Below are 72,089 nucleotides of genomic sequence, written 5' to 3' on the forward strand. Positions count from 1 at the left end.
GTAAGTCAAAATACTTAATTTTTTTTACTACTCTAGTGTCCTTATAAAAAAAACCTGATGCTGATAAAATTTTTACCTTTTAGACTGATTATAAGAATTGAGTTATAACCCATGTGAAGCTCTTAGAACAATATCTGGCAGATAGTGAGCACTAAATAATTGTTACCTGTTATTATTATTTTTTTTTAAGATTTCATGCTAATTCTTATACATGTGACTAGAACTCCCAGACATAAACACTTCTTTTCAGCAATGTTAAGAGTGAGGTATTCCTTCTACAAATAGTCTCTCTGTTCTTGTTAAGTTCTCATTTAGCCAATACTTTAGCCAGTCACTCGGGTGATCATAAAGTTTACAACTGACAATGTGGCAAAGCAGTCACAGTCCGGATTACATGACTGTCAGTTTTCAGTGTCCTAGTGGCTTCTCTTCATCCAGCTCCTGACAGGCCCCACTCCACGGGGAACACTCTGAAGCTGATGGCCTCTGACACATTGCCCAGAAGCATCTTGCTGTGACGTAGCTATGCCACTTCTCAGTGTCCCTAAGATTCAACCTTGTCCTATGATACCCCAGAAAGTGTACATCCTCAAGGCAGCAGTGTTTTTTTAAGTTCCAAAGAATTTTTTAATTCAGTTTATTATTAGTAGTAGTAGTAGTAATAGTAGTAGTAGAGAAGGAGAAAATTATTGACATGAGATCAAAGAGTGCTAGGTTGGAACAATCCCAGAAGGCCACAGCATAGGATGAAATGTACTCTCATTTAAAATTTATTAGTAAGTATTTGATTAACCATTAAATTCATGAATGTGATGCATCAACTTTCAACAAAAAAGATTGCCAGTGAAGTGGAACTATATGAATCACAATCTGATAACTTAATCTATAATCCAGGTGTGAATTTCTTAAAGTGTCCCTAGTCCAAATTCTCCAGTAAGATTAGAGCATGTGCAGGTATGAGGAATAACTTGATATGGGTTAAACTTTAGTCTCCATCCATAAAATCACGATGGTGTTTAAGTCTGTGACATAAATTTCAGGAAAACTGAATTCTGGGAGTCTTCTCTTCATTGTATTTGTTATGCTTTTAAGAAAGAAGATGAGCTTTGGCTGTATTTTGAAACTGGTACAAGCTGACTCAAGGTTAAAGATACAGCATGTTCCTTGGGCTTTGGGACAGTTTTTTTAGAGAAGTTTGTGTTTGAGAACGGGCTATGTGAGAGTGTCTCCCCTCGCCCTACGGCAGCAGTTAAAAATCCACCCGGAGGTTTTAAGCAAAGTTCACTTGATGATAGGTCAGTACCCAGTGGATAAATCTCAAAATTGCTTCAAATAATGTACGTGATTTGCTTTCTCCCTGCTGAGGAGAAGCTCTAGACTGAGAAAGCATGAAGTAAGAATGGCTTCCTCACCCCTAAGGTTAATGTCCCTGTCACAGCTCAAGTCACTGTCAAGGAAATACGGAGCAGTAGCTTAAAATGCAACTGTTCCCATCAATCTGCCACAGGCAGCAGAAAACAAATGGTCGTGCTTCCTGTTTAGCCAGTGGCAGGGCATTTGTTAAAGCACAAGGATAAGAGAAGAGAAAGGGAAAAGAAATCCTTTGGCAAAGGGTGGGAATGAAACATGCCACAAAAGTGTAGGGCCTTAAGAGTCTCTTGCAATTAGGGAGGCCTGTAGGGTAGCCAAGTGTAATGTTTTGGTGAGTATGGTAGGTTTAGAAATGCTCCCCTTTATAGTATTAGGCTATTGACCCCCTGCTGCCAGCATAATCTTTTACAAGCACCATTTTCATCATGATCTTCCTACTCAAGGACCCTTAGGCAAGAGCACCCTGGTGTCTACCTTGTGAAATCCAAACCCTTCAGCCCGGCATCCCCAGTGGTCCTCTCCAGCTGATCCTTGCCTCTATTGTACCAGCACACGGGCTCTCTTAAGTCCATTTAAATAGACTGGCTTGCTTTTCTCTGTATAATTGTTTTTTTTTTCCTAGAAACCGGATTTAAGATTCTGTTCCTCATTCCCCCCTCAGTCTTGAATGTTTTTCTCATCCCCAGAGCTAGACCTCACATCTACTTCTATCCCATGCCTGTTGGATTCTCTAAGAAGAGCTTTGAAATTGGTTTCTCTCAGGAAGTCTTCCCTGACTAACCATAATCCTATTGTATTAATTTTGATCCAGTATCCCTATGTTCAATTTATATTTCATACTACTTTTAAATATATATTCTTTTTAAAAATATTTCATTTATTTACTTTTAGAGAGGGAAGGGAAGGAGAAAGAGAGAGAAACATCAATGTGCGGTTGCTGGGGGTCATGGCCTGCAACTCAGGCATGTACCCTGACTGGGAATTGAACCTGCGACACTTTGGTTCACAGCCCACACTCAATCCACTGAGCTACGCCAGCCAGGGCTTTCAAATATATATTCTTCACTGTGATTTCACTTCTATTATTTTGGTACCCCAAACTAGGGTCAAAATATAACAATAATAGCATGGTTTATTTTGTTTGTTTTCCCACTGACTTGATTATGATTCATTCTTTTATTTTTTTCAATAAATGTCTATTACTTAATTACTATATGTTGGGAACATTGCTGAATTCTGAGTCCATAAATGGACAATAAAGTATTCCAGGTTGGGGAGTACCTAAATTCTAGTTGATTAAAGAACAAAGTGCTGTGTGAGTACAAAGTTCAGGTAAAGTTTTCCAAAAGAAGCAGCCTCATCTCAAGCGATTGTATGTGTGATTATAGTAGGGGTCAACTTGGAATTTCTGGGAAGGAGAAAACATGATTGAGAATCTCATTAAGATAAAGTAATAAAAGATTGTGGGAGTTAGAATATAAACATGGTTCTTAAAAACCTCAACTTTAACCTCATGCTAGCATGGTCATTTTTTCTCCATCATGGGCAGTTATACTGAAAGTAAGTTTATTTCATAAATTTGATTCCTTTAAATAAATGCCATGCTAAGTATTGCATATTACAGAATTATTTATAATTTACCTGGTGGTCTCCAAAACTAAATAATTATTGTGACCCTCCATAGGTCATAAAATTTAGACATATAATCACCCACAATGACCTTTATTTATTATCCTCAACCTTTCAATGACATTTGTCACTATTAATCACTTCATCATTAAACTCTCTCTTGCTCCAATGCACAGTGTTTCTTGTTCATCCCTTACCTCCCTGGGAAGATTCTGTCTTTCCCGCCCTCCTCATCATTCCTTGTGAATATGGTAAATTTTCATGTTGAGTACTTGCTCGTTGCTTTCCTCTGTATATTCTCACCCATGCATGTACCATAGAAGAGGGTACTCTTTCTTTTCCTGTCTCATCCTCAAGAGAGGAGAAACTGTTTCACGTAACTGATGAGAATTTGGGGTATTGACTGGGGTACCCTATGTGCTGCTTTCTCTTTTGCACTGCCAACTGCCAGCCTGAGTGGGATGAGGAGCATGGTGAGGCCTGGACTTTGAGGGCAGATATCCATCCTTGCACATTACTACCTCTACCTCTTCTGCAAATGGAAAAGGATGGATAAATTAATCCAACATTCACTGTTCAGATCCAGCCATCTTGCTTCCCCGTGCTTCTGTGACCTTTATCTTCTTCATTACCTAGATTCCTGCCAATGCTATCCTCAACTGAAGGAGGTCTTTGCCTCTCTTTTCTCTTGTTCTGCATGGCATACTGACAAGGCCAGATTAGGACCAGGTTCCTAGGCCAGGTAATACATCGTTTAATACTGATGTGCAGCTGCTATTAGTACCATATTATTGAAAAAATATTTCAGACAAGAAAAGTGTTTTGTTGAAAAGTCAGAGTTTCAGTAGATAGTCTTTATGGATGAATAGACTTATTTTAATGAAATAGTTTGATTCTTATAATATTTCCTCCTTAATTTGTTTTGTCATTGTCAGTCTAACTTTTAAAATAGTTAAGTCTCATATGAGCTACAGAGTATAAATGTATGAAAACTTTGGCTTACAAGTTACTTATAGATATTGAAGTTGATGGCCCCATCTTGGAAGCTATATCAATGTTGGTCAGAGTTCTCCAGAGAACCAGAATCAGGAGATCCAGTAGACATGTGTGTATGTGTGTGTCCAAAATCTACGGGGTGGTCTAGTAGGCTGAAGGCCCAGGGAATAACCAATATAAAGCTTAAATCCTAAGGTAGCCTGCTGGAAGAGTACCTTACTGGGGGGAGATCAGTCTTCATTCTATTACAGTTTTCAATTGATTGGGTGGGTCCTATTTGTACAATAAAGGGCAATCTGCTTTATTCAGAGTCACCACTTTACATGTTAATCTCATTTAAAAAAAAAAGTCTCACAGAAACATCTAGAATAATTTTTGACCAAATATCTGGGCACTGTGGTCCAGTCAAGGGGACACATAAATTAGTCATCACAGAAGCCAAAAGTTTCTATCTTTGTCTTACTTTAGACCTCATCAAAAGTTAAAGAGGGTCTTTGCTGGTATGGCTCAGTGGATTGAATGTTGGCTTGAAAACCAAAGTGCCTCTGGTTTGATTCCCAGTCAGGGAACATGCTTGGTTCCTGGCGAGGTCCCCAGTAGGAGGCTTGCAAGAGGCAACCACACAATGATGTTTCTCTCTCTCTCTCCCACCCTTCCCTTCTGTCTAAAAATAAATAAAGTCTTTAAAAAAAAGTTAAGGAGGGAACTGTCTAAGGCTCACCTTTTGAAATCACATGAGTTAACTATGAAATCATAAAAAACAATCTCCCTATCACTGCCACCCCATCACAACTACCATATACTCTACCATGGGCTATGTATTCGTCACTGATGTTTTATTAATCAATAAACAGAACAATTGACGGATGAGTGTATAAAGAAAATGTTGGGTGAAAAAGAATGAAATCTTGCCATTTGTAATAATGTAATGGACCTTGAAGGTATTAAGCTAAGTAAAACAAGTCAGACAAAGAAAGTCAAATACCTTATGATCTCTCTCATATATGGAATCTTAAAAAAAGAAAAAAGATGAACTCATAGATACAGAGAAGAGATTGGTGGTTGCTAGAGGAGAGGGGAGGTGAAATGGGTGAAGGTGGTCCAAGGTGCAAATTTACAGTTATAAAATAAATGGAACCTGAGAATATAATGTACAACATGGTAACTATAGTAATAATAATTCATTGTACATTTGAAAGTGACTGAAAGATTAGATCATAAAATTTTTAATTATAAGAAGAAAATTCTACCTGTGTGTTGTGATGGATGTTAACTAGACTTATAGTGATAATTTTATAATATACACATGCATTAACTCATGTTGTATACTTAAAACTAATGTGTTAGACATCAGTTATATCTCGAGAAATGACAACAATAACTAATATATATTGAGTGCTTATTAGATTTCATGCACTATTCCACATACTGGCCATAGCCTATTTTTGTGGATCATACATCCTATTGAAGACCATAGACAACGGTAAATAAATAAGGGGACATAATATAAAATAAACTAGTAACAGCTACTAAGAAGAAAATTACAGCAGGGTAGCCCTGGCTAGTGTGGCTCAGTTGGTTGGAGCATTGGTACATAACTGAAATGTCCCAGGTTTGATTCCCAGTTGGGGCACATACTTGGGTTGAGGGTTTGATTCCCAGTCCAGATGCTTATGATCCCCTGTCTGGGTGTGTATGGGAGCCAAACAATAGATGTTTCTCTCTCACATTGATAGTTCTCTCTCTTTCCTTTCCTCCCTCTCTAAAAGTAATGAAAAAAAAATGTTCTTGGGTGAGGATTTTTTAAAAAGCAGGGTATTAGAATAGAGAATACTAAAGAGATTTATTTATTTATTTATTTATTTATTTATTTGAAAATTATTACTTTCCTTGCATCAGATTTGCCTCAAGAAAAGTAATTCTATGTTGTACTCTACTACTTATAAGTAGATTTAACTGAGAAGTATTACTTTATGGTCTTTTGCCTATAAATATGAAAATAAAGACAACAATGTAATGGTCATATTTCTCTTCAAGGCAACTCCTCTGACTGAGTTTTTGGCAGTTGGGGAGTGGGCAAGTGTCTCGTGCCTCTGTGGTGTTTCTCAAGCTCTAGCAGAGATGTTTTCTGTAACTGGTTTTTCACATTTACCAAAATTCTGTTTCTTCTTAACATTCAACACGTTTAACAGAAGTCTTGTAATAGTTCCAAAAATAATAAAATTGGTCCCAAGCATAAAAATGATACATATTCAGAACATTGATTTTTCGTTGTGGCTTTGGCTTAATTATGTTCTTTTAAATAATTACTATTGTCAAATCCTGTGGTAGAAATAAAAAGTTTTTCTTTACGGTAAGAAAACCCACTGAAGAAATGCAGTTGATGACTGTGCAGTGGGTGGGAATTATCTTCATAGAGGCCAGCCCAGGAGAGTATGGCCATCTCCATGTCTTGTCTGTGCTAAATGGGAGGTTGGATTAAGGTCAGTGCTGTATCTGCAGAAGGTCCAAGGCTTATTCAAGTATATGCTCCCAATATAGTATCTGTAAGGTTGTTCTTAATCTGATGAAATGCACTTCTTTTATTTTTTCAAACAAAAATAATCTTTATTCCTTGGAAACACATTTGTAAAATATATCAATGAGATTAAAAGCTTCAAAACACATGTGTCTGTAGACAACACATACAGTGAGTATCAGGACATCTGCTAAAATGTGTTGTAACTGTAAACAAATCTCTTCTGGGAATTTATACGTGATGCAGATTCCACCGTGCAGGGTGGGCAGGTGACTCTTTCCTTCTGGATAGAGTTTTGGGGTACCAAAAAAAGATCAGATTTTAGCAATAAAATATCTCAAGAGATGTCAGTACACATTGCTAAATATTAACATGGAAAAGCAATGCTAGTTTATATTTTATCCAACCGTCACATTACTCCTGAGACAGGTTAAAATGTCCTAACCTCCCAACCATCAATTATTCAGTTTTAATAATTAGATGTTTTACAAGTGAAAACACTTAGACTTCCTCTTTAGTTATTTAATGTAAATATTATTAATATTATTTTGCTATTATAATTATTATGATGATTAAAGCATATTTTATCCTTTTATTTAAATACTTTTATATTTTTCAATTACAGTTAACATATAATATCAGTTTTAGCTGTACAGCCCAGTGATTAGAGATTGTATGATTTACTAAATGATCACCCTGATAAATCTAGTACCCATCTGACACTATATGTAATTATTTCAATATCATTGATCAAATTTCCTATGCTGTACTCTACATCCCGATAACTTCCAATCTGTATTCCCTAATCCCTTCACCTTTTTCACCCATTCCACCAACCCCACCCCATTTTCAAGAAGACCCTTTAACATTTTTTGTAATTCTGGTTTGGTGGTGATGAACCCTAGGTTTTTCTTGTCTCAGAAACTCTTTATCTGCCCTTCAATCCTAAGTGATAGCTTTGCTGAGTGGAGTAACCTTGGTTGTAGGTCCTTGCTTTTCACCACTTTGAGTATTTCTTGCCAGTCCCTTCTAGCCTGCAAAGTTCCTGATGGAAAATCAACTGGATGTCTTATCAGAACTCCTTTGTAGATAAATAACTGCTTTTCTCTTGCTGCTTTCAATATTCTCTTTGTCTTTAACCTTTGGCATTTTAATTATGATGTGTTTTTGTGTGGGCCTTTTTGGGTTAATCTTGTTTGGGACTCTCTGTGCCTCCTGGTCTTGTATGTCCATTTTCTTCCCCAGGTTAACTAAATTTTACATCATTACTTTTTTCACATAATTTTTCAACTCCTTGCTCTCTCTCCACATTCTGGCATCCCCATGATGTAAATGGTGGTATGCTTGAAGTTGTCCCAGAGGTTCCTTACACTGTCCTCTTTTTTTTTTGTTTGGTTCCTTTTTTCTTTTTGCTGTTCTGATTGGGTGTTTTCTGCTTCCTTATCTTCCAAATCTCTACTTTGATCCTCTGCTTCATCTACTCCACTGTTGATTCCCTGTAATTCATTTCAGTTGGTGTATTCTTTATTTCTTACTGGTTCTTTTTTATGTTTTCTGTCTCAGTGTTTATGTTTCCATTCTCTCTGTTGAAGTTTTCCCTAAGTTCTTTGACATACTTATAACCAGTGTTTTGAATTCTGCATCTAGTAGATTGCTTTCCATTTTGTTTAGTTCTTTTTATGGAGTTTTATTCTGTTCCTTCATTTGGGAAATGTTCTCTGTCTCATTTGAGTTGCCTCCCTATATTTGTTTCTATGTAATTTGTACAGCTATTACATCTCCCAGTCTTGGTAAAGTGGCTTTATGTAGTAGATGTCCTGTAGAGGCCAGTGGCACAGCCTCCTGAGTCACCTAAACTGGGAACTCCAGGTATGCCACCCCCTTACCACCCCCTGTGAGCCATGTTCACCATTCTGTTGTTGAGCTATGATTGTTGTTGACATGTCAGTGGGGAGAAGTTACCTCAGGCAAATCAGCTGTGAGGACTGGTTGCAACCACCTACCCTGGAGGATCAGCTACGCAGGGGCTGACTCCATGGAGTCAAGGTGGAGCTGCTTCTGTCTCACTGAGAAGTCATAAAAGGGGGCCTTGGAGACAGGTTCAGGGGGCTATTCTGGTAAGAGCTGCCACTGCCCATTGTTCCTCTGGCTGCAAGTTTCATGCAGGCCCTTAGAGTAGGAGATGTATGCCTGTGGGTGAAGAAGAGAAGGAGGGGAACGGCATGGGCATGCTTCTGAGAGGGAGAGCATGTCAGAATCACTTGATATTCTTTAGAAATCTCATCTCTCCACTGAACCAAAACCAAGAAAATATAATAGCTACTGAAAACAAATATGATTTTAATATAACATTGCCTTTTTGAACTAGTTTGAGTTCTTTATGGGGGTAACACATGAATTTTGACTAAATAAATCCAGAGGTAAATATAGTTCTAAAAATATTAAATGAAGGACCTGAGAAGAAGGCTAGTTTCATATTTGTTTCTATATATTTGGTAGAGCTTCTATATTTCCTGGCCTTGGTAGAGTGGCCTTATATAGTAGGTGTCCTGTAGGGTCCAGTGACACATCGGAGCTGTGCATTCCAGGTGCCACTGCATGTGGGCTGTGTCTACCATACTGATGTAGTTGAGCCTTGATGAGAAATGAGAGTGATTTACCCTCAGACTGATTAAATACAAGGAATGACTACGACCACTGTGGAGGATCAGTGGTGCAGGGGCTGACTCCATGGAACAGGACTTACTTCACTGGGGCTCTGTTGCCTGCTGATTCCACCCCTTGAGTATATACTTTGTAGAGGAGGTTGGGTGGTGCTTCAACATAGTCTGAAGCTGACCAATGGGTGTACTTGCTCCTGTACCCAGGAGGTACAGACCAAGGTCAGCCACTATCAGCACCCTACCCAGGACCACCTGGCATGAGCTACAAAGTGATCTGCAGATGGCTGCTTACTTGTGCTGGGCTTGGAGGTGCCCAGGAGAGGACAACCTTGAACCAAGGCCACCTGCCACTAGTGTCAGCCCTGGGAACTCTTAGTGAGTTTTGCAGGGCTTGCTGAGGCCAGATGCTGCTTTTGAGGGATTTTAGGAATGTCCAAAACATGAACTAAGGTAGGCTATTTGTATGGAAGAGCCTCTGAAAACAGCTTGGCTGGGCCCATAATTTGAGTACAGAATCACCAGGATGGGGCAAAAAGTGTGAGCCAGGTTGATGGAGTCTCAGATATGGTGTGTACCTGCCAGCTCTGTGGAGGGGATGACCCAGAAAAGGAACAATCCCCTCTGCCAGCACTTCTGTCTGGGAATAACCTGTCCCTCCAGCTCTTGCCCTGATGCCAGACAACTCAGTTTTTCCCCATATATCCCTGGTGTCTTTTGAGCTGCTCCCCACCCTGTGGAACTCAGAGTGAGTGAGTCCAAGTAAGTCCATGTAAAGGCCCTTTAAGAAGAATTCTTCCTTCTTAAAGACACCCTATTTCTCACTCAACCACATTCCAAGCTGGTTTTTAAACCCAGAAGTTATGGGGACTTCTCTTCCCAGCACTGGAACCCTGGGCTTGGTGGCCTGGAGTGGGGATGGGACCCCTCCCTCCTCAGGGGAAATGTCCTCAGCTGAGATGTCTCTCCTGATTTTTGTCTGCCATATGTGGATATGGGACCAGACTGGTTAAAGTCTCTGTCCCTCCTACCAGTCTTGACATGGATTTTTGTTTTTATGTCCTTAGCTACAGGACTTCTGTTTAACTAGACTTCAGGCAGTTCTTAATGATGGTGGTTCTGTAGTTTAGTTGTAATTTTGACGTGGTTGTAGGAGGAGATTGAGTACAGCCTTTACATATACTGCCATCTTGACTGGGTCCACTGAGAGAACTATTTTAAACAGGGTGATTAGAAGCTTCTCTGTGAAAGTGATGCTTCTGTTTCAGCATGAACCTAAAGAGGTGTGGGGAAAAAAAGAAGTGTTGGAGCAAACTAGGTATATGTTTGAGAGAAATGTGTTCTATTCAAAGGGACTAGCATTTCAGAAGTCCTGAGATGGTTCTCACATTCTGTGTTCAAGGAACAGCAGAGGCCAGTGTGGAAAGAGCTGTGTGAAAAACAGAAGAGAGTTAAGAAATAAGCCCAGGTGTAGCCAGGAGCAGATTCTTGGCAGCGGTTTCAGGAATCGACGCTATATATTTATGTACATTGTGATGGTGACCTTATTAGTGAATAGAGAGAAAAGTACTTTTGGATCTTACTTTATAGGACCAAGTTTTCAAAATAAGTGCATAGCTGGGCTAGCCTCACAAGGAAAATGTGTGAGATGTGTTGGTGGAAACTCTGGTGACCTGGAAGGTAAAGGTCTTGTCAAAGGGGGTTACAGGTACCAAGCTCTGGCCAGTCTTCATCATTAATGGAATTCAGCTTACGAATTATAAATTTGAGACTTCAGACAAAATGGTTTGGTATATCGATCATTATGTGCCTTAGGGAAAGGATCATGCATGTATTACCTCTCTTCTCTATGCTAGGGTTTTCAGAAATAGTTTTCACACATATTATGTCATAGGTACTTTTCTAAGAAGAATATAGCCACATTAGAAGGCAGTTTGTTTTTTAAAAAATATTTTATTTATTTATTTTTAGAGAGAGGAGAAGGGAAGGAGAAAAAGGGAGAGAAACATCAATGTGTGGTTGCCTCTGATACACCCCTTTCTGGGGACTTGGCCTGCAACCCAGGCATGTGTCCTGACTGGGAATCAAACCAACGACTGTTTGGTTCATAGGCCAGGACTCAATCCACTGAGCTACACCAACCAGGGCCAGAAGGCAGTTTCTGACTTACAAGATCACCAGCAGCCATGGCACTAAGTTTGAGGTCCAAACTGATGCATGTCTTGCCACACAGGTAGGCGGTGAAACACTGTGTATAAATGAGACTCACCCAGTTTTTCTCAGCCACCATAGTCTGATAGCTGTCATTTTCCAGAAACAGATCATTATATATAAGTTTAAAAATTGTTTCCCCAGAACTCGTTAAATATGCCTCACTTCTCACATGTACCAAGGTTATAAAATAATTGAGAGTAAGAGTTCTTTTTTTGGCAGTGGGGGTGGTGGTAGGGGAATAAGTATTTACTCCTTGTAAGCTATGCTATGAGTCCAACTCCTGGAAGGGTAAGGGGTAAGCCTATATTGGCCTGTCAACCGAAAGCCTAGGAAGAAAGAACAGCTTCTATAAGATTAAATCAGGAAACATTTGTCTCCTGAATCCCATTTTGAAAAATTCAAAAGCCAGAGGTGGCTGAGGTAATAGCAGAAGCTATGTAGAAGTTGCTGCTGCATTATTATCAGGTTGCTGAAAGTAAGACACAGACCAATTGTAGTTATATAAATGAGCACAGCATCATAGACTATATATGCATCTGGACAAAGAGGAAGAAACATAACTACACTAGATATCTACTAACTATAGAAGCACTAAAAAATGAGCTGACAGAATGTCACTTATATCAAGAGAAATTCAGATAAGATGGCCCCAGCAAAGGGACATTTCTGAATTACATATACAAATGTTTCATATGAAAAGTCATTTTACCCTGGCTGGTGTGGCTCAGTGGATTGAGTGCTGGCCTATGAACCAAAGGGTTGCTGGCTCAATTTCTAGTCAGGACACATGCCTGGGTTATGGGCCAGGTCCCCAGTAAGAGGTGCATGAGAGGCAACTACACATTGATGTTTCTCTCTCTCCTTCCCTTCCCCTCTTGAAAAAAAATTAATAAAATCTTTTTTTAAAATCGCTTAAAAAAAGAAAAGTCATTTTAAACACTAGCCCAGATCATAAAACTCCACACCAGCTATAATATTAGCAGTCAACTAAGAATTTCACTGACAGCTCTCCTTTCTATTTCCCAATGTGGAAAAGGGCAAACTTCCCTCATGACCATAATGTTGATGGATAGAACACACAAAATTGATTTTTTGTTTTGTTTTTGTTTGTTTGTTTATTTATTTTTGTTGAGAGAAACTACAACATCAGTTTTTTGTTCCACTTATTTATTCATTTACTGGTGATTCTTGTATGTGTCCTGATTAGGAATTGAACTTGTGACCTTGGTGTATCAGGATGATGCTCTAACCAACTGAGCTACCTGGCCAGAACAAACTGTGTGTGTGTGTGTGTGTGTGTGTGTGTGTGTGTGTGTGTGTGTTTAAAATCAGTAATAACTTCAAAAAATTTTAATGGTTAACTAGTCACTCTGAAGGCAACCAGTACAATTTGAGTCCTTCATACATAACTTATTTTTGCCTGAAGGTAAAAATTCTCCCACGCTCTTCCATAGCCATTTTTTTTTTTAAAGCTAGAAGTTGGCAAATGTTTTTCTGTAGAGGGCTAAATAATAACTATTTTACACTTCGCAAGCCAGATGGTCTCTGTCACATCTTTTCAACTTCACCATTTTTAGTATGAATGCCTCAAGAGACAATACCTGAATGAGTGGGAGTGGCTATTTTCCAACAAACCTTTACTTTCAAAAACAGGCAGCAGTTTGAATTTGTCTCATGAGCCATAGTTTGTCAGTGCAATCTATGGAAACAACTTTATTCCTCAAGTTTATGAGTATTCTCATTATATTACCCTTGAAACAGTGAGTAGTGCAATTGCTGAGACAACCAAAAGTCATTACTACTTACTTTAGTGGTAACTAAAGGCTTAGTTCTACTTGTCTCAACTGCTTTTTTTGACTCATTATTTCAAGATTTCAAACTTTTTGTAATTATTTTGCCTTTTAAATATTTTAAATATTTTGGTGGCTCATGCTGATTTCTATAGTTTTATTTACTTGACTTTTTTTTACTAAATGATTTTGTTTCCTCCAATAAAATAAATTTCCATTTGAATCAATAATACACCTCTAGATCAATGGACCTTTAAATTTCCAACCTAAACAATCCTAGTGGATCAGTTGATAAGTCAAATATCTCTATGCATGTTTAGGATATGGTAAATAGATGGAAAGCTGGGATATATCACTATAAATTTTACTGGAAAAAATACTGTAAGTTTTACTATCCAGTAAAATCTTTTCATGCCTGATGATTGGAAGTTTCACTTCAAGCATTTTGTCGCATTGAATGAAGTGCCTGAAATCAAAGACAAAAACAGTAGTTGTACCAGTGGTCTTTAAAAATATTAGCATAAGAAATAAATTTAATTTACATATCTGTAACATAGTTTGTCTTAGTTTATTAGATATTAGGTATAAAAATCTAATGAGGCATTTGGTTAATTGATTTTCAAGGTGTGACTCAAATCTATGTATCACATGTCTTGGTGGATGCAAAATTATCTCAGAAATATGGCAAGCAGCTTAAAGCAATTGAAGAACCAAGTGTTGATATGATGTGTAAGCAAACTATCAGAGAAGGTTATTTCCTTAGAAAGTAAATTTATAATGTGATAATAGTAACTTACCTTGATTCTAGAGAGATAAAAATAGGTAATAAAGCAAATGTAAGGAATTGAAAAGTTATTTATGTCTTTGTTTAAAGAGCGCAGAACCTGTCAGGCTGGAAGTTTTGTGGGTTTTGTTGTTACTGTTTTGTTATTACTAAGGTTTAAGTTAGAGTGAAAAAAATGCCTTTATTCTTATAAATTGATGTTAGGTCTAAAGCTCACATTCTGAGAACTTTAAAAGAGATTTTTTTCTATAGTGCTGTGGCAGTCTAAAACCAAATTCTTCCCTTCATAAAATATTATTTAGAAAGATACTCTAAAAGGTAACAAACAATTCTTTCGGATGCACAGCTGACTTAACATGAAAGTAAAGGAAAATGTTCAGGATTCAAAATGAGAGAAAAGTCAGAAAACCAGACTCAGCAGTGGGATGGAATCTGTGTCTGCCCCACGCGGGCCTTTATGTCATAAATCTCAGAATCCAAGAACCTCGTGCTGTGAAAGCAATTTAGAATTTTAAAAAAAAAGCCTCAGGATTATGCAAGGAATTCAAAGAACTAAGGTCCCCAAACAAACCCGGGAGCCTTGTTAGACTACAGCCATAGTGAAAGGAAGATTGAAGAAGAATATATATGAAAAAACTACTTATTACCCTAAGGAGGTGGGAAGGAAACAAGTGTGTATTGATTTGTAATATGGAAAAAAAAATTCCTGAATATTAATGTCAATAGTACTGGTCTTCTGGAAGTTTGAGTTATGCATTTGTGTTGCCTGAAAAGTACAGAAAATGAGAAAAATGAATATATTTCAGTGTTCACGGTTGCTAGCCTCCAGAGATATGCTGCAGTAGTTAAAGTGAATTCTTTCTCATGAGGCACCATTTATGAAAATCATCAGAAGCAACAGACAGGATAATTAAACTTAAAATAATCATATAATTAGAAAAATCAGAAAAATAATATAAAACATGGATTAAATATACACTGAGAGAAGAAACTGCAAATGTAAGCAAAGTGGACAAAAGAGAATTTATACCAATGAAAACTGAAATTCTTAAAATGAAAACTCAAGGGATGAATTAAAATACATGAGACCCAACTGAATAAAATTAGTGAAATGTAAAAATTAATCTGAAAAAATTGCACAGAATATAACAAAATAAAATGAAACACATTTTACAATTAATAAATTCTTTCCAGTACTCATGAAATGGTACAAAACTATTACTTATTCTCTGAACAGAATGTAGCAATTTAGATGCCAATAGCAAAAAATAAAAAGAGCAACTTGAGCATTATGCTAAGTGAAATGAGACAGGTGGTGAAAGACAAATACCATATGATCTCACCTATAAGTGGAACCTAATCAACAAAACAAACAAGGGAGCAAAATAGAACCAGACACATGGAAATAAAGAACCAACTGACAATGACCAGAAGGGAGGGGGCAGGGGGATAATGGCAGGGGGGCAGGGGGAAGAAGGGGAAGGAGCATCAAGGAATACTATCGAGGACCCATGGGCAAAGAGGACTGGGAGCAGGGCGGGGACTGAATGTGGGAGTTGGAGTTAGGTAGGTCAGGGAGAGAATAATGAGGAAAAATGGGAACAATTGTGATTGAACAACAATAAAAAATAAAATAAAGAAAGCAGAAATAAATAAAGTAAAATACCACTATATTAAAAAAAAGCAACTTGTAATTTAAAAACACACTACCAAAAAAAGCATATTATAAAAATTACAGAATAATTTGAATTCTACAGCATTATGTATCAAATCTATAAAAAATAGCTGAATTAGTGCATGGAAGAAAACAGACACCTAATCACTTGTGTCATATAAAACATCAAGCTAAGCATCCAAAGAAATAACTTAGAAATAAAACAACAAAATAAATCCAAATAAAATGGAAGAACTGGAAAAATAAAGATAAAAGAAAATATTAGAGAAAATCAATAAAGCCATAAGTTGATTTAAAAATAAAAAGTCTGGCCCTGGCCAGGTTGCTCAGTTGGTTGGAGCTTTGTCCCTTACATCAAAAGGTTGCAGGTTTGATCCCCTGTCTGGGTGCTTATGGGAGGCAACCAATTGATAGTTCTCTTTCACGTGGATGTTTCTCTCCTTCTCCCTGTCTCTCTCTCTCTGCCCCCCCCTTCCCCTCTGCCTTCCTCCCTCCCTTTTTCCCTCCCTCCCCCTCTAAAATCAATAAACATATCATTAGGTGAGGATTAAAATAATAATAATAATAATAATAATAATAATAATAATAGATATAACAGATAAATGTGGACAAGAATGATTAAGGAAAAAAGAGAAAAGATGTGAGTAAATGTTACTAAAAATAAAAAGGAAAATAGTCTAGAGATAGCATACAGAGTAAAAAATACTAAAGCAAACATTAGGAAAGACTCTAAGCCATTAAATTTAAAAACATATGAAATGATGAATTTCCTAAAAAAAAATAGGAACTGCCCTGGCTGGTGTGGCTCAGTGGATTTGGGCACCAAACTACAAACCGCAAGGTCACTGGTTTTATTCTGGTCAGGGTACATGCCTGGGTTGTGGGCCAGGTCCCCAACTGGGGACATGTGAGAGGTAACCAATTGATGTTTCTCTCACTCATCAATGTTTCTCTCTTTCTCCCACCCTTCCCTTCTCTCTGAAAATAAATAAAATAAAAAGTAAAAGTTTTTTTAACAAAAGGAACTTTTATAATGACTCCAAAATCCTTAATAAAAATTTTGGATTTTTTTATTAAGAAAATTTAATCAGATTAATCAGTAACTATAATCTTCACATCGAATACTATAATTATTAAACTACTAAGCCTGTATGGTTTTACAAGTGAATTCTAAAAAATGTCCAAAATGCAGAGAGACCTACTAGTACAGATTAAATAAAGAGAAGTAATATTCCTAAATTCTTCTTAGGAAACCAGTGTGATTTTGATGACTTAACCAGCCAAGAACATAAGAATAAAATGATAAGTACATCTAATTTGTAAAAATATAAAAATCTGAAATCAGTTATATTAAATTTATTCTAACAATATAAAAAGTAGATTAATGTATCAAACAAAGCAAAAAGTGCTTTAACATTCGAAAATCTGTTAATATAATTTTCCACATTGATATTGACCAAATAACCATATGGCATGTTCAATGAACTGATGAAAGGCATTTGATAAGATTCACTAGTTAATACTTATCATTAATGATAAAAATAATAAAATTCTTTAAAACTGGGAAGAGATGATAAATCTCTTACTGTGATAAAGGAAAACAACTTAAAGTTCACTGGCAAACTTGATAAGCATTACCTCTAAAGTCCACAGTAGGGCAATGAGGTTTGTTGTTACTTTAATTCTACCTGGGACTGAAAGCTCTAGTGAGCACAAAAATAAAGGTGCATTCAAAAGGGGGAATAATAATTATAAGTGAAAAAAAATGTAATCATCTACAAATTATTTGTTATTCACATGAAAGGTTCAAAGCAATCTAGAAAGAGTTTTAGAAAAATAGGAATACAGCATGGTAGCGGGATATAAGGCTGTTGATGAAGAATCAATGGCTTTTCTACACAATTTTTTAGAAAATATATTTTTTAAGGATCACTTCAAAAATTAACAAAAATATAAAATAATTATTTACAAATGCAAATGATGCTTGAGATCTGTATGTAAAAAGTAATACTTTATTTAAAGTCATTAATAATAACTTCAAAAAGTAGAGATATATCACATTAGTGATTAGCAGAACTCATTATCTTAGAGATGACAATTATTTCCTCACTGCATTACATATAATCCTGAGTTCGTTTTTCATGACCTTGGTAAGCTAAATTTTTAAAATATATTTTATTGACTATGCTATTACAGTTGTCCCAATTTTTCCCCTTTTGCCCCCCTCCACTCGGTAACCCCCATTCCCTCCGGCAATTCCCCCATTAGTTCATGTTCGTGGGTCATGCATATAAGTTCTTTGGCTACTCCATTACCTATACCATTCTTAACATGCCCCTGTTCATTCTGTAACTACCAATTTGTACTTCTTAATTCCTGCACTTTTTCCCCCATGCTTCACCTTCCTCCTTCCAATTGATAACCCTCCAAATAGTCTCAATATCTATGATTCTATTTCTATTCTGCTTGTTTGCTTAGCTTGTATTTTAGATAGAGTTGTTGATAGTTGTGAATTTATTGCCATTTTAATTTTCATAGTCTTATTCTTTTTCTTAAATAAGACCTTTTAACATTTCATATAATAATGGGTTGGTGATAATGAACTCCTTTAGCTTTACTTTGGGAAGCATTTTATCTGCCGTTACATTCTAAATGATAGCTTTGCTGGATAGAGTAATCTAAGTTGTGGGTCCTTGCTTTTCATCACTTTGTATACTTCTTGCCAGTCCCTTGTAGCCTGCAAAGTTTCTTTTTAGAAAACAATGGTCAGTCTTATGGGAACTCCTTTGTAGGTAACTCTCTGATTTTTTTCTTGCTGCTTTTAAGATTCTCTCTTCATATATTACCTTCACATTTTAATTGTGATGTGTCTTGGTGTCCTCTTTGTGTTCATTTTGTTTGGGATTCTCTATACTTCCTGGATTTGTATGTCTATTTCCTTCACCAAATTAGGGAAGTTATCTTTCATTATTTTTTCAAACAAGTTTTCAATTTCTTGGTCTTTTTCTCCTCCTTTTGGCACCCCTATGACTTGAATGTTGATACATTTGAAGTTGTCCCAGTGGCTCCTTAGCCTTGTCCTTTTTTTCCCCTTTTTTTGATTCTTTTTTCTCCTTGCTGTTCTGGTTGAATGTTTTTTTCTTCCTTATGTTCCAAATCATTGATTGGATTCTGAGCTTCATCTACTCCACTGTTAATTCCATGTAAATTTTTCTTTATTTCACTTAGTATAAACTTCATTTCTGCCTGGGTCCTTTTTATGCTGTTGAAATACCCAGTGTGTTCCCTGAGTATCTTAATAACCAATGTTTTGAATTCTGTATCTGATAGATTGCTTAACTGCATTTTGTTTACTTCTTTTTCTGGAGTTTTGTTCTGTTTTTTCACTTGTGCCATATTTCTTTGCCTACTCATTTTGGCAGCCTCCCTATGTTTGCTTCTATGTTTAAGGTAGAGCTTCTTTGACTCTCTGTCTTAGTAGCATGGCTTACTGTAGAAAAGTGCACTGGTAAGGTGGATTGAGTGCAACCTTAGGTAATCAGCAGAGTGGAGCAACCCGTATAAACCAGGTTGATGATGTCTCCAATGTGGTGGTGTTGTTCTGTGGCTCTGTGTAGGGGAGGGTTTGAAAGGGGTCAGTGCTGCTGCATGGCCACTGGTTTTTTGTCTGGGAAGAAACTATCCCCTGGCACTTGTCTTGATGCCAGAACTTCAGTTTCTCCCTATATGCCATTGGTGCCCTTCCAGCTGCTGCCCTTGTGCTGAAGCCCAGAGAGAATGAATCTGCATAAGTCCTAATTCCACTGTGGTCCCTTTAAGTGGAGATTCCTGGGAATCCTGAAGTTTCTTCCACCGCCCCAACCCCACCTTGGTTTTTACAGCCAGAAGTTATGGGGACTTACCTTCCTGGCACTGCAACCCTGGACTGTGTGGTCTGGTGTGGGATGGGATCCCTTGCTCCCAAGGCATCCCTCCTGAGTTTTATCTACCACATGTGGGTATGGGATCACCTGTTCCACATCTTGGCATCTCCTCTTGTCTCCGTGTATCTCCATATCTCTTCACACTTCCTACTCATCTGTATGAATATAACTTCTTTAATTCTTTGGTTGTTGTACTTCCAAACAGCTCAATTTTCTGACAGTTCTGGGGGATCATGTGTTGTAGTTTAGTTGTAATTTTTGCTGTGGTTGTGCAAGGAGGTGAGCCGTGTTTACCTGTGCCTTCATTTTGACTGGAAGTCTGCTAAATTAAAAAAATTTTCTTTGGGATGAGTAGAAGGCCAAGAATAGACAATTCAATCTTGGAAAGAATAAAACAAAATGAGTTTCCAGTTACCAAGTTTACTACTATATATTTATTATAAGATATGAAAATTTATTGTAAGTATAAATTATAGTTGCATCAACCTTGACTAAACTAAAAGAATCCCAATGACAAAAATCTATAACATCTATTTACCTCCAGAGAAAATGAGAAAATAATTTTTGAGACGTCATTACTCAAATTTTTTAAATTATAAAATGATGTGATATTTTAAATGGTCATTGTAATTATCTTTTAAAATCTATTAAATGCTCACAAAAAAAAAGGGTTTATTATAAGTAAATCATAGCCATGCATCTATAAAAGTTTGATTAATGACCGCAGAAGCACTACAGGTTAAGGAGAAAGGATGAACTCTCCAGGAAAAGGGGTGGTTAGCCCACTGCTTCATCAGATAGGAAATAAGAGCGAGTTGCTTCCTACCTGAAAAATACTCGCACGCATGCATGCACACATGTGCGTGTGCGATGCAGATTGAGTAAATATATAAATATGAAAACCAAAATTTGTAGAAGTATATTGCAATGACTTTTGTTAGGAAAAAGTTTTTTAGGAAACAAAAAGCGGTAACCAGAAAAGACAATTAAATTTTCTTGCATTAAAAGTAAAAACTTATGTTCATGAAATGTAACAAATGCAAGGTAAACAGGGAGAGAATGTCACAATGCCTGTAACTGATAAAAGATTAGTGCATAAACTATGTGAAAACCATTTTGAAATTAATATCAAAAAGACAAACTCTAGTGGAAATGTGGACAAAAGACCTACTTTGATGTAAGAGATGACCCCAAACCTCCCAAATAGTAGGGAAAGATTATTAATTGTACCAAGAATAAAGGAATCCAACATGAAACCACAATTACATATAATTTCACACCAAACTGAACCCCCTAATATTAGTCTAATGATTCAAAAAGGGAGAAAAATGAACACTACGCGATGACAGGAATATATTTAGCGTAGCTTTCTTTGAGAGACTATATATGTCCTGGTAAATAAAAAAATGAATATAGAATATGAAATTTCACTTCCAGGTATATAGTTTAGAGTAGCAATTTTCAACTTGGTGTGCCACATGAATTTTTAAAATAGGTAATACCTGACTAGGTATTGCATGATTACATTTTCTTCACTTATGATCTTTATTCTCCTTCTTGAATCCACCTTTATTTTTGTTTTTATTAGAGCTTTCTGTCCCAGGTAGGACTGTAGTAACAACAGACCTCACTGCCCTCTTTTCCCTTAGATTGTCAAATAAAAAAAAATGACAACAGCCACCCCAACAATAGATGTCCAGTGTGAGTGAGTAAAAATTATAACTATTTTTTTTGTCAGATAAGCAAAAAAAAATATTTTTTGGTGTGCCACAGAATGTTAGTAATTAGTATAAGCGAACCATGAGATGAAAACTGTTGAAAATTGCTGGTTCAGAGAAACCCTTTGCACAAGGAGGCATGCATAGTATCAATGTTATGATGACCAAAAATAAGTGTAGCATATAATATTATGTAGTTGTATATATCTGTGCCAATAAATGACCTACAGCCACATATATTAACATGGATGAGTTTCACAAACAATTGAATAAAACCATTGTTACTTAAGAATCATGGGAGAATAAAGAGTGCCTGAGAATGACAAAAAATTTAGGTCTGTTTTCCTTCTGAAGGAGAAAGGAGTATGCAGTATACTTAAACTAGCTGGAATGTTCAGTCTGTTGCTTACATCTTTTGTCTAAAAATGTTCAGAATAAAATGTATTTAAAAAAACAGGAAAAACTGCTTAAAGATTTTAGTCTCCTGTTCTTTATTATGACATGGCCTCCAGGCTAAGACACTGTTTGTTTTTAATCCCCTCAAAGCCCTGGTCACCGTTTCCAGGCAGTTGCTCCACTACATGGATATTCATCTGTCTCTCTCTTTAGTTTCTAATTCTTATGTCATTGGAGAGTCACAATACGTCTTAAACAAATAGTGTGGAGGAGAAAGTATAGCATTTGCTGTACAATAAAATAAACAGCACTATTAAAATATCTTAGTTATGTACATCAGTTTCAAAAAGTGTTTGATATCAAGAAAGGTCTGAGCCCGCAGCTGTGGAAGCAATTTGGCTGTTCTGAGAAACATTCCAAAGCCCAGTACTCCATGAACACAGAATGGGTGAAGGCCTGCCTAATCTTTCTCTGATTTTTAAGCAAACTAAAGCATGTGTGTACCACTGCCCTATTTAACTGAGGGCAATAAGTATTTCCAGTGCTGTAAGCAAGGAATGAAACTTGGTCAGTGCAGAGGTTTAGGAAATGTGATATTATTTCTTTATAAAATATGTATGTAAAAAATTCAAGCAACCACAAACCATAAAAGTGGGAATAAGACATATATAGGCTAAACTCAGAAATTTGGCATTGGTATTTTTACTAGTAAAAAGGGCAGTAAATGTTGCCACATAAGAAAATTGATTTATTGTTACAAAAAAAAAAAAAACCCACTAGAAAGAAGAAATCTTAAACCAGTGTCTTTGACGAATAGGGCATCAAACTGAAGATGTAATGAGGATGAAATTATCTGTAGTGTGTGACTCTTAGGAGGTGTTGATGAAATTTTCCTTTGAAACCCAACATTCAAAGGAATTGTGAGTCTTGTGTGCAATAAAATAGTAAAATAGGACTCAACCTGGGGTTAGAGAATCAGTGTGTAATCACTGCATTGGTACTTGGTACAACTCAACTATTCAGTGTGTGTATAGGGGCTATATTGTCATAAAATTGTCAAACAGCTGTGACATATGAGATCTGTCTGGGGAAAGTCCAGCCATTGTTAATATAATGAGAAAGGTTTGCACGACATCAATGTAGCCTGGTAGCCAACAAGAGATGGGAATGCGCATGCATGAGCAATGATAACTTCACTGTACTAGTCAGTGGGGTTGTAGATGCCATGGAATGAGCATGTGTACTGTGTGGCCATTGCATTCAAAATGACTGAGTGAGTAGGGCTATGAATCTGCATCAAATTTTAAGCTTGATGCAGAACATCAAGCTTGAACATTCCTCCACAGAAACTATTTTCATGATTCAGAAGACGGCCAGCTATGGGCAATTGGTGGTTGGCAACTTCATCAAAACCATGTGCCCATTCCTGTGTCACGTCTCATGAAGTTTTTCGGTGAAACATCAAATCACTCAGGTGATTCAGCTTCCCTACAGCCCAGATTTGATGCCCTGTGACTTCTGGCTTTTCCCCCAGAACTAAAATCACCTTTGAAAGGCAAGAGATTTCAGACCATTGGTGTGATTCAGGAAACTATGAAGGGGCAGCTGAGGGCAATTGAGAAAACTGTGTGAGGACCCAAGGTGCTTACTTGGAAAGGGACTGAGGCGTCATTGTCCTATGTACAATGATTCTTGTAACTTCTTCAATAAATGTCTCCATTTTTTTATATTACATGGCTGGATACCTTTCTGGACAGACCTCATATGAAGAAGTGATACATATTCTCACTTGGGAAGCAGAAGCAAAGAAAGGGTAAAGCAGGTTGTGGCACGTGGTAGCATGATGCAGCAGAGTCGCAGGGTAACTAAAAAGGGCAAACCTACCAGTTTGCTTCTAGTAATACAAAATGAAGTCTCCCCATTAGGGGACAAAGAGGCAAAGATACAAGTACTGATAGGTTCCGTAAACCAGAGGCAGCTGTGACCCATGTCCACTCTTAATAAATTGTTGCAAAGGAATATTTCTTAAGCATTTTAACTTAGGGACAAGAAATTGTGGGAGAGCTTTGCCCACAGAGCCCCCTGTCCACCATGGATGAGAATAAGTCTACCAAGACATGATCTGCTCGGGGAGGAAAGGTGGCTGATCTCTCACAGGGAAAGGACCAAGAGCCTTTTCCTCAATGGCTTTTATTGGGTTCATTTTCACAGGAATTCAGGTAAAGCTCATTAATCATTACCAGGAAGTAAGGATCAAACAATAAATAACAAGGAACTCTGAGGGCCTATTTTGAGTCAGGGTCAGATAGCTAAAGAGCCGTAAAACTTTGAGGAACAAACTTACTTATTGTTTGGACTCTTATCATTTAATTGAGAGCATTCTAAACAAAGCAGGTTTCACAGGGTTTTACATATTCTTTCTAAGGCCTGATCACCTGGGGAACCCGCCCTTTCCAGCACAGGGCTGCACCACCCTCCATCATTGTTTCAGGCTTAGGTAGAGCAAGGGAAGTAAGGCAGCCAAGAGATTAGGAGATTTTCTTGCAGACAATGAGGACTCAGGCTATTTCAAAGCCGAGGGGTGAGGGTCCATCACCCCCTTTTGCTGTAGCCCCCAAAGTCCTTCCTTGGGGGCCTCCCACGTGATTGTGCCTGTCTTAGATCATTCCCCCCTTGGGGAACCTTACCTGTCATTGGTTAACCAACCAAACATTGCAGTCCAGGCAGGGTGAAATAAAAGGAGCAGAAGTGGTGCTCCTGCCAGGGAGATAAGCTTTTGTCTCCTTGCTGGCTTGCAGCCAAGGTCATTCCCTCAGCCTTAGCCTTGGTGGGGGTTACAGCTTCTGATACCAGGCAGGGCGGTTCCCAACAAGAACTCATGCAGTATCCTAATCCCAAGGGAGGCCTCCATGGAAGCTACTTGAGTTGGGTCCTGAATGAAGTAAGGGAACAATCTTGAGCAAAGAACATTCTGGGAAATGGTACAAAGGCACTGAGCCAGATGCATTCCTGGTGTGGAGAGTCACTGCACACAACAGCGTATTAAAAGTCCTGACAAGTGCTGTTTTAAAGAATCTTTTTTAAAAAGTTGGTAGTATTTCTCCATTTTTTTTTAAATTTCCAAATGTGTTTGTTATTGCTGGGGCTGTTTTCCTTAGTCACTTACTAATGTAGTATGCTAGAGATTTTACGTCAAAGTCCCAATCATTTTGCAGGTTTTATCTTGTTTTCTAAGATAATACATGTGAATGCAAGTACAAATGTCACTGCTTAGCATATTCCCTAGCTCGTAATAGTAAGTTTGCATTAAGTAATTGAAATGCCAGGTGTTATAGTTCCTTTAGACTAAGTCAGTGATACATATTTTTCAGTACCACTGGCATTGCCACCACACCATTTCAATCATTCTCAATGCATCTTGGAACCACCTTTCCAATCAGTCTTACTGTCTTTCTGCCACCTTCTGGGTTCACAACTTTATACAAACCCAGCTTGAATAATTACCTTGAAAAGCAGTTTCATCTAGTCACATCTCCGATCAATAACTGGTTACAGAATAAAGCTAAAGCTTTCTTATCTGATATTCAAGGCTCTTTCCAATATCACCCCAGTCTACTTTTGAAATTCATATCTCCATCATTAGCCCAGCTTGAAATTTCCTACCCATTACCCATGCTCAGTGTTCTGTACTACTCAAAATAATATTCCCCTCCCCTGAATATAAATCTAATCTATGTTACTCATATTTCAAAGTTCATCTCGAACCCTATTTTTATGGGCTTTTTATCATCATCACACAGCTTGTCCTTCTCTCTCTTCCTTCCCAATTCAGTGACATTTGTTGTCTGGAGTACTAATGTAATGTATACATGCATGAAAATTATATCATGAGTTTCTGAAAGGCAAGAATGAATTTATTTTTTTTATTTTTATTAATACCAGAATGGTTGTCATCTCATAGCAAGTACTCAACATATATGTTGATTGATTAAACACGTACATGTAAATTACTATAAACAAATGCAATTCATGAATTCTCTAATATAGTGGCTCTTATTCTGTCATTAGCTAGTTTGTCTTGTTTCATGATACTCTTCCATTTTCCCCTCTTATCCCACACATACTTTGTAAAATGTGGTCTCTATATGTTTGCTTTTGCTCCCTGTGTACATATACATATATACAAATACATATTTGCACATATTTATAATACATATGTACATAGCACATATGCAGATTATCTCCCTATATAACATATCATATATGAAATACCTGTGACACAGTGTTGGTTTGATAACATAAAGTAAAATTTACTACTGCGTAGGTTATCATTAACTTTTATTTCTGAAAATTAAATAAACCAAGAGTTGGCAAATCTGCCATTACTTACTTCTGTAAATAAAGTTCATTGGACCATAGCCACACCCCATTGTTTATGTGTCACCTATAGTTACTCTCCCCCTAAAAGGAAAGTTGAGTAGTTTCAACATTGAGCACATGGCCCAGGAAGCCTATTACATTTACAGCAGCCCTTTACAAAAAAATGTTTGCTGACACCTGATATGGGACAAAAAATGCAATGCTGTTTGTTTGCATAGTTCTTCAGACCTGACTGTCATAGATGGGCTGATCTTCTTTTTGACTTCTTTCTTTAGTCACTTATCATAAATAAGAGTCTGATACCCTACCCATTCATCCAAAGGGACATTATTTGCAAATCACCCTGTTGTTGTTTGAGACATTCTGTTTCAGGTATACTGGTCTTGAAAAATGTGCAAAGTGTTATAAGGAGATCACAGAAGGTGTAGAAGTTGAGCTTAATCTAGGATTATTTTCTTCCAAAGTTCCTTTGATTATGCAAGGCCTAATTAACAACCTAAATCATAACATGAAGAATGTGTTTGGTTTGCAAAATCAAATCAATCGCACAATTTATGTTCCCTGCAGCTGCTACTGCTCATTTTTAAAGAAGCATATTTATTCCAGCTGTGGAGATGTGTAGCTCTGCTTTATAGATAGTGGAGATGTTTCATATTGATCAATACAGATGCCAACAATCAAAGCTTTTAAGCAAATTTCTCTTTTTTTAAAGAGGCCAGTATTTTGGAACTGAAATTTGACTATAATTTAATATATTATACATGTTTAGGAAGCCTGTGGAAATAAAGTGATATGCACTATTTCATAGTAACATTAATTTCAAGGTTTATTTTATTAAGAGGATTTGAATGATATTAATATATTTATATATTCCAACCTGACAGATTAAATTACTAATTTATAATAAATTCTAAAAATATAACATTGAAAAAAAATATTTTTATTCCTGAATAACATAACCTTAAACAAATAAAAGAGAGGATACACTGAATTTTAAAGAGACAACCATGTCTTGTTGATGAGTTAATAAGTGAACTCATTTGATTCTAAACAAGGTTCACTGACCTCACTTTCAAGCATACATCTGTGCAATCCCTAAGGTGTGGGTCTTGACTCAACCTTTTCTTATTATCAGTGTCTGTTTTGCATAATGAATCTCTGGCAATTAGTCATATTCTTATTTTTTTTAGTTTTATCAACCATTTCATTGTATTAGTATGCCATTCACTATGGAATATAGCAGAAACAGTGATATTAAACAACCTCAGAATTATAAGATTATGACTTTTTTCCAAGCAAAATCATTATACAGAAACTACATGTAGTGAAGTGTAAGTGGAATCACACCATAGCTTGGATAATAAGTGTAATGCATCTCTGTTCACAGAGCAAGACTGTGAAATTGCTCTTATTCACATTTCCTGTATGTTGAGAAGTTAGATGAAAGCTGAGTTTTAGCCAAAATTATTTTTCATACACTGGCACAAAAACATTCTGCCTTTTTATTGTTATAAATTTACTAATTGGTACCTCACATTTTAAATTTCTACTTTTACTATGATATGGGTATACTTTAAGGATATCACAAATTGACTCTGAAAAGGAAAAAGGAATAAAAGAACATAAGTCACTATAACAACAAGTCATATTATTTGAAAGTCTAAGAGATTTGGAATTTGTACATAGTGTAACATTTTTATTTGTGCATGTGGCAATTACTTTTGAGCCCACACATTCACTCAAAATTTAATTTAAGAAAGAATATTCATGGGACACATCTTATAATGCCATTAGCACCAGTTGAGAAGATGTTCCTGAGTGTCTCTCTGTATTGGTGTCATGTAGGAAGAGCTGTCCATATGAGTAAGAGAAATATTTGATAAAGATATCTCAGAGTATGGAAAATTCAATGGCATTGATTCATATTTTATACAGTGCATTTCTACAGAGGGCAGGGGGAGAATAAATTCTGTTGTGGAAGAAAGAGGTAGAAGGAGGCCACAGTTTTACAGAGTAGGTGACATTTACTCTGAAATAATTTAACAATAAATAAAATAATTGAATAGAAATATTTCACTGCATTACAAATGGATTAGGAAAGCTATTGCCTATCTCAGAGCGAAATCATTCAGGCAGGTCAGCAACCACCGAGAAGAACCCTGTCGTATCACTGCACCATCTATGTCTAGCTTTGGGCATGAGTAGTAACAGCCACTGGTTTGGTCATTCAGCAAAATTTTTGAAATTTTACTATGTCCAAGGCATACTTGTTAAGTACTAGGCCTACAGTTGTGAATAAGACACAAGTGTCAGGTTATTAATATTCTAACAGTATAATGCAAAATGCTTTCCAAGCATTTTACAAATGAATGTAGACAAAATGCTGCCTGATTTGATGAGTCACTTTATTGTGTTTGTGAAGAGTTACTATGCTTAGGGTGGTGAACAAGACATTCTCGTCACTGTCCTCAGGAATTTACAGTCACAGATAGACATAAAATTATATTTTAGTTTTCATTCAGGACATTTTTCCATTGCTTTTAGAGAGAGAGGACCGGAGAGAGAGAATCATCGATGGGAGAGAGAGACATTGATTGGTTGCTGCCCATACTTGTCCAGACCAGGGATCATACACTCCCAGACCAGGGACTGAACCCACAACCCAGGTATGTGCCCTGATCAGGAATGGAACCACACAACCTTTCAGTTATGGGATGACACTCCAACCAATGGAGCCACACTGACCAGGGCATGGATGGACTTTGGCGAAGCTCTGATCCTAGTTGTGTGTGTATGCGTGTATGTGTGTGTACATGTGCATGTTTACAAACACACACACACACACACACACACACACACACACACACACATATATATATATATATATATATATATATATATATATATATATATATATGTTTGCCTCTTTTGTAAAATAATCTAACAGTGAGTCTCAGTTGCTTTACAGGAAATGCTTCAGCCTCCAGACTGAAAGATGGGTCATTGTAAATGTTCAATACATGTTATTCATGTGAACCCAAACACTCATGCATTACAAGGTCTCTGGTTGATATCTCTAGTTTGCTCACTCTTGGAGAGTTTTTATCAGTGCACCATTTATGTTTTGGATATTTTTGGTGTTACTAAATCCTTTTATTAAGATGTAAGAATGGGATTGGTAGACAGAATTCCTGTATGTTGTTGTCTCTTTTTTCTTTAAAGTGTTGCATGTGGGACTTGTGATATAATTTTTTTATTTTAATCCTTGTTCAAGTACAGTTTTCTCCCTTTTACTCCCAATCCAGCCCACCCACCCAACCCTCCCCACTTCCCTCCCATTACCACCCTCCTCCTAGTTTTTGTCATGTGTCCTTTAAATTTGTTCCTGTAAACCCTTCCCATTCTCCCCTGAAATTACCTCTTCTCTCCCCTCTGGTCACTGTCAGCCTGTCCTCTATTTCAGTGTCTTTGGTTATATTTTGCTTGTTTCTTTGTTTTGTTGTTTAGGTTCCTGTTAAAGGTGAGATCATATGGTACTTGTCTTTCACTGCCTGGCTTATTTCGCTTAGCATAATACTTTCCAGCTCCACCCAAGCTGCTGCAAAGAGTAGGAGCTCTTTCTTTCTTTCTGCTACATAGAATTCCATTGTGTAAATGTACCATAGTTTTTTGATCCATTCATTTACTGATGGGCATCTAAGTTGCTTCCAGCACTTAGATATTGTAAATTGTGCTGCTATGAACATTGGGGTGCATAGGTTCTTTTGTATTGGTGTTTTAGAGTTCTTAGGATATAGTCCCAGCAGTGGAATTGCTGGGTCAAAAGGCAGATCCATTTTTAGTTTACTGAGGAAGTTCCATATTGCTTTCCATAGTGGTTGTACCAGTCTGCAGTCCCACTAACAGTGCACTAGGATCTCCTTTTCTCCACAACCTCTCTAACACTTGTTTGTTGCTTTGTTTATGATGACCATTCTGACTGGTGTGAAGTGGTATCTCATTGTGGTTTTAATTTGCATCTCTCTGATAACTAGCGATATTGAACGATATTGAACATCGTTTCATGTGTCTTTGGATCCTCTGTATGTCCTCCTTGGAGAAGTATCTGTTCAAGTCCTTTGCCGGTTTTTTAATTGGGTTCCTTGTCTTCTTAGAGTGTAGTCGTGTAAATTCTTTATGTATTTTGGAGATTCAACCCTTGTCTGAGGTATCATTGGCAAATATGTTTTCCCATACAGTTGGTTCTCTTTTAATTTTCATACTGTTTTCTTTAGCTGTGCAGAAGTTTTTTATTTTGATGAGGTCCCATTTGTTTATTCTTTCCTTTATGTCACTTGCTCTAGGGGACATGTCAGTAAAAAAGTTTCTGCATGAAATATCTGAGATTTTCCTACCTACATTCTCCTCAAGGACTTTAATGGTGTCACGTTTTATATTTAAGTCTTTTATCCGCCTTGAATTTATTTTTGTATGTGGTGTAAGTTGGTGCTCTAGTTTCATTTTTTTGCACATAGCTGTCTAGTTCTCCCAACACCATTTGTTGAAGAGGCTACTCCATTTTATGTTGCTGCCTCCTTTGTCAAATATTAATTGACTATAGAGACGTGGGTTTATTTCTGGGCTCTCTGTTCTGTTCCATTGGTCTATGTGCCTGTTTTTATGCCAGTACCAGGCTATTTTGATTACAGTGGCCTTGTAGTATAGTTTAGTGTCAGGTATTGTGATCCCTCCTACTTTACTCCTCTTTCTCAAAATTGCAGCAGCTATTCGGAGTCGTTTATGGTTCCATGTAAATCTTTGACGTGTTTGTTCTATGTCTGTGAAATAAGCCATTGGTACTTTAATAATAGGAATTGCATTGAATGTGTAAATTGCTTTGGGTAGTATGGACATTTTGATTATATTAATTCTTCCAATCCATGAACACAGTATGTGTTTCCATTTGTTTGTGTCTTCCTTGATCTCTTTCCTGAGTGTTATGTAGTTTTCTAAATACAGGTCTTTTACCTCTTTGGTTAGGTTTATTCCTAGGTATTTTATTTTTCTTTTTGCTATTTCAAATGGGATTTTTTTCTTGATTTCTGCTTCTGCTGTTTCATTGTTGGCGTACAGAAATGCCTTTGATTTCTGGATATTGACTTTGTATCCCACTGTTTTGCCAAATTCATTTATTAGGTCAAGCAGTTTTTTGGTGGAGTCTATAGGATTTTCTATGTACACTATCACGTCATCTGCAAACAGTGACAGTTTTGTTTCCTCCTTTCCAATTTGGATGTCTTTTATTTCTTTTTCTTCTCTGATCACTGTGACTAAAACTTCCAGTACTATATTGAATAGACGTGGTGAAAGTGGACAAGTTTGTCTTGTTCCTGATCTTAGTGGAAAATATTTTAATATTTGCCCATTGAGTATGATGTTGGCTGTAGGTGTCTAATATATGGCCTTTATTATGTTGAGGAATGGTCCCTCTATTCCCACTTTGCCAAGTGTTTTTATCATAAATGGGTGCTGTACTTTATCAAATGCTTTTTGTGCATCTATTGTTATGATCATGTGATTTTTGTCTTTGCTTTTGTTTATGTGATGTATTACATTTACTGATTTGCGAATTTTGTACCATCCTTACATCCCTGGAATGAATTCCACTTGGTCATGGTGTATGATCTTTTTAATGTATTGTTGGATGCGGTTTGCCAATATTTTGTTGAGGATTTTAGCGTCAATGTTCATCAGTGATATTGGCCTGAAGGTTTCTTTCTTTGTTGTCTCTTTATCTGGTTTTGGAATTAGGATGATGTTGGCCTCATAAAAAGAGTTTGGGAGACTCCCATCTTTTTTGGATTTTTTTGGAATAGTCTGTGAAGGATAGGGGTTAACTCTTCCTTAAATGCTTTGTAGAATTCTCCTGTGAAACCATCTGGTCCAGGGCTTTTGTGTGTTGGAAGTTTTTTTAATACTGCTTCAATTTCTTTTGCTGTTATTGGTTTGTTCAGGCTTTCTGCTTCTTTTTCATTGAGTTTTGGAAGATTATATTTTTCTAGAAATTTGTCCATTTCACCAAGGTTTTCAAATTTCTTGGCATACAGTTCTTTGTAGTAATTTCTTACAATCTTTTTTTTTTGTTTTGTTTTGTTTTCAAAATACTTTAATTATTTATCATTTACTTACATTTTACTTAAGATAAGTTTGACTTTCCCAGTATAGGGATTTTTGTTTTGTTTTGTTTTTGTTTTTGTTTTTGTTTTCTTTTTATTAATCATTGTTCATATACAGTTTTCTCCTTTTTACTCCCAATTCAGTTCCCCCTCCCACCCACCCCCCCTTCCCTCCCATTACCACCCTCCCCTTAGTCTATGACCATGTGTCCTTTAAGTTTGTTCCTGTGAACCCTTCCCACTGTCCCCTTAAATTCCCTCTTCTCTCCCCTCCGGTCACCATCAGCCTGTCCCCTATTTCAGTGTCTTTGGTTACATTTTGCTTGTTTCTGTGTTTTGTTATTTAGGTTCCTGTTAAAGGTGAGATCATATGGTATTTGTCTTTCACTGCCTGGCTTGTTTCGCTTAGCATAATGTTTTCCAGCTCCATCCACGCTGTTGCATAGGGTAGGAGCTCCTTCTTTCTTTCTGCTGCATAGAATTCCATTGTGTAAATGTACCATAGTTTTTTGATCCATTCATTTACTGATGGGCATCTAGGTTGCTTCCAGCATCTAGCTGTTGTAAATTGTGCTGCTATGAACATTGGGATGCATAGGTTCTTTTGAATTGGTGTTTTAGTATTCTTAGGATAGAGTCCCAGTAGTGGAATTGCAGGGTCAAAAGGCAGATCCATTTTTAGTTTTCTGAGGAAGTTCCATATTGCTTTCCATAGTGGTTGTACCAGTCTGCAGTCCCACCAACAGTGCACTAGGGTCCCCTTTTCTCCACAACCTCTCCAACACTTGTTGTTTGTTGCTTTGTTTATGATGGCCATTCTGTCTGGTGTGAAGTGGTATCTCATTGTGGTTTTAATTTGCATCTCTCTGACAGCTAGCGATATTGAACATCGTTTCATGTGTCTTTGGATTTTCTGTATGTCCTCCTTGGAGAAGTGTCTATTCAAGTCCCTTGCCCACTTTTTAATTGGATTCCTTGTCTTCTTAGAGTACAGTCGTGTAAGTTCTCTATATATTTTGGAGATTAGACCCTTGTCTGAGGTGTCATTGGCAAATATGTTTTCCCATACAGTTGGTTCTCTTTTAATTTTCATACTGTTTTCTTTAGCTGTGCAGAAGCTTTTTAATTTTGATGAGGTCCCATTTGTTTATTCTTTCCTTTATGTCCCTTGCTCTAGGGGACACGTCATTAAAAAAGTCTCTTCGTGAAATATCTGAGATTTTCTTACCTACGTTCTCCTCTAGGACTTTAATGGTGTCATGTTTTATATTTAAGTCTTTTATCCACCTTGAATTAATTTTTTGTATATGGTGTAAGTTGGTGCTCAAGTTTCATTTTTTTTGCACGTGGCTGTCCAGTTCTCCCAACACCATTTGTTGAAGAGGCTATTTTTATTCCATTTTATATTTGCTGCCTCCTTTGTCAAATATTAATTGACCATAGAGACTTGGGCTTATTTCTGGGCTCTCTGTTCTGTTCCATTGGTCTATGTGCCTGTTTTTATGCCAGTACCAGGCTGTTTTGATTACAGTAGCCTTGTAATATAGTTTAGTGTCGGGTATTGTGATCCCTCCTACTTTACTCTTCTTTCTCAATATTGCAGCAGCTATTCGGGGTCGTTTATAATTCCATATAAATTTTTGAAGTGTTTGTTCTATGTCTGTGAAATATGCCAATGGTACTTTAATAGGAATTGCATTGAATGTGTAAATTGCTTTGGGTAGTATGGACATTTTGATGATATTAATTCTTCCAATCCATGAACACGGTATATGTTTCCATTTGTTTGTGTCTTCCTTGATTTCTTTCTTCAGTGTTGTGTAGTTTTCTGAATACAGGTCTTTTACCTCTTTGGTTAGGTTTATTCCTAGATATTTTATTTTTTCTTTTTTGCTATTTCAAATGGGATTTTTTTCCTTGATCTCTGCTTCTGCTGTTTCATTGTTGGTGTACAGAAATGCCTTTGATTTCTGGATATTGACTTTGTATCCCGCTGTTTTGCCAAATTCATTTATTAGGTCAAGCAGTTTTTTGGTAGAGTCAATAGGATTTTCTATGTATACTATCATGTCGTCTGCAAACAGTGATAGTTTTGTTTCCTCCTTTCCGATTTGGATGCCTTTTATTTCTTTTTTCTTGTCTGATTGCTGTGGCTAAAAGCTTCCAGTACTATATTGAATAGAAGTGGTGAAAGTGGACAGCCTTGTCTTGTTCCTGATCTTAATGGAAAAGGTTTTCATTTTTTGCCCATTGAGAATGATGTTGGCTGAAGGTCTCTCATATATGGCCTTTATTATGTTGAGGAATGCTCCCTCTATTCCCACTTTGCCGAGTGTTTTTATCATGAATGGGTGCTGTACCTTATCAAATGCTTTTTTCTGCATCAATTGATATGATCATGTGGTTTTTGTCTTTGCTTTTGTTTATGTGATGTATTACATTTACTGACTTGCGAATATTGAACCATCCTTGCATCCCTGGAATGAATCCCACTTGGTCATGGTGTATAATCTTTTTAATGTATTGTTGGATGCGGTTTGCCAGTATTTTGTTGAGGATTTTAGCGTCAATGTTCATCAGTGATATTGGCCTGAAGTTTTCTTTTCTTTGTTGTGTCTTTATTTGGTTTTGGAATTAGGATGATGTTGGCCTCATAAAAAGAGTTTGGGAGACTCCCATCTTTTTTGGATTTTTTGGAATAGTCTGTGAAGGATAGGGGTTAGCTCTTCCTTAAATGCTTTGTAGAATTCTCCTGTGAAACCATCTGGTCCCGGGCTTTTGTGTGTTGGGAGTTTTTTGATTACTGCTTCAATTTCTTTTGTTGTTATTGGTCTGTTCAGGCTTTCTGCTTCTTTTTTCATTGAGTTTTGGAAGATTATATTTTTTCTAGAAAGTTGTCCATTTCATCTAGGTTTTCAAATTTTTTGGCATACAGTTCTTTGTAGTAATTTCTTACAATCCTTTGTATTTCTGTGGTATCTGTTGTAATCTCTCCTCTTTCATTTCTGATTGTGTTTATTTGGGTCTTTTCTCTTTTTTTCTTGATGAGTCTGCTTAAAGGCTTGTCTATTTTGTTTATCTTTTCAAAGAACCAGCTCTTGGATTCATTGATCCTTAGAATTGTGCTTTTAGTCTCTATATCATTTAATTCTGCTCTGATCTTGGTTATTTCCTTCCTTCTGCTTGCTCTGGGCTGTCTTTGTTGTTGTTCCTCGAGTTCTTGTAGACGTAGGGTTAGGTTGTTTGTTTGGAAAGTTTCTAACCTTTTTAGGTGGGCCTGTATCGCTATGAACTTCCCTCTCAGGACTGCCTTGGCTGTGTCCCATAAGTTTTGGGTTGTAGTGAGTTCGTTTTCATTTGTTTCCAGAAACCTTTTGATTTCTTCCCTAATATCATTCTTGACCCATTCATTGTTTAATAGCATGCTATTTAATCTCCATGATTTTGAGTGTTTTTGGTTTTTTTCCTTGGGGTTGGTTTCTAGCTTCAGTCCCTTGTGGTCTGAGAAAATGCTTGGTATGATTTCAATTTTCTTGAAATTCTTGAGGCTTGTTTTGTGTCCTATCATGTGGTCTATCTTTGAGAATGTTCCATGCACATTTGAAAAGAATGTATATTTAGCTTCTTTTGGATGGAGGGCTCGGTAGATATCAGTAAAATCCATTTCATCAAGGGTATTGTTCAATGCCACAATATCTTTGTTGATATTTTGTTTAGAAGATCTGTCCATTTTTGATAGTGGGGTGTTAAAATCTCCCACTATAATTGTGTTGCTGTCCATATCTTTCTTGAAGTCCTCTAAGATTTTCTTTATGTATTTCGGTGCTCCTATGTTGGGTGCATATATATTTACAATATTTATGTCTTCTTGATGGATTCTTCCCTTGAGTATTATGAAGTGACCTTCTGGGTCTCTCTTTATGGACCTTTTTTGGAAGTCTATTTTTGTCTGATATGAGTATTGCTACCCCAGCTTTTTTTTTCTTGACCATTTGCTTGAAGATTTGTTTCCAGCCCTTCACTTTCAGCCTGTGTAGGTCTTTTTATCCTGAGGTGGGTCTCTTGTAGACAGCAGATATGTGGGTCATTTTTTTCTTATCCAATCAGCTATTCTATGTCTTTTGATTGGAGCATTTAATCCATTTACGTTTAAGGTTATTATTGATAGGTACTTATTCATTGTCTTTTATGTACGTGTGTTCCCTCTCTCTCTCTCTCTCTCTCTCTCTCTCTCTCTCTCTCTTTCTTCTCTCCTCCTTAAAGCAGTCCTTTTAGAATCTCTTGCAGAGCTGGTTTGGTCGAGGTGTATTCTTTTAGACTTTTTTTTGTCTGGGAAGCTTCTTATTTGGCCTTCTATCTTGATCGAGAGCCTTGCTGGGTATAGTAGCCTTGGTTGCAGACCTCTGGTTCTCATTACCTGAAGTATTTCTTGCCATTCTCTTCTGGCTTGAAGTGTTTCCATTGAGAAGTCAGCTGTTAGCCTTATTGGGGCTCCCTTGTATGTTATTTCCTTCTTCTCCCTTGCTGCCTTTAAGATTCTCTCTTTGTCTTGAAATTTTGTCATTTTAATTATGATGTGCCTTGGGGGTGGGTCTCTTTGGGTTCCTCTTGATTGGGACTCTCTGTGTTTCCTGGATTTGTGTGACTTTTTTCTCTCATCAAATTAGGGAAGTTCTCCTTCATTACTTGTTCAACCAGGTTTTCGATCCCTTGCTCTTCTTCTTCACCTTCTGGTATCCCTATTATACTGGATATTATTGCGTTTCATATTGTCTTGCATTTCTCTTAATCCCTCCTCATTCTTTCTGAGCCTCTTTTCCTTTTTCTTGCTCTTTCTGGATGCTGTTTTCTACTTTGTCCTCCAGCTCGCTAATCCGATCTTCTGCTTCATCGATCCTGCTTTTCATTCCTTCTACTGTGTTCTTCAGTTCAGAAATTGTATTCTTCATTTCCTCTTGACCTTTGTTGAGAGTTTCTATTTCCTTTTTCATGTTTATATAGTTTGCAGTGAGATTGATGTAGTTTCCCTCTAATTTCTGAAAGCTCATTGTGAGTTCATTGAACTTCCTGGTAATCATTGTTTTGAACTCACTGTCTGATAGTTGGGTTGCCTCTATTTCATTTAGCATTTTTCCTGAGGCTTCCTCGTTTCCCTTCAGTTGGGGGTTGTGTCTTTGTTTTCTCATTGTTCGTGGGTTTCTTCTTTGTTCTTTTTGTTTGTTAATTTGAACTGTTCTGGTTCCCTGTATTTATGGTGTGAACTTCCGTGGTAGAATTTTTTGTGTGTTTCAGTGGTGCAATCTCCTTCGTGTATCCTGGTGGTCACAGCTTCCCCCTACTCTTTTTTGGGATCAGTTGGAGGAGTAAGGCAAAATGGTTTAAAACAGCAAGATAGTATACTATGATATTTACTTTAGCAGCCAGTAGAGAAGAGATGGGTTATCCTTTGGCTCCTTATAGTGTAGCCGTGATCCTCCACCCCCCTATCCACGTTTTAGAAAGGATGGAAAGAAGGTAAGACTCTTACTGGGGACGAGAGGATTGTTAGTTGGATCTAGAAAGCTGTGAGACTGTGGGAGGTCAGCTTCTAAGGTAGGGTTGGACTAAAGATTAGTATATAGGAGTAGTGAGTAACAGAATAGAGACAACCCCCCACAATAGTATAGTTCAGAAAATTGCAAAGTGGGCTGAGATCAGGTAGGGGTATTGAGAAGCATTTACAATTGTATAGACTAGGTCTTACTAGCAGTAATAGTAAAGTGACAGTCTTGTGGCAGAATCGATGAGGTCTAGATAACAAGAATAAAGAGTATAGAACCTTGAGAAGTGTATTAATAGAACGCAGATGAAGGATAGTAACTTATCAATATCTTGTGACTGAGATACCAGGGGGAACCTATCAAATGACAGTATAACCAGCCAAGCAAAGAAGATTATACAGAAAGAGAAAGAGTACCAAAATATTATTAAAATAAAAAATGTCGTAAAAGTGAGAAAAAGATAATACAAATTTACAGAAACTTGCAAGATTAAAACAAAAGGAAAGAAAAGCAGAAGATGTGGTGCAGGAGAGCTAAATTTGGAGTGGAAAGAATAATATTAGGTTGAATGGAAGAGAAACGTAAGGGATTGCGATATAAAAATAATGAGAATTGAAAAAAAAAGTCACATAAAACACAAGATAAAATCAGTCAACCAACAACAGCCAGAGAAACCAATAAAAACCAAACAAAACCAAAAAACTAACAAACCAACAAACAACAAACAAACAAAAAACCTCTTGTTGGTTTCTAACTGGCCAGACCAGTTTTTCTGATCTTGCTAGCTTCAGCTGGCTGAGGGGCCTTTGAAATGCTTCTCTCTCTCACAACCAGAACTCAGCAAGTCTGTCAGGTACCCGGGCGCTCCAAGACACACTGGTGCGAGAGAGTGTCTTCCCGATGAAGGTGCGGGAGCCCAGCGGTTTCCAGCTCCGTGTTCCCCGCCCAACGGCTCTCCGAGGGAATGTTGGCACCTTTCCCAGCTCTCCGGTCGGGCTGGCTGGAAATCTCTGGGCCACCACTGAAGGAACGCGCCAAGCCCCTCGTCCCTCCTGGGACTGCAGCGCGCGATTCCTGCCTCCCTATGGGGCACGAGCCGAGCGCGGCCGGCTTATGCTCACTACCGCTCTGCACTTCCACCGGGCTAAAGATGCCCCTGGTCCTGTTGGCTAGAGGCTCTCACTTCTCGGCCTCTGGGCGGGATTTTATATTCCCTGGGCGATTTTTTTCTCAGTCCAACTGGCCAATCTGTTCCTTCTAGCAACCCGTTCTCCCCTGGAGTTGCTCACCCCCGTATTCGGGGAAGGGAGGGAGCAGCAACTTCCCTCTCCAGGGATCCCTGGGGCAGAGCCCGGAGCACCAGGCGGGCCTGGGGTCTGCGCGCTCCAGAGCCCGCGCTGATTCTTGGGCCCCTTTTGTCCTGTATCCGCCTTCTTACCGTCTGGTTTTCCAATAATTTCTGATGTCCTGCTTTCAAAAGTGATTCGGCAACCCAGCCCACTTGCTCTGCCTCTCCACCGATCCGCGAGTTTCCCCCCTCTTCACAGAAGCCGAGAAAAACGCTGCCTACAGTAAGGCCGCCATCTTCCTCATCCCTTACAATCTTTTGTATCTCTGTGGTATCTGTTGTAATCTCTCCTCTTTCATTTGTGATTGTGTTTATTTAGGTCTTCTTTGTTTTTTTTTCTTGGTGAGTCTGCTTAAAGGCTTGTCAATTTTGTTTATCTTTTCAAAGAACCAGCTCTTGGATTCATTGATTGTTAGAATTGTTCTTTTAGTCTCTATGTCATTGAATTCTGCTCTGATCTTGGTTATTTCCTTCGTTCTACTTTCTCTGGGCTGTCTTTGTTCTTGTTCTTCGAGTTCTTGTAGATGTAGGGTTAGGTTGTTTGTTTAGATGGTTTCTAACTTTTTTAGGTGGGCCTGTATTGCTATGAACTTCCCTCTCAGGACTGCCTTCACTGTGTCCCATAAGTTTTGGGTTGTTGTGAGTTCGTTTTCATTTGTTTCCAGAAACCTTTTGATTTCTTCCCTAATTCATTCTTGACCCATTCATTGTTTAATAGCATGCCACTTAATCTCCATGATTTTGAGTGTTTTTGGTTTTTTTCCTTGGGGTTGGTTTCTAGCTTAAGTCCCTTGTGATCCGAGAAAATGCTTGGTATGATTTCAATTTTTTTGAAATTGTTGAGGCTCGTTTTGTGTCCTATCATGTGGCCAATCTTTGAAAATGTTCCATGTACATTTGAAAAGAATGTGTATTTTGCTTCTTTGGGATGGATGGCTCTGTATATATCAGTGAAATCCATTTCATCTAGGGTATTGTTCAATGCCACAATATCTTTGTTGATATTTTGTTTGGAAAATCTGTCCATTTTTGATAGTGGGGTGTTAAAATCCCCCACTATAATTGTGTTGCTGTCAATATCTTTCTTGAAGTCCTCTAAGATTTTATGTATTTGGGTGCTCCTATGTTGGGTGTATATATATTTACAATATTTATGTCTTCTTGGTGGATTCTTCCTTTGAGTACTATGAAGTGACCTTCTGGGTCTCTCTTTATGGACCTTTTTTGGAAGTCTTTTTTGTCTATTATGAGTATTGCTACCCCTGCTTTTTTTTTTCCTGTCCATTTGCTTGGAAAATTTGTTTCCAGCCCTTCACTTTCAGCCTGTGCAGGTCTTTTATCCTGAGGTGGGTCTCTTGTAGGCAGCATATGAGTGGGTCATTTTGTCTTATCCAATCAGCTATTCTATGTCTTTTGATTGGAGCATTTAATCCATTTACGTTTAAAGTTATTATTGACAGGTACTTATTCATTGTCTTTTATGTACATGTGTTCCTCTTTCTCTTTTCCTTCCTTTATTTAAAGCAGTCCCTTTAGAATCTCTTGCAGAGCTGGTTTGGTGGAGGTGTATTCTTTTAAACTTCTTTTTTCTGGGAAGCTTCTTATTTGGCCTTCTATCTTGATTGAGAGCCTTGCTGTGTAAAGTAACGTTGGTTGCAGACCTCTGGTTCTCATTACTTGCCATTTCTTGCCATATTGGAATATTTCTTGCCATTCTCTTCTGGCTTGGAGTGTTTCCATTGAGAAGTCAGCCATTACCCTTATTGGGACTCCCTTGTATGTTACTTCCTGTTTTTCCCTTGCTGCCTTCAATATTCTCTCTTTGTCTTGAAATTTTGCCATTTTAATTATGATGTGTCTTGAGGTGGGTCTCTTTGGGTTCCTCTTGATTGGGACTCTCTGTGTTTCCTGGATTTGTGTGACTTTTTCTCTCATCAAATTAGGGAAGTTCTCCTTCAGTACTTTTTCAACTAGGTTTTCGATCACTTGCTCTTCTTCTTCTCCTTCTGGTATCCCTATTATATGGATATTATTATGTTTCATATTGTCTTGCATTTCTCTTAATCCCTCTTTATTCTTTCTGAGTCTCTTTTCCTTTTCTTGCCCTTTCTTGGTGTTGTTCTCTACTTTGTCCTCTAGCTCGCTAATCTGGTCTTCTGCTTCATCAATCCTGCTTTTCATTCCTTCTACTGTGTTCCTCAGTTCAGAAATGGCATTCTTCATTTCCCCTTGGCCCTTGTTGAGAGTTTCTATTTCCTTTTTCATGTTTATATAGTTTGCAGTGAGATCGTTCTAGCTTCCCTCTAGTTTCTGGTAGCTCATTGTGAGTTCATTGAGCTTCCTGATAATCATTGTTTTGAACTCAATATCTGATAGTTGAGTTCCCTCTATTTCTTTTGGTATTTTTTTCTGAGGCTTCCTCCTTTCCCTTCATTTGGGGATTGTTTCTTTGTTTTCTCATTGTTTGTGGGATTCTTCTTGTTAGCCTCTGATTCTTAAATTGATCTCTTTTGGTTCCCTGTGATTATGCTGTGAACTTCTGTGGTAGAATACCTGTGAGATTCAGTGGTGCAGTCTCCTTCCTGTATCCAGGTGTTCACAACTTCCCCCTACTCTTTTTTGTGATTAGTTGGAGGAGTAAGGCAAAATGGTTTAAGCCAGCCAGACAGTATACTATGATATTTACATTAGCAGCCAGTAAAGAAGAAATGGGATATCCTTTGGCTACTTATAGTGCTAACTGTGATCCTCCACCCCACTATCCATGTTTTAGAAAGGATAGAAAGAAGGTAAGATTCTTACTGGGGATGAAAGGATTGTTAGTTGGATCTAGAAAGCTGTGAGGCTGTGGGAGGTCAGATTCTGAGGTAGGGTTGGAATAATGATTAGTAAATAGGAGTAGTTTGTAAAAGAATAGAGACAACCCCCACAATAATAAAGTTCAGGAAATTGCGAAATGGGCTGAGATCAGGTAGGGGTGTTGAATACTATTTACAATTGTATGAACTAGGTCTTATTTACAGTAATATTAAAGCAACAATCTTGTGGCAGAATCTATAAGATCTAGATAACAAGAATAAGGAGTATAGAACCTTGAGAGGTGTACTAATGGACCACAGATGAAGGATAGTAAATTATCAACACACTGTGACTGAGATAACAGGGGGAAATCTATCAAATGACAGTATAACCAGCCAAGCAAAGAAGATTATACAGAAAGAAAAAGAATACCAAAATACTATTAAAATAAAAAATGTTGGAAAAGTGAGAAAAAGATAATACAAATTTACAGTAACTTGCAAGCTCAAAAAAAAAGGAGGGGGGAAAGCAGAAGATGGAGTGCAAGAGAGATAAATTTGGAGTGAAGGAATAATACTAGGATGAATGGAAGAGAAACATAAGGGATCGAGAGAGATAAAAATAATAAGAATTGAAAGACAAGAAGTCACTTAAAACACAAGATAAAATCAATCAACCAACAACAACCAAAAAAACCAAACCAAACCAAACCAAAACAAAACAAATCAAAACAACCTCTTGTTGGTTTCTAACTAGCCAGACCAGTTTTTCTGGTCTTGCTGGCTTCAGCAGGCTGAGGGGTGTTTGAAATGCTTATCACTCTTCCCAGTCAAATCTCAGTAAGTCTCTCAGGTACTATCCCCAGGGCCAGCAGGGTGCTCTCCCCAGAACCAATCTGACTTTCCCCTACAGGACCCTGGGTGCTCCCGAGCACGCTCTCCGGAGCTCACTGCCGTGGTCTCCCAGGTTCCGGGGCCCCACAGGGCTCCTGCGTCTTTTCAGTTTCATGATGCATGCTCCAGGGATTGCAAGGAGATGCGCCCTTTCCCCAAATTTCACTGCGGTGGGCGCTATGTTCTTGGAAGCACCCGTGACTTTTCTGGATTCATGGTGCAATCTCTGGGGATCATAAAAGGGCATGCCCATCCACCAAATTTTTCAGTTTCAGGCTCTAGAAAAGCTCTAAGCCCTGCGTCCCTTCTGGGTTCACAGTGCGAGAGTCAGGATTCCCGAGGGGGCGTATGTTTCCACAGTTCACAACCGCAGGCTCCAGAAACCTGAGAATGCCCCTGCCCTTTCCTTGTTCAGGGTTGTGAGGTCTGGGTTTTCCACCGATCCACAATCCCACTGGGATGGGGGTGCAGGTGCACTTCCAGGCCATCCCTGGTCATGCTGGCTGGAGGCACTCACTTCTCCCAGGGCTATGGGTGGGTGCTTGCAGCCCCTGTGCGATTGTCTCCCACTCCAACTCCCCTCTCTGTGCCTTCAAACCACAAGGTCTCCCCTGGTGTTGCTCAATCCCCGTAGTCCACGGAGGGATCAGTGACTCCGCTCTCCCACGTGCCCTGAGGCAGACCCGGGAGCACCCGGCCTGGGGACTGCAACCCCCCTGGTCCCTGAGCTGATCCCTGGGTCCCTGTTGTCCTGAAGCAGTGTCCTTAGCGTCTGGTTTTTCAATGTCCACTATAATTTTTGATGTCCTGTTTTCAAAAATGTTTCAGTAACCTAGGCCACTTGCTCTGTTCCTCTGCGAATCCTCAAGTTTCCCTCCCCTGCACAGAAGCCGAGAATCACTCTCCCTGGAGCAAAGCCGCCATCTTTCCTCCTGGACTTGTGATATAATTTTTAATAACACAGTTTACTCTCTGCTTCTTTCATAAGTAAAATCTGGATACATATGAGGTAAATGCAGCCTTTGCTGGTAAGCTGTGCATATTTAAGTAAGGTAATATTTTAAATGAAGCACTTGTCTTTATGAAGCATTTATCAGTACTATATATAATATTTATTTATCTATACTTGTTATATATCTCAGTAATATTCATATGGAAAAGTCTGGAAAAAATTAAATACAGAATAAACACACAGTCTTTCTTAGGATGAAACACTTTATTTCCCCTAGAAGTAGAGACAGTTCAAAATGAATCTGTAAAATTGATTACATCTTGTCAAAATTCATCTTATAAACTTTGACTCATTCATTTCTTGGTTCTTGACATGATGAAACTTCTCTGGGAGTTCCATTGCTGCTGCATAATTACATGCTCTCTAAGTTGTGGGGAATCTTACTCTTAAAGGTTACAGAAACATGTTGCCATATGGCACAATGCATGCTCTTGGATAGCAGAAGCATCCGGTGCAGGTGTTAACAAGTGTAGGAGATCACACATCATCCCATGCCAAGTTCTTAGCAGCAAATAAGGCTGGCCAGTCGGCCCTTCCTTCCCCCACTTCCACTTACACACTTCCGTGTAATCAGAAATCAGAAATCTTTTCTTACCTTTTCGATGAAAAGAGAATTTACTTTTATAATTTAAAAAAATTTTATATTATAGTTTACATCAATATTATTTTGTATTAGTTTCAGGTGTACATCATAATGGTTAGACAATCATATACTTTGCAAAGTTCTCCTTAATATTTCCAGCACTCACCTATCACCACACATAGTTATTATAATTATTATTGAATATATATATATATATTCTCTATGCTGTACCTTACATCCCCATGACTATTTTGTAACTACCAATCTGTACTTCTCAATCCCTTTCAGAGCCCAAGCTCATCCTCAAGTGTTTCATCCTCAGTTGGTTGGGCATCATCCTGCAAACCAAAGGGTTGACAATTTGAATCCTGGTCAGGACACATGCCTGGCTTGTAGGTTCCAACCCCAGTTGGGGCACATGCAAGAGGCAACTGATTGGTATTTCTCTCTCACATCGATATTTCTCTGCCTCTATTTTCCCCTCCCTTCCCCTTTCTCTAAAATCAATAAAAGAAAAACAATTACAAAATAAAACAGCTCAATATAGCTGTTTTGGCATTCAAACATTACCATTCCACTAGTAGGAGTGTATCTGATACATCTTGATTTACTTTACTTTATATTTTAGTGGAAACAATGAAGGCAATGTCTACAATGAATAATCTAAGTGGGAATACTGGGATGAAGTAATTTATCACAAGATGGAATCACTGAAAATAAAGGAAGGGAATGTGTTAAAAATTTGCATGACATTGTATACTTTCAAGCATTTACAGCTCTTGGTACTCTGTATACATACACAACCCACATTGTATGCATGGGAAATGCAGAGCTGATTGTGCCCGAGCAGTTGGAGACAGTTTTGCCAGACTACAAACTCAATCTTCTCAAAAAATCTGCTTCCTCACCTTTGTGCTTTTTTTACATTAATTTACTTTTGTTACTTGTTTCACAAAGTAGTGACCATCCTCTCCAGCTCCTTTCATCACATTCCTTCAGACAGTTTTCTTAGAGATGAAGGATTTGTCCTGAACACCTGAGACATAGCTCCAGAGCAGCTGTTTCTTGTTAGATCTCTTGTTTCCTGATGATTAAATTTCAAAGTTAAAAATTGCCCATTGCATCTATAAGCAATATTTGGGTAAAACATTCACAAGCACATACGCAGAACTGTAGACTCCCGTTTCTGCCAGGCTTCTAACTCGTCTGTTTTAGCGCTCACTGTGATCTCAACTGGGGCCACTGCAGAGAGGTTCATAACACTTAGCTGTGTACTTCTGGGTCCCTCAGGAGAAGTGACTACATCATTTTGAAATTTATAGTAGCAAAAAGATAGCTAGAAATGTGCCTTAAACTTTAGCAATAAAATATCTTGACAACAGTTTTCATAATTCTTCTGCCTGGATAATTCTAGAAGAAATACAGTTCAAGAAGTATCCAATGATCAAAATATGAAATTTTGACTCTTATAATTACAAATATTTCCAATGAGTAAGAACTGGACAATTACCCCAACAAACTAAAATGAAATTCACATATAAATTAAGATTTTCAAATAGATGTGTACGAACAAGTTAGTATATGTAGAATAGTGGTTCAGACCTGCAGTGGTCAAATCTTTTGGAGTTTTGGTTTGAACGTTCTCACCATCTCTGTACCATTGTGCAAGCTATGTAAGCAATCTAACGTCTGTTTCCTCATCTGTAAATGGGAATAAGAATATTTACCTATCTCAAAGGGTTTTGATGATTAAATTAGATAATATTTATAAAGTAACTATCTTTATGCTTGTCCAATAAGTAGTCAATATTTAGTTTTTAAAAATCTGCCTTTGTGACAAGTCACATGATTCATCAGAAAGAACTAGAACTGTTAACGAAAGAAGATAAATATAAAATTCAACATGAATAAAATTAGGAAAATTAAAGCATCCAAATGGTGAAGTTCAGAAAAATATCTTAAAGAAAATAAAAGGTCTGTAACCATACATCCTACAGGTAATTGTTCAAGTCTCACCTTCCCAGGAAGGCTTTCTTTCCCACCGGATTTAAGATTTTGAGTTCCCACCCTTATCCCCACACTCCCTATTTCACTACCCTTCTTATTTTTTTTTTCTGTCAAGCAATAAGACCAGTTCTTGCCCCATAGTAGGTGCTAGCATTTGTTGAATGAATGAATTATAGGTTAAGTACAACAAAGATGAAATAAATGCATTGCTTAGGGAATGTGATATAAATTTAACTGATAACAGAATAAAAGCATGCTGTTTATCTTTACATTCATCTTATTCTATAATGGGAATCTTTCCCAAATAAAAGGGAACAAGCACATATTAAAAAGGAAATAATCTTTTCACATCAGGACAGTCCAACCTATGCTGGAGTCAAAACAAAGCCCACAATTGTGTAGTCCACTGTGGGTCTGGTGCTCTCCTTGGAAGGAGACAGTTTTACAGAATCTTTCTGCCTTATGCTATGATATCTTAACTACTTGGTGCCTAAGTTCACTGCAGAAAGGAAAAGAGGAGAATTATACAAGGGTCTTATGGCTAGAGTTGTAAGATACAGGTAGGTAGGTGGGTAGGTAGGTAAATAGATAGATAGATATCCCTCTACATCTTACTGGTCAAAACTCAGTCACATGGTTCAAACGTAACTGCAAAGGAGGTTGGGAAATGTCCTCCAGTATGCAAGAGTAATTGGTTTGGGGAGAACATTAGATAATCTTTGACATAACACTTGAAATAGACACTTTAAGTAAATTAATTGATTACCATATGTAAGGAATTTCATGTTTAATTGTAGAAAAAGTAAAAGTAACTATAGTTAAGTTTTGAAAAAAAATAAAAGTGATGCAAAAAATCAAGTTGGGAAATGTTCTTTCTAATTTTGTTTTCAACATGGTGAAAGGGACAAATTCTAAAAGAATCACACTGGCAAACATATAAATTATCTGTAAAACACTAGAAGAGATGATTAAACAGATGGTTTATGAACCCCCAAAAGCAAGTGGTGATAGCTAGGAGCAAAATGAATTCATTAGTAAGTTAGTCTAGTTGGCATAATTATCAAATAAGTTCATGACCTAAGAAGGCTGAGGTAGATAGAAATGTAGTAGATGAAATTACTAAGCTTGAAGAATCTTTTAATAAGCTGGAACAAGGAGATAAAGTCATTACCTGATACGCATATGAGGAGAAAATAGGGATGTTGGTAGACTCTAAACTCAATGTAAGTCAACAATGTAAAAAATATAATAAAGGATCTATTCTTAATCTATTCTTAGACTATACAGTGATAGTAGATTAAATTCAAGAGTAATTAGTTGTGACCAAGGCCTGTCATATCAAAGTGTGATTCTACTTATTTTTTAACACTCAAGAAAATTCAAATGAACTGAATTTATTTTCTTCCCCTTATAGCCAATTGCTTCTATAATCTCTAGCCTGATTAATGATTCCACTATAGGAGTTGTTCATGATTCATTCCTCTGTTTCATTTTCTGTATTTTATCAGAGATTTATATAAACCTATCTTGTATATTTTATCTTCCATATTTTATATTTTTATTTATTCTATATTTTATCACTGTGGGTTTTTTTGGTTATTATATTTCTTGTTTCCTGCTCCTCATGCTTTATTTTCCCTACAGTATTACAGTAGTCCCTTAAGTAGGGTGTTACTGCCAGTGCCAGCTCTCTCCAATTTAATCTCCACACTGTTGGGACGAGGTTCCTAAAACATATAATCTGAGTAGGTTATTACCTTAATAAAAGTCTTTTCTTTATTGCAATGCTTTCTTAGCACCATCTATGACTGGCAGTGTCCGGTAGTATTGGGGGCACTGTTTTCCTGTGTCACTCAGCTTTTACTGCACAACAAGCAATAATCTCAGTGGCATCCAAGCAAAGCATTTGTTTCTCACTCATGCATTACATGCTAACTGGGACTCAGCTGGTCTGGGCCCTAGGCCATGTGTCATGTTTAGGTCTTTTCCATGTGGCTCACATTTTTCTGGGACAGTGGGATACCTGGTACATGCACATCCTATGCACATTCCGAGCCTCTGCTATATCATGTCCACTAACATCCCACTGGACAGAGCAAGTCACATGGCTAAGCCCAAAGTGTATTTTAGGAAATATATTTTCTTTTTTAACCAAGAGGCCATGGCAAGTGTGTGAATGTACAATGTAATTATGAGGGAATAGAGGAGTGAGAGCATAATACAGTCTGCCACATGACCTAAGCACAATTTTTTTTAAATTCATTAATTGCACTTTTTCCATTACTATTTATTTCCCTTACACCCTCCCACCCTTACCCCCAGAATCACCACACTGAGCACACAGTTCTATGGCTGAATCTTGGTTGAGCCTTAACTCATTTTGTTTCTGGTGGAGAATGTTTCTCCAGTCTTCCTGTTGATTTGGTGGAGCTATAGGAACACTTCAGCAGTGACACCTCCATTTACATGACATCATGTGGGCATTTAGGAGAGCATTTGGGTGCAAAGATGTCCTCACAGGACATCAGGAGGTGACAACCTACCCTAGGACTTCGTAAATCCAAATGCCGATTCATAAATCTTTTCCATGTTACACTCTCCTATCAAGTATTTTGTTACAGGAAACATTGGCCATTGTAAGGATATGACTTTTTGAGACATAATTTAAAAATAATACATATCATCTTTATTAGGATATGCTATTTCAGTTATTTTCATTCCAAATTCCTGGTTTATAATATTCTTTAAATCAAGATTTTCACCAAAATATTCAAGTTCAGAAATATCAATTAGAAGTAATGACATCTGTTATTTCTAATTGCTTTTTTTCCCTATCAGAAACCAAATTTTGCATGGGAGGGGCACTGGTGTCTCCAAATATTTACATAAAAATGAAATAACTGAATTTCAGTCAGCCATAATTATTTTTTCCACAAATGTAATTTTTATCTGGATTACTAAATATTTAACTGGTACTTAATTAATATTACAATTAATCAGTATTAAAGCTTAATATTTAAGAGTATTTCTTTACTTGAGAGCAGACAACATATATTAGACATCGAAAGAATGCCAGTTAACAATGAAATATGAAAACTGAGGCCAGGAATGAAGAAAATTTCCATTATGTGAAGGAAAAACAAGTAAGCCTGATGATCAGTCAGTGTGAATTATTCTCAGGGCTCTCCCTTATGGTTGGAAATTTAAGCATGCAGAGTAATGCACCTGCACATCTGTGACTGCTTGAAGGAACTGAGTGAAAGCACTACTGTCTATCCAAAAAGAAAATAGCATTTTAAAATACCTGGTAATGCAAGATAATGAGCTGATATGATTACAAGCTAATACTCCATTATGTACATAATACCAATCTGGGGTCAGTTTGCTATTCCTCTTCTCTCACTCCAGATGCCACTCTGCTACTATTTTCTCTCCTCTTTACTGTTAGCATGCAGATTCACTACTACTTTGTATGTTTAATTTGTTCTAGAAGGAAGAAAACTTGGTGAATGCTGGTCTAAATTGGTATCAGGTATCTGAAAAGTAAGGAAAAAATCAATGCTTTGTAAACTCCAGCAAAGAGTATCGACTAAGTCATAAGGAAATGCATCACTGTGAGACACAGTCAGTGGACTACGCTCATGTCACCATTTGCAACAGAATGGGACAGCTTTTGCAAACTGTGATTCTTTTTCCTTAAAGGAGTAATTCCTTGTGGCAAGTTATATGTGCCATTGAAGCTGTGTCAGTTAGTTTATCTGTTGAATCTAGCTGACTGTAACAGAAAATCTAAATAGAGCAGACTTTAAAAGGTGGATTTTTTTTTGGTCAGGAAAGACAGGTTGGGGAATAGACCCTCTTGAGTTTCACTCTCATTATCAGAGTTCCCATTGTACAGAATTCAGCCACCTGGCCAGTGTTACCTGCAGGCATTATTTTTTTTTAACTGGAAATATGGCCACACCCAACTACATAGTAAAGAAGAAAGATAAAGGATACATATAGTAGGAAAGTAGCACACTTCATCACATATCTAATCCAATAATAAGAATCCTGAAAACTAATGGTAAGAGAATACCTTATATTAAGAAAGACAAATACAACTAGGAACTAGAATATAATTTCATTTAAGAACAGTGCAGTACTCCAGGTGACTGTGGGAATAGAGTATTTTGAACTTTTAAGGAATAATTATACCATACAAACAGGCAAGAAAGAATTTATTCAGGAGAGTTGCAGTAGGAGGAAGAAATAGAACGAAACTTGGCTGAAACAAAAGGAGGAACAGGTTTTAAGCACTGCATGAACTAATGGGAAAGCACTGGAAGGCACTGATTTGAGAGGAGCTTGGTCAATGTGATTATGCCATCTGTGTTTGCCAATTGGCATTTAGCAAGTTTAGGCACCTCCCTTCCTACAAGACTAGAAGATACGAGCCTGTCTTTCTTGATGATTGCATTTGAAAGTCATGACTTCTAAGTTCTCCAGAAAGACATTTCTGGGTTGTAAAAATGACAAGTGGCTAAGAGAAGATTTATACCTCAAAGAGGAGAAACTCCAAAAAAATAGAGTTCAGGGGCCTATAGCCAGGAGGAAACTTGTTTAAAGTTCAGTCAAGCTGAGGGGAACATTAAGGGCCTCTTGGTCATTCTCAGTGATGTTGTTTAGAAAGACTATTCTCTACAGTGATGATAAAAACAGTTACATTTAAGTTCATTTTGAAAAATGGATTTTAAAATAGAACCAGAGACATTGAAATAAAGAACAAACTGACAGAAACCAGAGGTGGGAAGGGAGAGGGATAATGGGGGAAAATAGGGGAAGGGCCATCAAGGAACATGTATAAAGGACACATGGACAAAGCCAAAGGGGTGTAGGTTTGAGAATAGGGGGAGGGGGGATGGAGACAACTGTACTTCAACAACAATAAAAAATAATTAAACAAGTAAATTCTCTAGAGTCAATAGACCCTCTATTGCAGGCACTTCAGGGCAGACTGCTCCCACAACCCACTCTATCCTACCGCAGGTGAGATTGAGTTCATGGACTAGTTAACAGCAGCTTCAAATGTGTGCTTAATATTCTGAAAGACACACATGAAGTCATAGTTGTCATTAAGATCAACAAGAAATTACAACACAAAAGTATATAGAAATGAAACAAGAATAAGTATATATGAAAAAGCAGTAAGACATTGAAAATGAAAATTGTATTCACTGAAATAAATATTCCATCAGACTCAGTACCAGAGAACTAGTGAAGAGTTGTAGTACCAGACAAAGGGATAGAAAACTGAAGTGGTTTGAAAAGTAGTTTGAAAAGCTCAGACAAATAGTTAATAGGAATTGCTGAATCAAAGAATGGAGGACAATAAAGAAGCAATTTTAAGTGGCTAAATACTGTAAATTTTTCCAAATGAGATACAGTTTCTCAGATATAAAGATTTGCTGTATGTAAGTACCGAGCAGGATGAGTAAAGATAGAGATAAAGCCACATCTAACCCTGCCGTACTGAACCCTGAGAACGTCAGCAGTACAGAGACAAAGCTTAGAAAAGTAATAGAGTAAGTTTAAATTTCCAGCAAATAAGAAGTACTAGACAGTAAACAGGTATCTCATCAGAGGCAAAAATGAAACATTATGTTAAAGGAGTGAAGGGCAATAATTGTGGAACAAAAATATTGTAGCATTAAACTTATTTGTTAGATTAAATTAAAATTCAGCTGTACTTAAATTGTGTTCATACAAAATCCAGAATTTATATAAATATTAAAAGTATATTAAAGTGTAGCAAGATATTTTTAGATGGAAAAATTATAACAGAACATAAAAATTAATGATTTTTTCCATATGTTAACAAAGGTCAAATTGGAAAATATAATTGAAAAATACTGTTCACAAAATATGTAGAAATAAATCTCATAATATTTGCAAGATCATAATGGTAAAATTTTTAAATTATAGAACTAAAAAACTACCTAGTAAGTAGAAATTATAAATAAAGTATTTATAAGTAAAAGACTCAGTACCTTGAATATGTCAAATTGCCCTCAATTAACTATAAATTCATAGCAATTCTAATAAAAATTCTAAGGGTTTTCATGGAACAGGACAAGCTGACATAAAAAACGCATAGACATGTACAAAAAATAACTAAGGTTATTTTGAAAAATGACTAAATATTTGCTATTTCTGGAAAAGAGCAAATAATACTATCATCATGTCACAGTTGTTAGGACATTTTGGTTTACAGAAACATAATGAAGGAACACAAAATTGAGCCCTGAAATAGATTCTCAAATACTATATATGAAAATTCAAAGTATGAATAAAATACAGTTCAGTTTGGAAAGAATGGATCACTCAAAAACAGCACCACATTAATTGATTAGCCAGATGGGAAAATCATTAAAATGGATTGAGAACTTGTAACACACACTTTCTAATTGAATTAAAAACTTTGAAACACTTGAACATTTTAGGAAAAAAACACATGTATGATTTCAATGCAAAGCTTTCTATTTTTAGAAAATACTCCAATAGTACATATAATTTTTAAAGCTGTACACATTACTTCATTAAAATGACTTTTGTACCACATACACACACAAACACAAACAGGAATAAAGAATTTAAAAAGCCATAAAAGTTAGAAGATATTTCAAATGCAAAAAGCTAGTAAAACAATAATATCCAGAATGAATATAGAACACAAATTATAACCACCTGAATATATTTTAAAAACATAACATTGAACAAATGACACATGGTACAATATGATTAGTATGATGTAACATCTATATGAAAATTAAGAATATGCCAAAGAAATAGATCTTGTTTATGAATCCATTCACATGTAAAATAATATAAAATGCTGGAGAAGATTTAAAAAATTCAGGTAGAAGGGGAAAACATCATTCAAGAAAGATTAAAACTTTTCAAGGATATTTGTCATTGTTATGGGTTTCACTTTGTTCCCTCCAAGTTTATATGTTGAAGTCCTAACCTCCTAGTACCCCCGAATGTGACTTTATTTGGAAATGGGCTTGCAGCAAAGGTAATTGGTTAAATTAAAATGAGGTCTTACTGGATGAGTAGTGCTTTATCCAATATAACTAGAGTCCTTGGAGAATGGGAAGAATTGGTCACAAAAACAGACATACAACGAGAACACGCTGTAAAGACCACAGTTGTGCTGCCATGAGCCAAGGAAATAGCAGGAGGTAGGAGGCCAGGAACAACTCCTCCCCTAGCACCTTCAGAAAGGAGTATGGCTCTGCTGACACCTCTGTCCCCCAGAACTGTGAGATGACAAATTTCTATTGTTTAAGTCACTCAGTTTGTGTTGTTTGTGAGGCAGCCCTTGCAAACTAATTCAGTCATTTTTGTTTTTCCTTAAAAATTATCTATAGTAATTACTGTAAAAATTTTAAAACTGCTAAAACTGAATGATAATTATATGTAGGTTGTCATGTTCTTCTCTGTGTTATCTCCAAACTTGAAAATGTCATGATTTTAAAAAATAAAATTCTGATCATCAAAGACATAATAAAATAGAAAAGGTATTCAACTAAGGAAGCTCAAGTGTGCATATTTTTAAAAAAATGAGCCTCATGAACAAAAAAAAGAAAGTCCTAAACAATAAACACTTATTAGTACACTAAAATTTAGAACAATTGAGATAATTATTCTTTAAACTTAAAACACAAAACTGAAAAATCCAATTAAGAATAAAGATTTATGAGTAGAACATATGTAAAGACATGTATTATTTCAACATATAGAGATCATTTTTAAAAGAATAAAGATACAATTAACAAAGTTATATACTAATCTATTTAAATTTCTTGAGAAAAAGAATGATTTGTTTTAAGAACTATAAATCACCAGATACACATGTAGGAGAAAATTTTAATGTCTCACTTTATAAATGTGGAAAGTATATTTCAATTTATAAAGATGAAATATATAACAAAAATAATCACAGTTATACATCACATCAATTAAAGGTAAATATGAAATATATTGTCATCTACCACTCTTTGCTTCAAAGGAACCCAAATCTGTCTAGACATGGAGAGTTTACATATTGCAGTCAGATGCACCACTGTATGGAAATAAGAGATGACAGAGGATTCTGATGCTCAAAAAATAGAAACATCACTGAAAAAGTCCTCTGGACATTGCACTTTGTTTCATGTATATCTCTTTACCTGTCTCTCCTACTAATCTTGAAAGCAAGGATTTGGGGGTTTTATGCTTTTATACTCCTCAGCACTTAAGAAGAAAATGAACTCATATATATGAGAATGCACAATGCTTACAAAGTTGAAGGTAAAAAGTAAATTTGTTACCCATTTTGGAAAATGGGCATTGGAAAAACTCTGAGAAAAATGATTTTACAATATTTATCAAAAACCTTTACTTTCTTATTACTGCAATCAATCCACTTCTGGAAATCCAGTCTAAAGAAATAGTCAGAAAATCAAACAAAAGTTTCTGTCAAATATTGTCATTACCTGTAATTGTAAAAACTTAGAAACTACCCACTGGAAATCCAACAACTGGAAAATTACTATGTAAATTAGGGTACAGCATATTATATGACATTTTAAATAAACTTATTTTAAAATAAATTTATGGACCCTGGCTGGCATAGGTCAGTGGGTTGAGCGCGGGCTGTGAACCAAAGTGTCGCAGGTTCAATTCCCAGTCAGGGCACATGCCTGGGTTGCAGGCAATGGCCCCCAGCAACTGCACATTGATGTTTTTTTCTCTCTCTCTCCCCGCTTCCCTCTCTAAAAATAAATAAATAAAATATTTTTTAAAATTAAAAAAATAAATAAATAAATAAATTTATGAATAATGCTGCTATGAACAGTCACATACAAGTTTTGTTGTGCACATATGTATTTATTTCTCTTGTCTATGTACCTAAGAGTGGAATAACCATTTTACATTCCTATTGGCAATGTTTGAGGATTTCAATTTCTCCACCTTCTCACCAAACCTTTGCTTTTTGATTATAGCCATCCTGGAGGGCATCTCACTGGGATTTTGATTGGCATTTCCTTAAAGACTAATGATATTGAACATCTTTTTCATGTGCTTACCGGCCATTTGCTTATCTATGAGGAAATGTCTATTTGAAATCTTTGCCCATTTTAAAATTGAGTTTTTATTTTAATTGATGAATTGCAGTAGTTCTTTATATGGTCTTCATACTAGACCCTTTCTTCCACTCTGAGTTGTTCTCTCACATTCTTAAGTGTCTTTGTGAAGCCCAAAGTTTTTTTACTTAAGTACACTTTATCCATTTTTTCTTTGATTGCTTGTGGAGTTGGTGTCATATTTAAGAAATTGTCTAATTCAAAGTTATGGATATTTACACCTAAGTTTCCCTCTAAGAGTGTTATATATTTAGTTTTTACACATAGACAGGTATACTTAAGTATTTGAAGTAGACTTGACATACTGGATGTAGGCACTCACTTAATTCACCTCTTGCCAGTACGGTACTCCTACCCTTAACTGTGCCTGACTTTCCCTCACTGAAGAGTATCTGTTTTGCTCCTTTTAGAGAATAAATCTTGCCTCCTCTCCCAGGATTGGAGAGGGAAAGTCATCAAGCTGCATGAAGTAGGGGGTGAGCTTGAGGCACTAACAGCTTCTTGAGCAATTTTTAACAAATGATCCTCTTTGTAGCCCCACCTTCACTGCGACCTCACAGGTACCAGGTGCTACCAATACTTAATTACGAGCATCAGGTGTCGATGTCTGCGCTATGAATTAGGTTGTTTCTGAGTTTTTCCTGCAGTTGCAACTGCTTTGTGCTTCAGCGACTTAAAGTCTGGTAAGTTGGCTCTTTTCTGTTTACGTTTCAGTTTTTTAAATTGTGCTGCTGTTGTATTCTTGTCTTCCTTTTGGCCTTCAGTCTTAAATAAAACCCATCCTGTAGTTTCAGTAAGAATTCAGAAGGGAGCAAAAGTAAATGCCTGTTTGTATCCTTATCCAGAAGGTGGAAGAAGTGTCATTTATCAAGTTATCTGAATCTTGTGTCAAAAATCCAGAAATAGAAACATTTAAGCCACCAAATTAATTTATTTATTTATTTTGCATTTTGGTTTATTGCATATAACAGCAGTTTGTGAACTGGGAGTCTAGGAAAATAAAAACTGACATGACACCCAGGGGCATGAAGTTACAAAATGGATCGTAAAGTGAAAATGAGGATGCTGTTTAATATTGAAAATGGTTGGCTATTATAATGGCAATTTCAAGACAGTAGGGGATTGGTTAAAAGTGATGGTTATGTTCATAGAATAAGCTTGATTTAGTTTTGCTTACATGGCTTAAATGGCTTTATCTGCTCAGAGAATTCTCAAGTGTGGTCTGCGTTTTGTATTTAATTTTAAATCTTGAAGCAAAGTCAAGCCTGTGCTGTGAGTTTTTTCTACTTTAGTTCTATCTACTTAAAAATTAATGTTATTTCCTCTCACATACTGTAATGTTTTCTGACAGACTTGGTTTTCAAAGTTGTGAAATTTAAAAACAAATTCTCTTTATCCATATCTTACTAATAGATTGAGAGAAGTTGTATTAGGATCTTCTAGTTAGAGACCATTTTGAATTAGAAACTTAATGTTTTTAGAAAGTGTGTGACATGACTCGATAAAAAACTAGAATTGGGGATGCTGACTTTTGATATTTTATTTCTTAAGAGAAAAAAAGAAGCCTTTTACCACATTTCAAAAATGGCTTTTCTCATCTCCTGAGGTCTATTTCGTTTGGCGAGTCATCACTCATCGCAGGCCTTCAGTGAGTGTGGGGTTGGCTGCTACTCTTCTGAGAGCTTCTCTTACAGCAAAACTCCTTAGAAGAGCCTTCTGTACCCACTTTATCATGCTCGCTCGCTGGGTAATATCATCTAATTTCATGACTCTAAAATGCTATCAGTAAGATGATGGGTTCAAACTCACAACTGTCTCCGACCATCCATCATAAAGCCTGAACTCATTTAACTGACTACCACTTAGATGCCTAGTGGACATCTTAAACAAGTCTTAATTACAGCCTTCTGCCTGTTTCTCCCCAGGTTGTTTCTGTCTCAGCTAACGACTCTGTAACACCCTATTGCTCAAAACCAAATCCTAAGAAAAATGTATTTTTAAATTGAGGTATAATTGACATATTATATTCATTTCAGGTATATAACAGAATAATTGAATGTTTGTATATGTTGTGAAATGGTCACCTCAGTAAATCTAGTTAACACCCATCACCATTCATAGAAAATGAGCCTCTTCATATGAAATCTGGGTACTTTTCAAATGGCTGCTTCTGCAATGGGCCCTGGACTGAGTGAGTCTACCAGCAAGCATCTTAGAGCCTTTTCTCAGTTCTTCACAGCTCGCGGGTCTGTTGGGTGTGATCCCATTGGTTTCAAGCTAGATACTCTAGGAGCTTATCTCTTAGGAGCAGGTCTTAAAAGTTGGGGTGCTTAATGTGGGTGGGATATAGACCCTTAGCTTCTCAGGGAGAAGTTGTGGGTGTTGACTTCTCTCTCAATCATGGATCACTGCACTGGTGATGGAGGGGGCTGTTAATGGCATGACTGTGTCTCAGCCTTTTCTAGCTGCGTGGATGTAGTTTTATTCTCATTTGTTCAATATAAATGAGTTGCTTTAATAGTTTTTGCCCTGCCCTCCTCCCCCCCCATGAGAAAATTGTTCCTTATGTAACGGTAGATTCAGTGTTTCCTTGGGAGGAGGTGAGTTTGGGATCTTTCTATGTCACCATCTTAAAGTGGAATCAAAGGCAATCATTTTAAAAAGAAAATCTGATGATTTCCTATCATGTGTGTTTGCTGCTTGAGAATGGGACTCTCCCATGATTATATGTGATCTACTTTCAAAACTGCATACTAATTTTGTGTATTTGTATGGGTAAAAGTTAACAATGATGTTCCTTAAATTCATCTCTTCCTATATAACTTTATTAATCATTGTCATCCCAATAAACTTAATTAAAAAATACATCTCCGGTAAAATGGTTACAATTACATACAAATTTTACCAAATAATTTACAAATATTTGGTAAATTTAATTTCTATGTAAATCAAATTAAATAGCAGCTATGTTATTTTAATCTGAAAAAAATTCTGATTATTTAAAAAGTATCATTTTCACCATTTTTCCATCTGTGCCTTTGTTCTAGATGAACTGATGAGTATTTTATCCTCACAAATTAATCTCCAATTGAAAGCTACTCCTGGGAATGTGCTGATAATTTTAATCATGGACAATGAAATAGTTGATTTCACTTAGTATTTGAATGTGGTAGAATTTCATAAACTCTCAAATATACCTTTTTAAAAAACTTAACAAAAAACAACTGCATATGTTACTTCCAAGGTAACTCAAGCAGAAATATCTTCTCTATGCACATTTTCATGCCAACCCTGAAAATTAAATGCCTAGATCTTTTCTAGTGGAATAGACATTCTGGTCTATTTCTTTCTTATATTTTACAGAAGACTGTATCATTTTCAAAAAGAAATACACTGAAAAACTGTAAGATTAGAGTGTTTAAAAAACAAAAAAAATACAGTGGAAAAGTCAATTCCATACCTAGAGACTACACTCAGAATATGTGCCAAAGTTTTTAGAATAATAAATGTATAAAAAGACAAATGTAGAGAGAATTTTCTTTTGAACTGTGCCATATGTTCATCCCCAGTTGTATGGCAAATTGTCTTAGACTGGAAGCTGCTTTCTACAAGCACAAAGACTCCTGCTTAAATGCCAAAAGGCTCTGCCTGTCTCCCCACAGTGGTGCCCTGAGCTGACAGACAGATGTTGAACAAAGCTCTCTCACCCTGTGACTTCCTGTTGATGTGCTTCATAAACACCTTTCTTCCTAAAACAAAATGCAGAGAATAACCTGGAAGACTGCAATTCAAATATGATAATGATGCCAGAACTACCCAGCTCCTTCAGCGTATTTGTCTTTCAACTATCAAACTATACAATACACTATTTAATTTCAGTTCTTTTGCTTCCACACATGCAAGTCACTGGTGATTCAGTAAATTGGATAATTCCCTATATTTTGAGAGAAATTATAGAAACATAAACTAAAAATTTCTATAGCAAGATCACATTTGAAAAATGTTTGAGAAATAAGGCAAAAATAATCCTCATCAATGATTTTAATTAAACCTCTAACCATCTATTTGTTTTCTTTTATACTTAAAAAATTTAGATTTATATTATTTAAATTTATTGGGGTGGCATTGCTAAGTACAATTATATAGTTTTCTAGTGTACAATTCTATGATGCATAATCTGTATGTTACATTGTGTGCCCACCACCCAAAGTCAATCTCCTAACATCATCGTGTTTTTGAACCCCTTCATCCCTTATTACTCTCCAGGCCCCTTCCTTCGGCTAACCACCATACTGTTGTCTGTGTCTGGGTTTTGTTTGCAACAATGTGGCTGGATCTTAAGAATATCGTAGTAAGTGATATAAGTCAGAAAAAAGACAAGAGCCATATGATTTCACTCATATGTGGGATATAAAACAAAAAGCAGCCAAAAGTACAAACAAGAGAAACAAAAACAAAAACACATCTATTTATTCTCATTGTTAGGTGAAGTGACAGATGCCTGGAGGTAGAAACTCTTTTTTTAAGATTTTATTTATTTTTTAGAGAGAGGGTAAAGAAGGGAGAAAAAATGAGAGAAACATTGATGTGTGAGAGAAATATCAATTAGTTGCCTCTCGTATGCCCCCAACCTCGGACCTGGCCTGCAACCTAGGCATTTTGGTGACCCAGAATCCAACCAGCAACCTCTCAGTTTGCAGGCCTCTGCTCAACCCACTGAGCCACACCAGCCAGGGCAAAAACTGTTTTTTTTTATAAATGAGGTATAATTGACATATAATATCATATTCTTTTCAGGGATGCAACATGGTAGATGTTTGTATACATTGAGAAATGATCACCATAATAAATCTAGTTAACATCCATAAGCAAACATAGTTAAAAGGCTTTTTTCTTGTGATAAGAACTTTTAAGATTTATTCTGTTAGTGATTTTCAAATATGCAATACAGTATTATGAACCATTACATTGCCATGAGTTAATTTGTTTTATAACTAGAAGTTTGTACCTTTGATCTCCTTGATCCATTTTACCCTCCCCCTTCCCTATGCCTCTGGCAACCACCAATCTGTTCTCTGCATCCATGAGCTCAGATTGTTTATCTGTGTTTTACATTTCACATGTAAGTGAGATCATGTGATATTTTGTCTTCCTGTCTGACTTACTATACTTAGCATAATGCCCTCAAGGTCCATCTATGGTGTCACAAATGGCAAAATTTTATACTTTTTGTCACTAAAGACCATCCCATTGTACATATATATACAAGATTTTCTTTATCTGTTCATCTGGATACCTAGGTTGTTTCCATATCTTGGCTATTGTAAACAGTGCTACAATAAACACACAGGTGCATGTATCTTTTTTTCATACAAACACATTTATTATAACTAATTTTTCTTTTTTTACATTTTTATTTTAAAAATGTTTCCAATTACAGTTTACATTCAATATTATTTTGTATTAGTTTCAGGTGTACAGCATAATGCATATATATTTTTAAATGGTTTTATTTTCTTCAAATACCCAGAAATGGAATTACTGGATCATATGGTAGTTCTATATTTAAGTTTTTGAGCAACTTCCATACTGTTTTTCATAATGGTTGCACCAATTTACATTCACACAGAGAGTGTATGAGGGTTCCCATTTGTTCACATCCTTACCAGAACCTGTTATTTCTTGTCTTTTTGATAAGTCATTCTAAACAGGTATAACATCATATCTCATTATTATTTTGATTTGCATTTCCCTGATTATTAGTGCTATTGAGCATCTTTTCATGTATTTGTTGGCCATCTGGATATATTATTTTTTCATCATTTTTAATTGTTCAAGTATAGTTATCTCCACTTTCCTCCCACCACTTCCCCTCACCAGCCATCCCTACTTCCCACCCTTGATCCCACCTGCCTTTGCCTTTGTCCATGTGTCATTTATAGCTGTTCCTGAAAACACTTCCCCTTTTTGCCCCCATTATCCCCACCCACCTCCCCTCTGGTTACTGTCAGGTTGTTCTTAATTTCAATGTCTCTGGTTATATTTTGCTTGCTTGTTTGTTTTGATGATTAGGTTCCACTTATAGGTGAGATCATATGGTATTTGTCTTTCACCACCTGGCTTATTTCACTGAGCATAATGCTCTCCAGTTCCATCCATGCTGTCACAAAGGGTAGGAGATCCTTCTTTCTTTCTGCTGTGTAGTATTTCATCGTGTAAATGCACCATAGTGTTTTGATCCATTCATTTACTGATGGGCACTTAGGTTGCTTCCAGCACTTGGCTATTGTAAACTGTATGGCTATGAATATTGGGGTGCTTAGGCTTTTTTGAATTGGTATTTCAGGATTTTTAGGATGTAGTCTCAGCAGTGTAATTGCTGGGTTAAAAGGCAGTTCCATTTTCAGTTTTCTGATGAAATCCCATACTGTTTTCCATAGTAACTGCACTAGTCTGCATTCCCACTTACAGTGAACTAGGGTTCCCCTTTCTCCACAACCTCACCAGCATTTTGTTGTTTGTTGATTTGGTTATGATGGCCATTCTCACTGGTGTGAAGTGGTATCTCATTGTGGTTTTAATTTGCATCTCTCTGATGGCTAGTGATGCTGATCAGCCTTTCATGTATCTCTGGGCCCTCTGTATGTCCTCCTTGGAGAAGTGCCTGTTCAAGTCCTTTGCCCATTTTTTAATTGGAATGTTTGTCTTCCTGGAGTGGAGTTATGTGAGTTCTTGATATATTTTGGAGATCAAACCCTTGTCATCTGGATATTTTCTTTGGAGAAATGTCTATTCAGATTCTCTGCCCATTATTTTAATTAGATTTTTCTCCCATAGTTGTATGAGTTCTTCATACATCAAAAACTCTGCTTGTAAGTACTGTGACCACAAGATTTCTGAGAAATCCCCATGAACTCTGCTCTGTGCTGGTAGCTTCAGCTTCCCAGCACAACTGGTCCTCTTAGGAATACTCAATTTACTCCATGTTCAGTGGGTCCCTGATGCAGACACCAGCCTGCAGTGTCTGCATAATTATGGATGAAATGAGACATTCTCATGGACTACTGAGTCTAGTGGAGGAAAAGGGACAGCATGGCCTTTCTCTCAAGGGGAGCAAAAGCCTTGGCCCTTGCCGTGACCAGCCTTTATTGGGTTTCTCAGCATATTACATGATGGTCCTCATTTACTATGCACAGGTTCACTTTAGGTGGTTACCTTTTATAGAAAACAAAGGAGCCAATGTTGCTAATCACATCACAGAAGAGGGATATTTGCAAATAGAAAGGCAAAAGTAGTTGAACTGGTTACACTCATCCTTGGAAGCTTTAGCATGGATTTTAGGAAGTTACTTTATAGTAAATGTCCTAAATTCAGGGTGAGGGAGTTTTTTAGCAAGAGCAAGACTCAAAGCAGCCTGGGCACATTGAATACCTGATTCCCCACAGGAGAATCTATCCATGGGTGTGTGTCCTGTGCATCTCTGAGTGGGAGCTGGGCCCACATCATGCAGAACGGTCTCCTACAGGCCTCTGCTTTGAAAGTGATGTCACAGGAGAGCCAAGGAACTATCTCTGTCACACCTTACCGTGGAGAGGTAATGTTCTATAACAAATTCTACTTTTAGCCAAGTGCAAAGGATAAGTTATTCCCTTCTGCTTCACAAGGAAGCCAACCGGATTGTGGGAGGGAGGAGAGAATCTATGCTGGCTCCCTTATGGGGTTTGGAGCCCAGTGCATTGAGGCTTCTAAGAAGATTCCTGATGTTTCACACACCTCCCACACATTCCCAAATGTTTGCTTTATTTTTTTAATTTACATACCAACATTTTTCATTTTTAATTTCCAAGAAATGAATTTTTAAAGGTCAACTATGTTGGAGAGAATATAAGGGTTCTTGGGTAGTTGCTTTTTGCTAGAAGAAAAGCAATCTAGTATTTTCATCTAGTATTGAAAATATATTTCTTTGATTTCTCTTAAATCTTTTACTCATACCTCTCACAGCTGCTTGACTTCTCAGCAAACTTAAAGATAATAGGGGTTAAGCTAGTTAATATTATACCTTGTGAAATACTTTTGTTTCCTTTATTTTATATTACTGATTTTATTAGCAAATACCCTAAATTTCTAATAGAGGAAAAAAAAACAATAGGAGAAAGTTTCTACAGTAAATTTTCTGCAATTAATCATATAAAATTCCCTAAATGGTAAAAGATTTGCTGGTATAATTTCTTTTTGAAAACTTGGGGTTGGGGAGCTAAGAACTTAAAGACCAATAAAATGTTTCAGTAAAGTCAGAGGCATTGTATTCCATAACTATGGGAAGGAGGATTTAGAAGAATGGAGTTGCAGCACTGTATATAATAGCCAAGTTTTGGAAATAGCATAAGTGCCCATCAGTAGATGAATGGGTTAAAAAACTGTGGTACATTTACACAATGGAATACTATGCAGCAAAAAGAAACAAGGAATTCCTATCTTTTGCAACAGCATGGATGGAACTGGAGAGTGTTATGCTAAGTGAAATAAGCTAGTGAGTGAAACACAAATACCATATGATCTCACTTAACAGGAATTTGATGAACAAAATAAACTAACAGGCAAGCAAAACAGAACACAGACATGGAAACATGAAAGAGATTCTGTGGCAGAGGGGACATTAGAGGGAGAATGGTGGAGAGAAGGGGAAGGGACTAGTCAAAGAACATGTATGAGTGACCCATGGACATGGACAGCAGTGTGGGGACTGACTGGGGGAGCAGGGGATGTGGTGGGCTGGGCAGAGGAGGTCAAAGACAGGGGGATTGGGACAACTGTAGTAGAATAAACAAGAATAAAAAAAACTAGAGTTGAGGTTGAAATAATCTATATTTTTGAGTTATCACTACGAATATTTACCAAATATCTTAACATCCCAAAAGATACGTTGACTTTTTTCCCCAAGAAAACTTCAGATCGTCTCATTACCAAGAAGACTGAAATGACAAGCTCATAGCAGTGCAAAGACCAGGCTATTCTCCTTTCATTAACTACCCCAAATCTTAAATGATTGACTATGCTATGGCAGTCACTGTCTGCTTAGCCTCAAGTTCTCCTTATAGCTTTATAACCTGGACTTCTCTGCCTCTATGAGAGCTACAAGGACCCTGCTTTATACAGTTTAGCAATGCCTTCCTAAATTGTCCATTCAGAGTCTCACCCTAGAAAAAACAAAACTTCAAGGATCAAAGCAGATTTACAGTGCCCACAGAAGGTAAAGGGGAAGTGGAGAATCTGAGTCAGTTAAGGCAACTTGAGAGGAGCAGCCCTTTCCATCCCATCCTTTTTGTACAGCCTCAAAAAAAAAAAGCAGTCATCATTATGAACCAAGGTCTTGAAATTTTATTAGCAGTTATGCTAACTGGTTGAGCCGTGTGCATAGTGGGGTTAAAAGTCTTGTGCATATGAGGGTGATCTCTCTTCTGTCTTCTCTAGTACAACTGCTAAACAGTTGGTGGAGAAATAAAATGAGGATAGAGGGTGTTGATTCACTTTTGATAAGTCTAGCTATTTTGTTGTTTATCTCTTCTTTCTCCTTTGACTCCCCTACTACCTCCAAAATAGAATGGTTCTTGGAAGTTTCCCCTAAGCCTTGGGAAGGACTGTTCTGTCTAATTAACAAGTTCACTTGGGCAAGTCTGTTTCATTAGGAATTGCTTTGAAATTTGAACATAGAGCCTCAGCTTGGAATAAACACCATGCTGTGCATACTTTCTCATGAATGTTTTCCCTTGGGAACCTCATGTAGATGTGTGGTTGACCTAAGACAAATATATATAGTATAACTTAATTTTAATTTTAGCTCTCACAGGATGATATTTGTACTTGACACTCATTTTGAGCTATCTTTAATGTGCTATTGTTCGTAAGTCTTATTCCAATATATCAACATTGTTTGACTCATATGAGCAAAATACTGAAGTAGGTTCTGAAAGACAGTAAAATAGTCCTTCCTATAATGAAATTACAATCTACTTGGGCAGATTAAACATACAGATAAATAAATAAAAGTAAAATAGTATTAATAAGTAGCTTAAGCCTAGAAAACAAAACCTAAAAACTTACAATCTCTCTGAGGAGATATTTTTCCCTTTTCCAGTTATTAAGGAACTTTTCCTAGAAAACTAGAAACAGCATCTTGATGAATTATTAATGGTTATTCTTTGTGCTAAGAATGACCGAGGAAAGGCAGGAAGAATTGAAAGTGATGAGCATACTAAAAAACTGGAATCTTAAGTTTGTCTGAGAATACTCAATACAATGGTAGGAATTATAACTCAAAGCTTGAAATGGGATCGGATCATGAAGGACCTAATACTAACCTGAGGTCTTTGCAATTTAATATGAAGGAAATGAGGATCAACTAATGGTTTCAAAACAGGGAACCAGTTAAGGAGGGAAAATGGTTCATTTGATAATGGTAAGCTTGCTGCTTCTTCCCAGACCAAACCCACATCTTTTCTGTCCATTGAAAGAGCTATCTTGCTTGCCCTTAAATCTGCTTATTCAACTTCCAGAGTAATTGCAACCTGACACACAATGGACCTTGACTTGTCCTAACCCCTCAATAGCCCTTCAGTGCTGTGGGATAAAGGAGACATGATTTCATGTGACTTCCCAGACCCTCCATGCCTGAGAGTCTGCCTCCTCTTCAGTGTAAAGCTCTATCATTCACCACAGGAAAAGTAAATGATATATTTCCATGAGAATCTGAAAAGTATTTTAAAATATGAAAATTGATTTAAGTTAATGTGATATAAGGAAGGGCTATTGCAGTTGACTTTATCCTCATATCCTCAGTGACTCATAAAATGATGGTAATCATTTAAAAAACTAAATAAGAAGACAGGTGGATTAGTTAGAAAAGAGAGAGAATTGTTTTGCATTTCTTCTTGTTGAGTATGAGGAACTTTTACAATTATCTGGTAAAAACTTCCTACGTGCAGTTGATAGATGGGACCCAGAACTGAGCTGCAAGTAAAAGTAGATCTAGAAATTCAACTCTCACACTTTTAGCCATAATGCTGATAGTGGAAGCCATATACATTATTGAAACTGACAAGGAAATTATATGGAAAGAAAGATGGCAAAGATCCATTGAACTTTTATAATGTGCACAGTTAGTAGGTGGGTGTAAGAGGCACCAAAGAAGAGAGACATCTTACCAGAGACCATCCCTCTAATGTGTATAATATGTCTCCCTCATGACAGCAGAGATTTTATTTCATTTTTACTATGTTTCTGCTCCAAGAATAGTGTTTGGCACGTGGAAGGATTTTAATAGATCTTTGTTCAAATAGATGAATTCAAATGAAGGCATAAACCCACATGATAATGAGACATTTTCTCGCAAAACTGAGCATTTCAGCATTTGGGAATAGAGAAAACAAATAATTCACTTAGGGTCACTCAGGATTCTAGATAAAGGAAATTTTAGGAGCTATCACAACCATTGTTGAAAAGAAAGGTCAAGAAACTCAGCTAAGAGGCAAGTAAGGCTAGAGTGGATTATAGGCTTAGGGAAAAAAGGAGAGTATACATCAATGTTTTGCAAGCATAAAGAAATAAAGAGGAGGCATTGTGGAAGTTGTAGTAAGAGACAAGAATTGTTAAATTCATAATCCTGCATTAGCTCATTTTTCTCTCTCCTTCAATAACTTTTTATCCACTCTTATGACTTCAGTTGTTATCTGAATGAAATATATTGAGTGTCTCTAAAGAATACAATGAAAGTTAGCTATCATATTTTTTGTATTATTATTTGCTTTCATACAAAGACCTCCCACACAAGTTTCTGACTTCCCTACATGATCCTAGATTTATTATTCCAATGCTGACTTCAAGAATCTCAGATTTAACCCATTCAAAATAGAATTTATTAATTCTTTATCAGAAAAGGCCTTTTTCTTTTCCTATGCCACAGTAAATTACTTCATAGACTCAGTCTTGTAGGTTAAAACAGAATAATCAATTACCATTTCTTTTCGGTCACAGTCACATTCAGTCACTATATCCTGCCAATTTCCATTTACAAATGTCTCTAAAACATGATCTTCAATCATCCCAATTGCAGCCTCTCTAGTTTAGACACCCACCATTACTCTCCTTACCTACCAATGCAGCCTTTGGTTCCACTTGTCAGCTGTTTAGTCATCTAGGCCATCCTCCACACTATTGTCACAGCTATTTTTCTAAAACTGTAATCATGTCACCAACATTCAAGATATCTGATGGCTCCTAATTAATCACAGGGTAAAACCATTCATTTATTCATTATGCACTACTCATTGTGCCAGATTCCCAGGGTACAATGCTGAACAAGGCAGTTGTGATTACCCTTCTTATCTTGGCTTTCTCTTATTTCTTCATACTCATCTACATGCATTTCCTTGCCAAGCACTCTCTTTCCTCCAGTTGGGTTATTAGTATCCAAGAGTGTTCTGGCCCTTTTCACAATGTATTCTCTTTATACATGCTGACCCCACTATGTAGTACACACTACCTACCAACACCCACACCAGAAACTTCTCAATGCCATTCCTTCTATGAAATGTGTATCTGTCCATGGCCAGAATATTTCCTCTTACCTGTCCTAGGACTCTATGGTTCTATTATAATACATATCATGTTTATCTTTCTCTTTTCCCTTTCTTGTGACTTCCTGTAAAAATTTCTGTACCTAAAGCATAATACAGTGCCTGGCATGTCATATACACTGAATGGGAAGGAGTACTGGAAACACTCAAGTACCCTGGAGACAGGGTACAGTCAAGAGAAGGGTACAAGCACACATTTTGTAGGGAAACACTTAATTTGAATTAAGTCATTAGTTTTTTGTTGCAGAACTTGGAGAAGTCATTTAATATTCTTTTTTATTATAAATTTTCAAGTATGTACAAAATCAAAGAGAATAGAATCATGAACCCTTTCATAGAGTTGTCACACATTGCCAGTTATTATCAACATATGTCTGATCTTGTTGAATCTTTATCCTGTGTACCTTTTCCCTCTCCTTCTGAACTGCTTTGAAGCAAATCCCAAACTTTGTCACTTAAATCCATAAATATGTTATCATTTATCTTTAAAAGACTTGGACTCTATTTTTCTAAGACCTTATAACATTTTAAAAATTAATAACTCCTTAATATCAAATATCCCATTCAAATTTTCTCAGTTACCTATAGCTGAATAACCATGTATATTGTCTGAACAGCTAGTTTGTACAAATCAGTATCCTAATAATTTCCACTTATCATGTGTTTATAAGTGTATTTTAATGTTTCCTCTTTCTCTTTTTTATTTCCTCCCGGCTTTTTGCTGTTGAAGAAACCAATTTTCTGTTGCTTGTAGAGTAGTGCTCCTGAAATATTAATGAACCTATGAATCACCTGAAAATCTTGTTTAAATTGCAGATTCTAGGTACAGTTAGTTGGTATTGGTTGAGGCCTGAAAGCCTGCATTTCTAATAAGTTGCCACCTAATGTCAAAGCTGCTGGTCCATGGGTCACACTTTAGAAACAAAAGTGGGACTTCCAGCAAGATGGAGGCATAGGTGGACACACCGCACCTCCACACACAACCAAGATTAGAACAACAACAATTTAGAGCTAGAATAACACCTAGAACTGAAAGAGAATTTATCTGAATGGAAGTCGGACAGCCAAGAAGTTGAAGTAGACCTGTTCATCCAGACCCATAGGAGGGGCTCAGAGGAGGAGCGGGTGTGGTGCGGGTCTTGGCGCGCAGAGATCAGGGAGAACTGGGCGTGTAAGGCAACGGAGCGCGTAAGCATTCCGGGATGCAGCAGTGGACCCTGAGTATGTAAGCGGCGGCTGGCGGACCCAGTGAGGTGGTATTGTGGACCAGGGCAGAGTGTGCAGCCCAGGATCCCAGAGAAGGGACTGAGATCCCAGGAGAATGGAGCTACCACCATTGTTCCCTCCCTCTCCCGCCACCGCCCCCACATATGTCACAATCTAGTGACTGGGGTGCCCAGCCCAGGTGAACACCTAAGGCTCCACCCCTCACTGTAACAAGAGTGACCAGACTGGGGAAAAAAAAAAAGGAGAGAGAGAGAGACAGACAGACAGACAGACATAGACATGTCTCCAACAGAAGAACAGATCAGTCCCCCGGGACTCATCCTTTTGAGCAACCAAGAAATAGCCAATCTATCAGATGCACAGTTCAAAACACTGGTGATCAGGAGGCTCACAAAATTGGTTGATTTTGGGTGCAAATTACATGAAAAAATGCAGGTTACCATAAAAGAGATGAAGGAAGATGCATGGAAAACCAATAGTGAAGGGAAGGAAACTGGGACTCAAAACAATAGAGTGGACCAGAAGGAAGAAAAAAACAACCAAACAGGAAAGAATGAAGAAATAAGAATTTGAAAAAATGAGGAGAAGCTTAGGAACCTCGAGGACATCTTTAAACGTTCCAAAATCCGAATTATAGGGGTACCAGAAGGGGAAGAGGAAAAGCAACAGATTGAGCATGTATTTGAACAAATAATAAAGGAGAACTTCCCCACTCTAGTAAAGGAAATAGACTTCCAAGAAATTCAGGAAGCTCAGAGAGCCCCAAAGAAGTTGGACCCAAGAAGAAACACACCAAGGCACATCATAATTATATTAGCCAAGGTAAAAATGAAGGAGAGAATCCTAGAAGCAGCAAGAGATAAGGGGACAGTCACCTACAAAGGAGTCCCCATCAGACTGTCAGCTGATTTCTCAAAAGAGACCTTGCAGGCAAGAAGGGGCTGGAAAGAAGTATTCCAAGTCATGAAAGACAAGGACCTACATCCAAGATTGCAGTATCCAGCAAAGCTCTCATTTAGAATGGAAGGGCAGATAAAGTCCTTCTCAGATAAGGTCAAGTTAAAGGAGTTCATCATCACTAAGCCCTTATTTTATGAAATGTTAAAGGGACTTATCTAAGCAAAGAAGATAGGCCCGGGCTGGCATAGCTCAGTGGATTGAGAGTGGGCTGCGAACCAAAGTGTCGCAGGTTCGATTCCCAGTCAGGGTACCTGCCTGTGTTGCAAGCCATGACCCCCAGCAACCGCACATTGATGTTTCTCTCTCTATCTCCCTCCCTTCCCTCTCTAAAAAATAAATACATAAAATATTAAAAAAAAGAAAAGATAAAGAAAAAACATGTATAGTAAAAGGACAGCAAACTCACAATTATTAACAACCACACCTAAAACAAAACCAAAAGAAACTAAGCAAACAACTAGAACAGGAACAGAACCACAGAAATGGAGGTCACATGGAGGGATTAGCAACAGGGGGAGTGGGAGGAGGAGAGAGGGGGGAAAAGGTACAGAGAATAAGTAGCATAGAATGTAGGTTGAAAATAGATAGGGGGAAGGTAAGAATAGTATGGGAAATGTAGAAGCTAAAGAACTTATAAGTATGACACATGGACATGACTAAAGGGGGGGATATGGGTGGGAAAAGGTGTACAGGGTGGAGGGGAGTGAAGGGGGGAAAATGGGACAACTGTAATAGCATAATCAATAAAATATATATTAAAAAAAACAAAAAACAAAAGTGGTGTACCTCACATTCCGGATTTGCTAAAATTTCATAATGTCATCTGTCATGTTCCTCTGTATTTTGTGATTTTCTGTAAACCAATTGTTACATTAATATCTAGAATTAATATCTACATCCTCATAATGTTATCTGCCATGATCCTCTGTATTTCATGATATTCTGCAAACTGATAGTTATAGTAATATCTAGAATTAATAAGGTATAGGCAGCCTTGCCTACACCATAGCATCACCAAGTAACTTCATAAAATCCTCAGGTATGATCCATACTCCGGACAAGATTTTCAGGATAAAGCCCTCAATTCTTTCCTTTTATTTACCACTTTTTAAAATGAGTTACTTCTCTAGCATCTTCTGACAGATTTTATTTAAATGCACTTACTTAAATATATTCATATATTTTTATCTATTTACCTATCTATCCACACATAAAATAACCAGTATTATTAACAGAAAAGGAATTCTATATTTTGCAACGTATGTATTGATGAACCAGCTAAATGTCATAGAGGTTGCTCTATTTGGTGGTGGTAGTGGATTTTTTCTTCTTTCTCTTTGCCTTTCTTCCTGTTCCATATCATTTTAGGAGTTATGAAAGCACAAGAGCCTCAGTGAAAATGTGCCATCATCAGCAGTAAGTACACCTTGACACTTGGCACTGCCATCTCAGCCAAGGCATGGCCTTCTGCCTTTCCAGCTGCAAATGCCTGTCCTCTGTGCACCTGGGAGCTCCAGGGCAGTGTCACAGCAGGAGTGAAGGATGAGGAAATTCTTTCTTATGTGCTTGTAGCTTCCCATGCTCCTCTCCCTAGGCTAAATATACACTTTTATCAGGGAAAGGGAGATTCTTTGTCTTCTGTAACAGAGTTGATCTCAGCTCTGCAAAATCCCTCAAGGTAAGGAGATCTTGGGCGTTGGTCACTGATT

Source organism: Phyllostomus hastatus, unplaced genomic scaffold (genome assembly GCF_019186645.2).
Source record: "Phyllostomus hastatus isolate PE091 unplaced genomic scaffold, TTU_PhHast_1.1 phas_contig_432, whole genome shotgun sequence".
Lineage (NCBI taxonomy): Eukaryota > Metazoa > Chordata > Mammalia > Chiroptera > Phyllostomidae > Phyllostomus > Phyllostomus hastatus.